The 72,089-nt window shown below is 43.3% G+C and overlaps 1 protein-coding gene across 1 annotated transcript; it reads right to left on the reverse strand.

Moving 5' to 3' along the window:
• Positions 1–22,739: 22,739 nt before the first annotated feature.
• On the reverse strand, positions 22,740–37,688 carry LOC121875730 (orexin receptor type 1-like). Its single transcript, XM_042380383.1, has 3 exons — positions 37,299–37,688; positions 29,388–31,506; positions 22,740–27,521 (listed from the first exon to the last, which is right to left on the reverse strand). Exons 2-3 carry the CDS (start codon positions 29,487–29,489, stop codon positions 26,139–26,141), a joined length of 1,485 nt encoding a protein of 494 aa, XP_042236317.1. The 5' UTR covers positions 29,490–31,506; positions 37,299–37,688; the 3' UTR covers positions 22,740–26,138.
• Between the last annotated feature and the right edge of the window lie 34,401 nt (positions 37,689–72,089).

Genomic DNA, 72,089 nt, shown 5'->3' on the forward strand with positions numbered 1-72,089 from the left:
TCTGTTAGATTTGACAATTGAACATGATATATTTCTCAAATTGATAGAGTTATGTGTTACTGACAATGTTTTTAGGGCAAATGGAATGTCTTACAAACAAATATTTGTCATGAGTATTGGTTAGTGTGTTTATGCTCCTTTAGCCTGTATTTAGAAGGAGTTTTTAGTCTAGAATCTAGATCATTGCCCAACATAGGTGATTATATTCCTCCATGGTACAGAAATGTAGATGATGTTCTTTGTTTCTGGTCTAAAAACAGGGACCCTCTGTAATTAGTGAAGGAGGCGGGATAGCAATCTACGTCAGTGATAATTTGAAGTGTGAAATAAATAAGGAAACAAAAACTGAGCTGAATACAAAAGCAATGTAGATAGAATTAAACGATGGTAGGGAAAAATAAATCATAGGAGGGATAAATAGACCTAATCTTGATAGGGTGAACGAGCAACTTATTTGGGATGAAATACGCAGGGAATCGAGACATAGCAGAGTGTGAATAGTAGGCGACTTTAGCTTTAATCAAGTAGATTGGACCGGGTAACTCAGAATCACAGGATTTTCTTGAAACAGTTTAGGACTGTTTCCTAAGTCAACATATAGCCAAACCCACCCGGGGTAATAATGTACTAGATTTAGTTCTGTCAAGCAGAGAAAACTTCATTAGTAATGCCGAGGTAGGGAACGAACTGGCTAACAGCGACTACAAAGAAATGAGATTCAAATCAGAACTTAATGTCAGTCACAAGGAAAATTCCATTAAAGTCTCAGATTTCAGAAAGGCAAACTTTGATAGATTGACAAGGCAGCTGAGAGAAGGGGTATTATATTTGAGGGTGAATTACATAACCTCACATGAGGTGGTAAACAATGTGACCTCACAAAATGGACCCACAGAGGGCGACCTCACTTCACCTGGTGACCTGACAACGATAACCTCACAAAATATGACTGCTGAGGGTGACCTGACTAGGAGAGTTGAGGTTGATTAGTTCCTTAACAACTTAAATAATGAGTTACTTAATGCACAAAGGTAGAATATACCACACAGAAAGCTCAGAATAAATAACAATGACCCCAAATGGATAAATAATTATTTAAAGAATATTAATGGACAAAGGAATACTATAGGTAGAAGAATAAATCGTGGTAAACTCTACCTAGGAGATTATTATAAGGTATTGGCCAGTAGGGTTAAGCCAGAGTTAAGGAAAGCAAAGAGGAATAATGAACTGAAGGTACCAAGGGAGGCGAAGTCAGACCCAAAGGGATTATTCCTAATGTTTCAAACTAAAACTCGAGACAAGATTAGGCCACTTCAGTCAGATACCGGCGAACTAACTGATAACGACAGGGAAATGAGCAATAATTTGAACATATCTTTTTTCAGTTTTCACAACCGAAAATTTAAACATGATATGCTAGGCACCGACTATCTACAGAGGGAGTGAAGAAAATAGATTAAGCGAGATAGTAATGACTAGTAGCGATGCTAGTAAAAAAATTGATAAACTAAAACCTACTAAGTCGTCAGGTCCTAACGAGATATTTGCCAAAATATTAAAGGAATGTAAGGAAGTACTTAGAATGCCTTTAGCAAGCTTGTTTGACATGTAATTAAAACCGGTGTAGTACAGAATTCTGGAGGATAGTGCATGTGATGTCGATTTTCAAGAAGGGATATAGATCACTAGCCTTAAACTACCGTCCAATTAGTTCAACATCGATTGTAGGCAAATTACTGGATTATTTCAAAGTCAATTCGAAATCACCTCGAAAAACACAAATTGATCAAAGATTCCCAGTATGGCTTCACAAGTGGGCATTCATATCTGACAAAACTTAGTATCATTCTTTTTAACTGTTTTTGAGTCAGCGGATGATGAACACAATTATGATGTGGTATACCTCGACTTCGGCAAAGCCTTCGACAGGGTAACCCGCGAAAGACTTGGAGGCACTTGGGATTGGAAGAGATGTTCTATACTGGATTAGTGCATGGCTACAGGACAGGAAACAGTGAGTAAGCATTAACGGTACTAAACCCGATTGGGGTAACGTCAAAAGTGGAGTACCCCAAGGCTCAGTACTTGGACCATTACTATTTATTATATACATAAACGACATAGATATAGGCATAGACCGTAATATAAGTAAATTTGGTGACGACACTAAAATAGGGCGTGTAATTAAATCTGTCGAGGACTCCGTAAAACCACAGGAAGTTCTAAACAAATTTTTTGCACGCTCTGAAAAATGGTAGATGAAATTTAATGTGGACAAATTTATAGTATTTAACCTAGGAGATGTAAACAGAGAAAGCAGATATCAGATGAACGACACTTATTTGCTTGAAACAAGGCTAACAAAGTACTTGGGTTCATACAAAGAAGTGTTAATTACAAGACTAGCGAGGTTATCTTAAAACTATATATTGCGCTTGTGAGACCGAATCCAGGTTAAAAAGTCACAGGAAAAAAGTAACAGAAAAAAAAATCACAGAAAAAAAGATAGCAAAGGTTGTTTCTACCATCTTATAAAGTCTACTTGGCGTAAGATCCAGGAACTGGGTTTGAGTACACAGTATAATGTCAATGTCGAGTTTCGTTTGTTTTGTGGCATGGTTGGGCCACTAGCTTTTTTGTCCCTGGAAGACGTTATTGAAGGTATGAGATACCTCAAAAATGTCATTCCACAAGACCCACCTGAAGCCGAGGAGTTGCTCAGGTATTTTGATCGTACATCTGTTAGTGGCTCCTTTCAGCAGCCAGTTGCCATTGCCCAGTGATACCCTGATGCCTCTGAGAATGCGTCACACCTCACCGATGTTCGCTCCACACCTATGGAATGTGCATGACGCCACCATGAACAACAATGCTCGTACCAACAACATTTGTGTAGGGTGGAATAATAAGTTCTTCAACCTCGTCGGTCACTACTATCCCTCAATATGGCGCGTCATTGAATGGTTTTAGCTTGAAGAAGCGACAGTGAGCACCATTATCAAGCAGGATGCCGTTGGCAACCCACCTCAAAGAAGAGTTCGTCGACGCCATGTGCAGCTACAAGAACGCCATCGCAACTTGTGTGTTGCTCGACGGAGGATCACAAGACTGTAACAGATTTTCTTCGTGGCGTCGGTTGGAATATTCGTCTTAATCATCAACACTAAATATGCATGTAATGCCATGCTGTTATGTAAGTTGTTTTCAACGTGTACATGCCATGTAAGTACTTCAATAAATGACTGTTTTTAAGGTTTCTAATTAACTGTGATTTGTTTCATTGCCTTGTATTGTCAGTATTTCAATGAATGACTGTTTTAAAGGTTTTTAATAAAATGTCATTTTACTCGAGTATTTATAATGCTATGACTTTATGTATGTTTTTTTAAATGTGTACATGTTATATATTGCCAATAAACGACTGACAAATGTTTTTGTTGCATTCCCTTGTATTGTCAGTTAATAAGCGACTTAAAATACTATTTGTTTAATTACTTTAATTAGTATCTATGGTGTTTAAAGGAAATGTGACTTTTTTTCATGTGACTTTTTTTCATGTGACTTTTTTTCCTAGCCAAAATTGTGACTTTTTTTCTGTGAATTTATTCCTGTGACTTTATTACCGTTCACCGTGAGACCTCACTTGGGTTATGCAGTTAAATTTTGGTCACCATACTACAGATTATATATCGAATCCCTAGAAAGCATACAGAGAAGGATGAAAAGACAAATCCCGGGCTTTAGGAACCGTGAGTATAGAAACAGACCAAAGCATCTGAATTTGTACTCCCTCGAGAGACGTAGAATGAGGGGCGATATGATTAAGGTGTTTAAATGGAACTCAGGGTTAAACAAAGGTGGTACAACAAAGGTACTTAAATTATCTAACCAGGAAAGAACTAGTAAGAATGGTTCAAACAAAATTATTTAGCTGTGAGATAGATAAACACTGGTTTGGAAATGGAGTAGTGGAAGAGTGGAACAAGTTACCAAACATCATCATTAACTCGAACACGCTGGATAGCTACAAATACAGGTCGGATGGATATATGAGCGATAGGGGTTAGGTGTGAATGGGACTGCCCAGGATGGGCGAATAGGCCCGCTGTACTTTCCTCCGTTCTTATGTTCTTTTGTTCTATTACCTTCAAATTTGAAAGATAAATAAATGGATCCCTTTCATTTCTTGATATGCTTATCATGAAAAGTAGTCTCAACTATAAACTTAAGGTGTACAGAAAGTCTACACATGTAGACAGCTTTATACATTTTTCATCGATTCACTATGAGTCAATCAATTATCATTTTTTCTGCTATGTTTTTGAGATGTTTGCGAATTTTTTACCCTGAATTTATTGAAGAGGAACTGCGACACATTCACTTCATGGCACAAAAACTGTTATCTTTCATTGTTTGTTGATCGTTGTCTCAAAAAGGATAAAAAATCTCTTTATTGTACTCATACTAGACAGGTTCCTACATTTAAGAATATTTTGTCTCTACCTTATCGTAAGGAATTTGTCCCATAAATTCAATCCCTTAAATTACTAAACATTAATGTTTTACGTAAGACTCAACGATTACTAGTATATTATGTAAGAACAGCCCAACCTTGTATGTAAATGGAAGTGTTTACTGTATTCTATGTAGCAACTGTAATGGAAATTATGTATGTCAGACTGGGAAAACATTACAACTTAGAATAAAACAACACAAGTATAATATTAGAATAGCATCTGAAAGGAACAATAATCATACCAAGGATTGGAAAAGCAGTATAAATGCATTTAAATCAACGAATCCAGGTAAAAAAGTCACAGGAAAAAAAGTCACAGAAAAAAAGTCACAGAAAAAAAGTCACAGAAAAAAGTCACAGAAAAAAAGTCACCTAACCTAACCTACGTGCATCATATATAAATTGTGTTGTCAATATGTAAAAGTCATGTATTGTCAGTTAATAACTGTTTTAAAATATTATTAGTTTTATTACCTTAAATGTGACTTTTTTCCTGTGACTTTTTTTCCTAGCCAAAACTGTGACATTTTTCTGTGACTTTTTTTCCTGTGACTTTATTACCGTTCGCCAAATCAGCATGTGTCACACTAAGACCTCTGATTGAAGCAAGTCTAATAAGGGGAATCAATTCTGTACACCTTAGTGATGGTCAGTACAAAACTGATTTGCTACATAATTTTATTTGTCTAAGGGCTAAGGTTAAAAATGCTCTAAAAGCATTTGAGGTGGATCTAGGGTAGACGATTAGTGGGTTTCATGTTTATGACCTGACTCGACCTGACCTGTTGTTATGTTACCCATTTTTATAAGCACTTTCTTTTGCGGTGGAGATGGTGTGTGGATTAATGGATCCCATGTTATTGACCTGACCTCTCTGGGAGTACTCCCAGACAAGGGCGGCGCAGTTTGGACACCCTGCAGCATCAAACGACCGAACGATCGTCTCCGGACTACCCCACGAGCGATCAGGATTGTCAACACTATCTAATCATCCCTACAGGTAGTGTGAGTAACCCACACTCCTACTGGAGGGCATAAGATCATAAGAATGGAGGAAACTGCAGCGGGCCTATTGGCCCATACTGGGTAGTCCCGTTTACACCCAACCCCTATTGCTCATATAAGCATCCAACCTATGTTTGAAGCTATTCAGCGTATTCGAGTTAATGATGATATTTGGTAACTTGTTCCATTCATCCACTACTCTGTTTCCAAACCAGTGTTTACCTATTTCACGCCTAAATCTAAATTTGTCTAATTTAAAACCATTGTTATGAGTTCGCTCCTGGTTGGATAGTTTGAGTACCTTTGTAATGTCCCCTTTGTTTAGCCCTGACTTCCACTTATACACCTCTATCAGGTCGCCCCTCGCTCTACGTCTCTCGAGGGAGTGCAAATTAAGATGCTTTAACCTGTCTCTATACTCTAGGTTCCTAATGTCCGGGATTAGTCTTGCCATTCTCCTCTGAATTCTGTCCAATGATTCTATATCCATTCTGTAATACGGTGACCAGAACTGAACTGCGTAATCCAGGTGTGGTCTCACAAGAGCAAGATACAGTTTTAGGATGACCTCGCTAGTCTTGTAACTAACACTCCTTTGTATGAACCCAAGTACTTTATTAGCCTTGTTACGAGCAAAAACACATTGTTTACTTGGCTTAAGGTTCCTACTTATCATTACTCTTAAATCTCTCTCGCAGTCGGATTTCTCTATGGCATCGTTGTTCATCTGGTATCTGGTTTCCCTGTTTACATCTCTTATAGTGAGTACTTTACATTTGTCCACGTTGAATTTCATCTGCCATTTTTCAGCCCATTCGAAAAATTTGTTTAGATCTTCCTGTAGCTTTGCGGAGTCCTCGTCAGATTTAATGACACGTCCTATTTTAGTGTTATCAGCAAATTTACTTATGTTGCTGTCTATGCCGATATCTATGTCGTTTATGTATATAATAAATAATAATGGTAAGAGTACTGAGCCTTGGGGAACTCCACTTGTGACGTTGCTCCAATGGGACTTAGTGCCATTAATGCTCACTCGCTGTTTCCTGTCCTGTAACCACGCCCTAATCCATTTAAGGATGTTACCTTTGATGCCATGTGCTTCTACCTTTCTAATTAGTCTTTCGTGGGGAACTCTGTCGAAGGCTTTGCTAAAGTCGAGATATACCACATCATAATTGTGCCCCTCGTCCACCGATTCGAAAACTGATGAAAAGATGTTAATAGATTAGTTAGACAAGCACGTCCGCTTGTGAAGCCATGCTGGGAATCATTGATCAATCGGTGCTGACGTGGTTTGGGGTCTATCTCTACAACTAAATCTTTCTTTTTCTTCGTTCTGGCCTGGGGAACTGCACCCTCATAGGTGTATTCGTCCTCGGGTCCCCCCTTTAGCTGTTCACCTCCCTCCTAGGAGATAGTGAACACTGGAGGGGGACAGGAGCAGAACCTATCCCTCCGCCGAGCCTTGGGTAACCGTGATCGTGCGGGTCCACCGAGGAAGTGGGTCGCATTCCTGAATCCTTAACCCCTTGAATAGGTACACTAGCTCACACCTATAAGTGAGCAACTAAAAACACTAGGAAAGTAGGCTCCCCTAACGGGGCTTCTGGAAGAGAAACATTGGAACCACCACTCGACCATCAAGCGGCCATGGGGGGTGTTGAAACTCCTTTGTTAGGTTACGCTCCCGGAATAGGTAGGGCACAAGCTTCTCCCCACGCAACGATGACCTTATCCACCACTGGACGGATGGAAAAAAAGACGACCCAAGCATGACAAAGACAACAAGTAACAGGATTCGGGTACGCTCCCTCCGCGGGGGCGTATCCGAAAAACGCAAAGAAGAACTAGGCACTATCTTATGTGCCCACCTCAGCATCAAATTCGCGGCCCTCATCGAAGCAAGAGACTCATACATAGTTCTCTGTTTAGAAGAAAAAGATGTCGACCTTATGCTTGCCACAGATGCTGTCAAAAAACTGAAGAGGGAGAACTTTGAAATAGTTGTACCACCCCAAGTAAGAGCGAGGAAATCCATCATAATGAAGAGGGTGGACAAGTTCATCACGCAAAAGACACCAAGCGTCATCGTAAATGAAATAGAAGAGAAAAACACCTGGGCAAAAGTGGAGGAGGTAGTGTTGATGCCAAATGCACCAACTATGATGAAGATCAAATTCACTGAGATCTTCATGGCTCAGAAGGCGATGGAAAGCGGCATAAGCACATCACACTATCATATACCGAAACACCAAATAGAAAAGGAAGAATTTTACCCAATAACACCATGCTGGACATGCTATATTTACAACCACACCTCAGCCAGTTGCCTTGAAAAGGACAAAAAGTACTGCTCTGAATGTGCGGCGGCGGGCCACACATTCAGAGAGTGCACTGACAAGGATAAGCCAAAATGCCTAAACTGCAAAGGGGATCACCGGACACTGGCAGCCCGGTGCCCCACAAGAAAAGAAATAATGAAAGACCTAAAAGAGAAAGAAAAGGCCACTAAGAAAATGGTACTCGACCCAAACAAGACCAATGCAGCCATTGTAAAACTTCACGACACAACAGAAAAGGCCCTGGAAAAATCAAAAGAAGTACAATCAACTCAAGCCACCTACTTTAAACTTAACGAAGGTCTCCATTCACAAGTCTAACATCAATAATACACGCACACATCAACAACGTTGCCAAACCAGGAACATTCGGCAAAACCACAAAAGAGATGTTCGCTGCAAACAATCTACCCCATGTGAACTTCCCAGACGATGCTCCATCGACAGAAAGCAGAGGAACCAAACAGTAAGTATCAAATCCAGAACAGAAAAGTGAGGAGAGGGTAATGGAGACAGATACCGTGAACTTACTAAACAGATCATACCCTCAAGCAATCAGCACAACAGACAAGCCACAGATACTAAAAACGGACTCAACAAAACCAAAGGCACTGAAGGAGATCACCACTGGCCACCGAGCCCAACCATCTTCACCAATTATATCTCAGAAGACTCCTGACTAATGCGAGAATATCGGCATTCGATTTTTCTCCGTCAACTCACAACCGATAATCCCTAACGAAAAACTTATACAAGAAATAAAAGAAGGCAACATAATATACACATTTAGGGACAATAGAGTGGAGGAGTCACACATTGAAACCTTAATCAGAAGCGGGAGAATCAACACCAAATACAACAACATTGAAAAAGTCGATATTACAATATATAAGAAAATAAGAACAGGCCTAAAAGAGGAACGGCAGAGATATCCGACAGGAGAGACAAGAGCCGACAAGCAATTTGGACTGAGTTCGCGGGATTCACGATTGAACAGAACCGAAACATCAGGATTCTATAACATAATGTCCTTGCCTGGACACAGATACGGAAAATAGAGCTAACAAATGCATACAACACATTGGACCCGGACATAATACTAATCAACTCACATGGTCGGAAAAACAGTGACAAAATCAAGATCTTTAACTACTATGTACATCAAATGAACATACATGACGAACCACATGACGGAATAGAGATAGCTATAAAACGCAACATACAATACAAAATCATAGACAACTTTCAAAGTAACTTTCTTGCAGCCGAAATAAATACAACAAGAGGCCCAATAACTATTGGAACTTCATATCTAACATTCAGAAGGCCAATATTCCCTACAGGGGACATCTTAAAACTAATGAGACAAAACAATCCAGCATACTTCATAGGAGACCTCAACGCTAAACACACAACCTTAGGACACAATAATAGAAACCTAGGAGGAAAAATCTTCCTTGCTCTAATCGAACACGGGACAATAACACACCTCGGGCCAGACTTCGAAATTTACGTATCAGCTGGTAACTCTGGGAAACCAGACATTGTTTTAACCAATAGGCATCACCATCTAAACGTACATCTAAGAGCTGGACCCACAACAACCAGTGATCATCTACCCATAATAGCAACTCTATCCACATCCCCGATACAAATTCCATCAATCCCAAGATTTTCACTCAACAGAGCAAATTGGGAAAAATTTAAATCGGATCTCAGTAACAACGAACCAACACCACTACACAACAAAGACACAACAGAGATTGACAAAACACTGGATACATGGTACAATGAAGTAATAACAGCAATGAAAAACAACATCCGAAAAACAACATACCGTACATTACTATATGCACAATTAACATATGAAGAAAAAATGATCCAACCTAGATTCACCAATCTATTTGAACAAACCAGAACACACGGGTGTAACAATGAAAACAGAATATTATACAGGAATTTAAAAGAAGAACTGAAAGTCATAAGCAAGAACAAACACAATGAAAAGTGGAACAAACTGATCAATGCCACACAAGCAGACGACATAAACCCAAAAGCATTCTGGAAAAAACTAATGGGAACTGACTCGGAAGAAATTAGTTGCATAAAGGACAAAAACGGAAGAAAGGCAACAGAACCACACGATAACGAACCAATATTTCGAGAATACTGGAAAGTCATATTCAGAATCAACGAATAAAACAATGGAAGCTTCTGCCAAGAAACAGAACAGCCAACTAGAACAGAGAAATGGAAACGTACTAGAAAAATCAACCTCAATTAATTAAATATTAATAGCCCAATAATTGCTCCATTAACCCAAAATTATATTGAAAAAAACAATAGCATAAGCCAAATTAATAACATCGTACTACAAAACATTCCTGAGTCAATGATCGAACAGCTTAAAAATATATATAATGCCTCACTTGCAACTGGCTTCTTCCCTACCAAATTTAAAATAGCCAAAATCAGACTCATCCTGAAAACAGGCAAGAACCTTACCCAAGCAGAGAACTACAGACCTATCTCACTACTGGAAGCACCCGGTAAAATATTGGAAAAAATAGTCAACCACAGACTCAGAAATTATCTAGACCAAGAAAACAAATATAACCCGAGACAGCACGGCTTTCGGAAAATCAAAGAACCAACACAGCAATAACACTATTATACGAATCAATTGCAAATGCTGCAAGTAACAGAGACCAATGTAATATAATTCTAAGAGATGTATCAAAAGCATTTGATAAAGTCTGGCATGACGGACTGAAGTTGAAAATAATCAAACTGGACATGCCTCCCAATATCACCACACTACTATGCAATATTTTAGACAATAGAAAAACCAAATTAATCATCGACAACCATACAAGACAAAATTTCAACCTTCACAGTGGAGTTCCCCAAGGCAGTAATATATCGCCGACATTATACACTTTATACACAGCAGAATATATAGCATACGCACATGATGTCACACAGATAGTCAGGTACCCAGGAAAATCCAAACAAATGATGGCCATCAGAACAAGCAGAGAAACAGAGAAAATCTATATATATATATATATATATATATATATATATATATATATATATATATATATATATATATATATATATATATATATATATATATATATATATATATATATATATATATATATATATATATATATATATATGTAATTAAAACAAAGAAGTATGTCTGTGTGTGTGTTTGTTTGTGTGTTTGTGCGTATGTGTGTCCACACGAGACTCTCGGAAACTACTTTAACGATTTGTAGTGTTGATGGATGGTGTTATATGTAGTGATGATGGATGATGATGATGATGGATGATGTTATATGTAGTGATGATGGATGATGTTATATGTAGTGATGATAAGTGGTGTTATATGTAGTGATGATGGATGGGGTTATATGTAGTGATGATGGATGGTGTTATATGTAGTGATGATGGATAATGTTGTATGTAGTGATGATGGATGGTGTTATATGTAGTGATGATGGATTATGTTATATGTTATGATGATTAGACAATAAAATAATAACAGTTTAATATACTTTGCTGTACCGTTGTAGTGAGAAACATGGTGGAACTTACATACACCGTTAATGAACTATTGATGGAAGAAGTTATGGGGACTGAACAGTGAGACAATGTGGAGCCTCCTGGAGGGTGGCGTCCTACCGTGGCCTAGCGGATGAGCCGCCTGGAGCGAACAGCGGACAGTCGGTCACAGGAAACAGATCAGGAAAGGGAATCCCGTCTTAATGCTAACAGAAAGCGAACAGCGGACAGTAGGTCACAGGAAACAGATCAGGAAAGGGAATCCCATCTTCATGCTAACAGAAAGAGAACAGCAGACAATTGATCACAGGAAACAGATCAGGAAAGGGAATCCCGTCTTAGTGCTCAGAGAGAGCGAACAGCAGACAGTCGGTCACATAAAACAGATCAGGAAAGGGAATCCCGTGTTAATGCTGACAGATAGCAAACAGCAGAAAGGCCTTCTTTAGAAAATGATCAAGCACATGAAATTCGTTTGAATGCTAATAGACAGAGAGCTGCGGGATCCAGAATTCTAAGAAAGAATACACAGTGGCATCCACTTGCAAGAGTAGCATTTAACTATGACAATGAGATAGAATATGAAAAGTATTCCTCTGTTGTTATTGGCAACATGGATAAGAAATGTGAACACTGCGGTGCAAAGAAGTATAAAGGAGAATCTGCTGGACTGTGCTGCTCTCATGGGAAAGTACGCCTGCCAAATTTGTAAAAACCACCACAACCATTGAAGACTCTCATGCTGGGAACATGTTGGGAACAACACCAGAGTCAAAACACTTCTTCGAAAATATACTGAAGTACAATTCATGCTTCCAGATGACATCCTTTGGAGCTACCAGAGTAGTTCGTGAGCACGGATACATACCAACATTCAAAGTCCAGGGTCAAGTCTATCACAAAGCAGGATCCCTCTTACCACTGGAAGATGAGCAGGCAAAGTTCCTCCAAATCTACTTCAGGGGAGATCATGAAAAGCAGACTACTATCAGGTGTGGCAATATTCAAGGTTTCAGACATGACATTGTCCTATCTATCCAAGAAATGTTGCATGAGCGCAGCACGTATGTACAGTCATTTAAAATGCCCTGGAAAACATGCCTTCTGACGAGTACAAAGTCAGGATTACACTACCCCTAAGTGAGAACATGAAAGAAGATTCAATGCTCCTGTAGTTGATGAAGTAGCCATCCTGATTGTCGTTTAAGAGTTTGAGTAACGAGACATCATACTCATCATGAGAGACGAGTCGTTCACAAGAAGAACATGATGCCACAGTACTGGAAGCTACAATACTGACAGGAAAAGCTAAAGGAGAGGACGTTTTTTTATACCAAGGATACTTCTCATGATCACTGACCTGCCATTTGAGTTCAAGCGACTTCAGTTCCCGGTTGAAATGAGCTTTGCCAAGACCATCTACAAAAGCCAGAGACAGTTCCTAAAGATGGTTGGCCTAAACCTGGTGTTTCCTTGCTTCTCTCATGGACAGTTCTATGTTGGATGCTCCAGATTGGGAACTGGCAAAAATCTGTACATACTTGCTGCTAATGGCAAAACCAAAAATGTGGTCTATTTAAATGCACTACAGTGAGACAATGTGGAGCCTCCCGGAAGGTGGCGTCCTATCGTGGCCTAGCGAAAGAGCCGCCCGGAGGGCGGCGATTCCGCTTCTAAATAATATGAACGAAAATGGAAGATAAAAACCAATATCCAAAAACTGAAAATGATTCACATCACAAAAACAAATCCCTACCCCATTATCGTCAATAACCAACAAATACCATATGCTGCCAACGGAAAAATATTAGGACTTAAGATAACCAGAAACGGAATAATCCCCCGCACCAATGAAAAAATAGCAATTGCAAAATCACAACTTACAAGCTCAGAAGATTTCGCCAATTAAACACCAACACACAACTGCACCTATACAAAGCACTGATCAGACCACACTTAGAATACCCTCCGATACCTCTGAACACAATCACAAGAACAAACATACTTAAATTTTAAGCAGTGCAAAATATAGCCCTCAGAAGAGCGGCAAAATACAGACCACCATACACACAAACAGTACAAGACATACACACAGAACACAGCATAGACCCACTCAACAACAGAATACACACCCAAGCAAATGCAATATGGGAAAAAAAATCCATCAAGAACAGGATCCCTTACTAACCACCAAAATGAGGAAAACAACACATCGCACAGATGGTGGCCTAGAGGCATAAAAACTGATAACGAAGAACCAGAGTCTCTATATACACAATAAAAAAGAACCAAAAGATGGGAGCAACTCTCCAGTCACACAAGGACCTGGAGGGACCCCACAAACAAACAAAGACCTCCAAAGTTCACAAACACCCACAATAAAAACTAGAAACGAAAAAGATGGGGATCATCCCTCCAGTGCCACAAGGACCTGGAGGGACCCCCCCCCCCCCAAACATAATATGCCCCAAGGAAACATCAAATAGAACAACTTTGCTTCTCTTGGCTGAGACCGGCTTTCCCTAGCCACAAGAGTCCTCTAATGCAGCACTGTTGACGGAAGACAAAAACCTCGTCCCAGCAAGGTGGATAGCCCACCTGCTGTCAACCTCCTCCTATATTTCCCACTACTGAACTTTACCTTGTACTGTACCCTTCTTGCACCCTCAGAGCTAATGCTCTCTTCTCTCCGTACCACCAAATGTAAGGGAGGAAACGATCTTCCTGCTCGTTACCTCTGCTAACTCTCTCTTTTGCTGGTGCGGACGACACTTGGGGCGGTTGGACAGAGGTAAGAACGGCAGCGACTGTCTGGGTCATCGGCAGATTCAACTCAGCCGCCATACAGTCACTATCTAGCTACCCGGCTGATCGTAAAATTCTGGCTGTGATCTCATCATAGGTCCTGGACTCGTGGGCTGTGTCCCCAAACCTTCACCTATCGACTGTCAATTCTCTGGTCATCTACCACTACCACATACCACGACCGTCAATTCATCTCATTCCTTCTGTGCCCCAGTGTTCTCCTGCCATTTCAAGACAATCGGCCGCTGTCGCTCGAGTGTGGAGTTGAATGGACGCTTCCCTACCCTGAGTGTGCATCACCGTGTTCCAGAACATTCCCCCAGGGCCACTGCCATAGGAAAAATCTGTTCATTGTTTGATTCTATGGTTGTTTGATTCCATTAATTGCTGACTCCCCTTTATTGTTCGATCCTATCAATTGTTGACTCCATTTAATTGTTTGAATCCATTAATTATTGACTCCCATTAATTGTTTGATTCCTTTAATTGTTTGCTTCCATTAATTGATTAACTCCATTAACTTTTGACTGTGGCATCATGTTCTTCTTGTGAACGACTCGTCTCTCATGATGAATATGATGCCTCGTTACTCAAACTCTTAAACGACATTCAGGATGGCTACTTCATCAACTACAGGAGCATTGAATCTTCTTTCATGTTCTCACTTAGGGGTCGCGTCTGCTTTGATCTTGACTTTGTACTCGTCAGAAAGCATGTTTTCCAGGGCATTTTAAATGCCTGTACATAAGTGTTGCGCTCATGCAGCATTTCTTGGATAGATAGGACAATGTCATGTCTGACACCTTGAATATTGCCACACCTGATAGTAGTCTGCTTTTCATGATCTTCCATGAAGTAAATTTGGAGGAACTTTGCCTGCTCATCTTCCAGTGGTAAGAGGGATCCTGCTTTGTGATAGACTTGACCCTGGACTTTGAATGTTGGTATGTATCCGTGCTCACGAACTACTCTGGTAACTCCATAGGATGTCATCTGGAAGTATGAATTGTATTTCAGTATATTTTCCAAGAAGTGTTTTGACTCTGGTGTTGTTCCCAGCTTGAGAGTCTTCAATGGTTGTGGTGGTTTTTCCAAATTTGGCAGTCGTACTTTCCCATGAGAGCAGCACAGTCCAGCAGATTCTCCTTTATACTTCTTTGCACCGCAGTATTCACATTTCTTATCCATGTTGCCAATGACAACAGAGGGATACTTTTCATATTCTATCTCATTGTCATAGTTGAATGCTGCTCTTGCAAGTGGATGCCACTGTGTATTCTTTCTTAGAATTCTGGATCCCGCAGCTCTCTGTCTATTAGCATTCAAACGAATTTCATGCGCTTGATCATTTTCTAAAGAAGGCCTTTCTGCTGTTTGCTATCTGTCAGCATTAAGACGGGATTCCCCTTCCTGATCTGTTTCCTGTGGCCGACAGTCCGCTGTTCGCATTTTGTTAGCATTAAGATAGGATTCCCTTTCCTGATCTGTTTCCTGTGACCTACTGTCCGCTGTTCGCTTTCTGTTAGCATTAAGACGGGATTCCCTTTCCTGATCTGTTTCCTGTGACCGACTATCTGCTGTTCGCTCCGGGCGGCTCATCCGCTAGGCCACGGTAGGACGCCACCCTCCGGGAGGCTCCACATTGTCTCACTGTTCAGTCCCCAAAACTTCTTCTTCCACCAATAGTTCATTAACGGTGTATGTATGTTTTTCACTACAGTGGTACAGCAAAGTATATTTTTTTTAGCATTAAACTGTTATTATTTTATTGTCTAATCATCACTACATATAACATTATCCATCATCACTACATATAACACCATCCATCAACACTACATATAACACCATCCATCAACACTACATATAACACCACCTATCATCACTACATATAACATCATCCATCATCACTACATATAATATCATCCATCATCACTACATATAACACCATCCATCATCACTACATATAACACCAACCATCATCTCTACATATAACACCACCCATCATCACTACATAGAACAACATCCATCATCACTACATATAACATCAACCATCATCACTACATATAACACCATCCATCATCATCACTACATATAACACCATCCATCATCACTACAGATCGGTTAAGTAGTTTCCGAGATTCTCGTACGGACACACATACACACAAACACACACACAGACATACTTCTTTGTTTTATATATATATATATATCGATATATATCTTGATAAAATCACACAGGGAAAAGGGAAACAATGGAGCACCTTAGAGAGGCTTAGTACACAGGGTGACCTTACTAAACATGAGGTCAGGTCATAAACATGACATCCACTATTCCGCACACCAACACCACTACACACGCAAAGGAGCTTAAGAGAAAGGGCAACGTGACTAGTCAAGTTAAGTCAGGTAAAAAATATGTGACCCACTGATCATCTATTCTACATCTAACTCTAATGCTTTAAAAGCATTTTTAACCTTGGGCCACTGACAAATAAATTTGTGTAACATTTTATTAGTTTTGTACTGACCATCACTAAGGTTTATAGAATTCAATTCTCTAATCAAACTAGCTTCAGCCAGAAGTCTTTCTGTGACACATGATGATTTGTACACTGCTAAGCTGTTTTCCCAATCCATGGGATGATTATTGTTTCTAACATGAAAGAACAGTGCTCTGCTTTCAGATGCTGTTCTCATATTGTACTTGTAGTGTTTAATTCTGAGTTGCAATGCTTTCCCAGTCTGTCCTACATAATTTCCATTACAGTTTCTACATGGAATGCAGTAAACACTTCCATTTACATTTAAGGTTGGGCTATTCTTGATTAATATGTTGGTGATAGTTGAGTCATACTTAAAAACAACATTAATATTTAATAATTTAAGGGACTGAACTAATGCGACAAATTCATTGCGATAAGGCAGAGTCAAAATTTTCTTAAATGTAGGAATTTGCCTGGTTTGAGTAGAATGAAAGGATTTGTTAGCCCTTTTAAAACAATGATCAACAAACAATGAAGGGTACCCAAGTTTTTGTGCAATGGACTGAATGTGTTTCAGTTCTTCATCAATAAATTCGGCGTCACAAATACGTAAACTTCTCAAAAACATAGCAGAAAAAACTGACATTTTGGTAGATTCCAGGTGACTCTATAAGAAATGTATGAAACTGTCTACCTGTGTAGGCTTTCTTTACACCTTAAATTTATAGTTATGATCATTTCTAATGATAAGCATATCAAGAAATGGAAGGGATCCATTTATTTCTCTTTCAAATTTGAATGTAATACTAGGGACAAGATCATTAAGTTTGTCTAAAAATTCCAGTGGCTCACTGTTTCTAGGCCACAGACAAAGAACATCATCTACATTTCTTGATATGCTTATCATTAGAAATGGTCATAACTATAAATTTAAGGTGTACAGAAAGCCTACACAGGTAGACAGTTTCATACATTTTTTATCAAGTCACCTGGAATCTACAGTTTAAATCCCTTCTCCGATCTGTTAGTGCATCCGATGGCACAGCAGCACGGCATTACACATTACACACTATGTCCACTTCCAACCAGGAATATGATCCGCGTGAATCCACAGGTCAACGTGAACGGAGGGGCTCGGTGGCGTCAAGATGGCGTCCCGTAGCCGCATTTTCTATTTAAACACGGGACCGCCTATGTCGCTACTCTCAGTATGTAGGGATTCTAGTTTCAACAAGCGATTTCATGATCAAAAACATAGGGACCCATAACCCATTTTTCAACACATTGCACTATTCAAAGTGTTTGACCAATATTACAAATACTTTAATAAAGTGTATATATTAAGAATTGATAATAAAAAAAGGGTGTATACTTTGGTGCAGTTTTTTATTAGTTATAATTGTATTATTTTTATACAGTATTAATATTTACTTACATTGTATGGTTATTTTTCTTTGCAAGGTATTTTTATATTAAATCTATTCTGCTCATAGTCGCCATCTGAAAGGGATGAGTAGTTTCAGAGTCCAGACTTTACTAGGGCTATAATGAATAGTAATCTTCAATTAACACCAGTCATTGTTAACACGAGAAGAGGTTTCAATGTGATTTAATGGGTAACATTTATATTTTCTTTTGATATTGGCGTGAGTTTAATCTCTTATTTTATGTATCTAATTTAATTTATGAATCATATATATATCTCTGGGTAAAATTGCAGATTACAGTAACCAAAGATTCTGATAAAAATGTGTTACCTAACCTAAGCTAACCTAATGTAATATAAGAAAATGATCATAGAAAAAATAGTTCTATCGATTGAGTGTAGTGAATTTCCGGAATTCTGTGGTTGCTGTTTACTGCAATATTACCAATCTCTGAATGTGCTACATAAGTCAATAATGTTTGTATAGAAATTATCCATCTTACCTTGTGCTACTAATATTATTGTAGGAGGTTAATGCAGTATTTATATGTCTGCGTGTCACGCCACCCACTGTCGAAAACGAGGCTGGCTGGGACCAGTGTACGAAGTAGAAAACGAGAACACGTGAGCGATTTAAACAAGGCATGTGCCAGCCATATCAGATAGTTCTGAAGAATTCGCTTTTGTTAAATGAAGGGCAAATATGTGCAGCTAGTTTTTTGCACATTTTATTTCTGTATATTTTCCTATTAGTTCATTACTAACACAGGACAAAACCTTACCGAACCTCTCTATAAACCTTTCTTACTCAAATTATATTAAACAACACTATTACTAACTTATAATCCCCGATTTTCAAGTTTATAAAGAAATTGGTTGACAAGATAAATTTATGCTAAAAGTCATAGGCCATTGGCATTCACGATAACTAAAATATTGACGAAATGTATATGGGGATTTGACGTACATAAACTGTCACTGAAGCTTGCTTAGCTTCAAATATTGTGACCCTTATTTTTGGCTATGATTTGCCATTTGGGGACTAATATGGACGCCCACCGGGACCTGGGTAGTCAGAGGTCTCCACAATGGACGGCCGACTATAAACTTTCTTAGCCATCTGGGTAATGAAACAAGATAAATTGAGGCGCCTTGACTTCTGTTTTTCCTGCACTAAACCTGTGAGGATTACCAGAGTTTATGGGAGGCTGAGGTGAAATGTGTTATAAGCCTCTGGAGGCTGGATCATGTATAGGGAGAAAGAAAAGTAAACCCGGAGGACAAGTGAACTCTATTACCGCCAAGTTCCAACTCCTGATCAGTGATATATCTGGAAGTGAATTGTGTCAAAGATCACTGGTGATGGAGATAGACCTTCGTAATGTAGGAACATCATCACGAAATCCTGGGGTGATGTTCTGACCACCAGCAATTGATATTCTTCTTGTGACTTTCTGTGTTTACAAAACATCTCAGGGTGGAGAGAGAACCTATCGTGTACACCAGTAGTCTTCCACCAGTAGGGTGTGTCATAGGAGGGAAGATCAGCTAAAACTAATGGCCCATCACTTTTTTGGTAGATTTTAGTGTATATAAACAGAAAATAATTTCAGTTTCAATATTTTGCAACCTTTTGCTAGGTAAATTTTAGCGTGAAATTTATCGAAAATCTAACGTACAGCTGCATTAGTGCATTACAATTAAATAGTGAACATTGCTTTCTGACTTCATTCTTTAACAACCCAACTAACAATATTTTTTTTCTGTTTCAGATTCTGATGCATTTATAAGTTGATAATATTTGCGATGGCTGCTTGTGTCAGGACGAGGAACCAAAAATCCAGCCATCTCAGTCACTATCTTGGGTCTGGGAGAGAGCTCCTGAAGTCGGAGTTGCCTACATTGAGAGATGCTTTGAGATACGGTGTTTTAATCAGGCAAATCAGTGAAAAGAACCAAAGAACTTACACAAACAAAGACATTGCCAGTGATATGACCAAAACTGTCTTGGCATTAGTACACTCTGGCTAACGTTTCAAGCCTCCAGTCATAACAAGTCAGAAGAAGATTAGTGAGAGACTGTTAGCCAGTTGGGAAAAGGCAAGATATCTCTCTTGGGAGAGGAAAACTTGCAGTTAAGGACAGCTTTGCTGCAAACTGGACCAGTTATTTGACATAATTACTTGCAAGTGCCCAATTGTTCTCTGTCCTGAGTTTGGATGCGATCGTGACTGTAAATCCGAGGCCCACATCTCCTGTATTTGCAAGCGTGAACTGAAGATTCCTGTGATCGAACTGGCATTTGTCAAAGCACAGAGAGAAGACTGGCAGTATAGGGGCTCTCATGATTTCTAGCCAAGATATTCCGGAGTCCAAGAGACAGGAGGCTGCCACAGAGAGACAGAAGAGGAGAAGAGTTGCCGAGGAAAAGAGACTTGAGAAGGCCCAGGGTGAGGTAAAAAAGACCGATGATTGGAGTCAAGCTGATTCAGAGTTTAATGACTTCCCCATGGCTGATCCGAGTGCTGACCAGGAGAATGGTGACTTTGTCCCTAACCCAGAAAATAATGATCCCAAACCTTCCAGGCATAAGATTCGAAATAGGAAAGATATCCCGAGCATAGCTTTGGCCAGCATGCGACACCACACTGGTCTCAGAGAAACTGCAGAGATAGCAACAGCTGCCTGGGTTGACGGTGGTTTGATAACACCTGATGATGTTCACCTGGTGATAGATCATAACAAAGTAAGGAGAGCTCAGGAGAAATTTGGTCAGTAACCCAGGAAGAGGAGCTTGATATGATAAGAGAAATGAATCAATTGTTTGTTCTTTTGATGGGAGAAGGGATGACACTAAAGTGTTCATGAAAGCTGGAGATTCGACAAGTTGTTCTCAAGCCATGGTGAAGGAGGAACACTACCCTGCTGCAGTGAACCAGGAGGGAAGTATTTGTGGCATTTCACTCCAGAGAAAGATGACATCAGGAAACCAGCTGAGATAGTGGCAGGTAACACAGAACTGGCTCAGAGAGAGGAATGACTGACCCTGCAGGCCATTGAGGACAGCACCAACACGAACACAGGGTGGCAAGGGGGGGTCATACAGTGGATAGAGCGGAAGATTGGGAGGAAGCTGGTCTGGATTGTTTGTGACCTCCACACCAACGAGTTGCCACTCAGACATCTGATCCAGGAGCTGGATGGCAAGACTCTTTCAAACAACAGATGGTCTGGTCCCCTTGGCAAGATGCTGGACTCTGCCACTGAGTTAGAAATATATCCGAGCTTTGAAAAAATCACAGTTGGCCCTCCACTCGTTGAGCTTGCACATACTGTCATTGACGACCTGAGTACTGACCATTACTATGGTTACATGATTTGCAGTGACATCAAAACTGGGGTCATGCCTGATAGACTTGCTTACCTGCAGATAGGTCCTGTCTCACATTCTAGGTGGCTCACAACGGCTCTCAGGTTCTGCAGAATTTGGGTCGCTCATCATAAACTGAAAGGGAACCAGCTTCACAACCTGAGACTTATTGTCCAATTCATCGTGAGTGTCTACTTGCCAAATTGGTTCAACACCAAGGTCAAGTCATCGTTCTCCGAAGGTCCGAGGCATGTTCTCTTCCAGCTTGAGCTCCTGAGGAGTCGGCCAAGGAAGGTTGTTCAGATTGTGGAGCAGACTGTGAGGAGATCTTCCTGGTATGCTCATCCCGAGGCAGTTCTGCAGACAATGCTCTGCAGTAAGGATGAGGAGGAGAGAAGAGTGGCAGTCAAAAAGATCTTGGATATGAGACTTATGAGAGGATCTGGGCATGACGAATCAGTTGGTGACGATTCCTTCAGGGTCAGGAAGACTCCTGAAGTCAATCTAGGTGCCAAGACCCTCACTGATCTCATAGATCTGGATAACATCCAGGCTGGCAGTGAGCCCCCTCTTACCTGCAGCCTCACCAATGTTCAAGTCAGAGCTTTCCTGGACAACCCCATGCATGTCCCTGCCTGGCCCTCGCACACCCAGAGTATAGAGCGTTGTGTACAGCAAGTGAGCGAGGCCAGCAGTCACGTGTACAGCCAGGAGAGGAGGGAAGGCTACATCCGAGCTCAGGTGGTCAGCAGGGAGGTGATGAGTAGAAACAGAAGCAAGAAAGACATGTTCTCTATGGTGTGCAGCAACACCGGGTCGTAGTAGTAAAACCGGTTTTTGTATTTGATGATTTTGTTTTCTAAAGGAATATTAAATTTAATAAATGTGTCAAGATCATTCGTTTCACTATTCTGGATCATTTTCATCCTAATAAATTAACCTGATACATTTACTTTACTTTAAATAAGCTATTTAGTGGTGTTGGTAAAAGGGTGGGAATACTGAATTTTCATAAGATTTCAAGTTATAATTTACCTAGCAAAAAATGAAAACTTTTCAAATCTGAAGATATCACATGATTCTGCACATAGAACTACATCATTAATATCATGGGCCGATTTTTCAAACTCAAAAAAAAAAAATTCGCCTCCGTATGACACACCCTATTCCACCAGGCTGGGTTCATAACCTATCAAAGGTTCTGTAAACACTCACAGACTTTTGTGCTCTATCTTTATTGTTCAGCTTTTCTTGTACAAAATTATTTATTATAATAAGTATGTGTAGGATCGACATAATCAAACTTATACTATTTTTATATATATATACTGTATACTTAGCAAGACTGAAAGCGTCGAGTCCTTTTTGCAGGCAGTCTCCCCTTAACCACAAAAAAGACTCAATGCATCAGGCAAGTGTCATGAGGCTAGCGAGCCGCCCACCTTATCAGCGTGCTGAGGGCAGGTCAACATGACATATACATTATCCTCCTGGACTCTGGCTGGCTCTGCTGGCGCTGTATACTGTACTACCCAAGGCCAGGATTCTCAAACATTCCAATGGTATTTTTCCTCCTAACTGTAATATACTAAATCGTCTCTTCCTGCCTAACATAAATGATGACACAGTGATGGCTGCAGAAAGGGAGTAGAATTTGCACTAAAAGTCGAACCTAACTAGATGCTTACTATTATCCACAGTTAGGGTAAAGGAAATACATCGTACGAATTTTTGAGAATCTGGAGCCAGACTGGGGAAAGCGGGGCGCTGGGTAAGAGAAATGGAAGAGAACTTTAATTTTTCTGTCTTTCACAATAAGTTTGTACCAAGGTTTTCACGTAAGCGATGGGTTGAGTAAAAAATTGTCGTCTGAGTTACATTGAACATTTAACATTTCATAACTCTAAGAATTTATCTCTAGCAAAGATATAATTATCATCTTAGCTCTTATGTGAAATCATGACAAGAAAAATATCAACATATTATTGATGAGTATTAGACTAAAACCTTTACACCTGAATATGAAAAATCAGTGACTAAATGCTGTCAAAACTCTTGGAAAGTTGTCAATAAAATGACCAATGTTTGCCTAATACATGAACAAGAAATGTTATAGACATTAACACCATCAACTTAATATGGGACAGAAAAACATAGACCAGACGACAATATCAAGGGTTGGAATCAACCTCTGTTTTACATGGGTTCCTCTCTTACCCAGCGGGTGTTTCTCTTCCATCCTTCAGGCCAGGTTGTTAGTGGATGTTACTGGCTGATAGTTAATTTGTTGTTCTATCATACACAAGTAATGTGCTATATTATTAGTATTGATAAAGATTCTACTCTAGTTTATGTATATGTAGGCAGTGAGGCATGGTTACAAAATATAATCACACACACACACACACACACACACACACACACACACACCCGCACACACATATGTTGTATATACAGTTTATATGTTGTATATACAGAGTATACAAACAAAATGTAAACCCGTAAATGTAATATGAAGTGAATTAATTTGTCAATATCCAGGTGTAGCAGTGAGAAGGTAGTGGAACACCTGTGTACACCTGCGTAAGAAAAATAGCATTATCTTAAGAGTATTGTTTTAGTGCAACCATTCGCGCAAAATTTTTCACACAAACTTAAAGAACATAACGACTAACAAATATGACTGATGTATGTATTTTTGTACGCGAGGGAAGATATCATATGTATATATCAGTAATCGTATCTATAGGAGCTTAAAGCAAGCTTTGGGATCATCTCTTATAGAGTTAACAAATGAGCATCAACTGAATCCAATAAATATCAATGATTCCTACCTATACTGTAGGCCACACGAGTGTTTGTACTGGTAAATGTGATGCGTTCTTGTCGTCGATATAAAACTACGAGTAGAATCAGTGGTGCTCAACCCTTTTCCGTGAGTGGGCCACATTTGATGGGCAAATGTGTGATGCGGGCCACACATTGACCTTAATGTGAATAAACGTAGTAAATAATATACTGTATACAGTACATTCTTTACATTAATAACATCAACCATGTTTTTTAAACTTAAAAAAAGGAATCATAATCAGAACACCTCTTACAGAAGTCACTGGTTTTACTACTAAAATAATCATAATTTTGTTATAGAGAAAATAATTAAGTAGATTCCTAAGATATAAGGCAAAGACTTTATTTATTGAACAGAAACTTCAAACAGATTCATAAGGAAATATAACAAAGGCTTTATTCGCTGAACATACGTGCTTAGTGCGATACTATTTCACTATCATAATAGTGTTTGTTATATTAAATTTATATAAAATATTCAGTAACTTTAATTATATTTCTACTAATTGCCGAGGGCCGCATTAAATCTCCCTGAGGGCCGCATGCGACCCTAAGACAGTGGGTTGAGCACCCCTGATGTAGATAATCAAGATTATCTCAAGTTTTTACACGGGAAGCTTTAAATTAATTTTAGATGTCTATAGATCACAGAAGTTATGTAACCTGGTGACTACAGTGATCACACAAGTCACTACCTGCAGTTCTTGAGGCTTTTCTTCTGTTACTGTTGATCATTTCATCTTGAATATTAACAAAGTTGTATGGTAAATGAAGATGTATCGACGTAAGTGAAAAAGCTATCAGCCCCTATGTTTGGGCGGATATATTCAAATGAAAAGAATAACAAAATACAGAACTGGGTCATATATACTATAATAAATACTATATCTATAAAATTGATAAGGAGTGAAGATAGTTAAAGGATGTATAATTGTCAGTATGGCAGGATTGAATTGTTATGATTACTCGTCCGTCTGGCAGCCACACTGCACCCTGTTAAGAATTTATGTTCTCATACTGCGCTAAGGGTCCATTATATATAAAAGTCTAAGAAGATGCTGAGATCTAAGTTGTCCTTTAGTCATTATATCATATTCTGTTGAGGACGGGAGATATTAGTGAAGAAAAGAGAAAAATAGACGGCAGTACAGGATTTCCATGAGTTGCATGTTTTAACATGACTGTGTGAGTTATATTTGTATAATTATGTATTATATAGGAATATAATTTTGCTCCTCTTGTTAATGTGAACATGAAATGATAAAATACTTTTCTCACTGCATCATCTCGGGTTGAGAGCTGTAAGTATTAGAAAAAAAGATGTGCATTATTCCTTTTCTTGATTATAGTTGTGCCTAAAGACAACAAAGAGTCGTAGTGTGTTGTTAATGACTGTAAAAGGAGTGAGCACTGTTTAAATGTTATTCAAGAATCCTAAACATCAGAGAGAGAGAGAGAGAGAGAGAGAGAGAGAGAGAGAGAGAGAGAGAGAGAGAGAGAGAGAGAGAGCAATTTACTAAAGCGGATTGTATCATAAAGATCAACACAAATGAAATGATTCTTTACAACATTATGTACTTGCTTTGCTTCGAAAAGTTTCAGGATTTAATATGGATACTTGGTGAGGATTCCTGTGACCTGTAAGGTGGTGTGTGTGGTGACGACTGTTGCTAACGGAGGTGGTGTGTGCGTGTGTGTGTGTGTGTGTTAATGTGTGTGTGTGTGGTGACTACTTCTAACGAGGTGGTTTGTGTGGGGGTGACAACTAATGGAAGTAGTGTGAGGTGCAGCGGGACGCTTGAGGTCTGAGGGCGTGCGGGTTGAGGTATTTTGGGTGGAAGGGCCCAAGGTTGTCCTCATTAGTAGAAGAATTCCCGGCCCAGGGCGCAGCCGGAGGGCGTGTTAGGCAGGAGGGACGAGCGCATCCCCCACAAGAAAGCCCCTGGGGTAGGCGTAGCTGGGCGGACACGAGGCGGTGTAGGGAAGAAAGAAAGGCGCGGTTCATGAGCCAGTACACTACCGGGTTGACGGCAGAGTGGGCGTGGCCCAACACCAGGGTGATCTCCAGGGCGTGGCGGGTTCCAGGGGATTCCCGGACCGCCCATACCACTAGCGCCACTACATAAGGCAACCAACACGCGGAGAACACCGCTCCCAATGCCACCAGGAGCCGGGCCAGCCGCCTCCGGGTTTCCACTGAGTGTCCGCGGTAGGAGGTGAAGATGGAGGCGGCATGGGCGGGGCCCCGCAACCGCATGCGTCGGTGGGCGCGGATGATGGTATGTACGTCCTTGGCGGGCTTCATGGTTGGTACAGCCCGCGGGGGCGGCTGTGGTCCCCTGCCCTTGCCCGCGTCTCTCACTGGCTGAGAGACAGCCGCCTCATGCAGGTCAAAGGCAGCCCTGTCGTCCTCGCCGTCGGCAGAGTCTCCGCTTGATGATGCGGCCACAATTTTATGGTTGTTGGCTCCCCCCAGACTACAGTCCTTAGCCATGATGATCACTTGCCGCGGTCGCAGGTTCATCCGCGTGTCCTCCATCCCACGACGTCTTAGCGATGCTGCTACGGCGGCGTGACAGAGGATGACGGCAGCACAAGGTAGGAGGTGGATGAGTGCAGCTACAGCTGTGTGGTAGATGATACGGGCGGCGGGAACCGGCCACATCTCACGGCACACAGGACCTGGAGCTTGTAGGGTAGCCACCAGGCCGCGGGGCAGTGCCATCAACGCTGCTACTAACCACAGCGCCACTAACAGCTGCACCGTCACCGCTGAAACTTTTGGGGCCAACTTGGGTCGCCTGACGGTGAGGTATCGGTCAAGCGCCAGTAAGGTTAGGGAGAGGGTAGAGGCAGCATGGGCAGTGCTCTGGGCAGCGGTCAGCAGGGGACACAGGATCCAAGGCGCCGCCCAGGGGAAGGTGAGCAGGCTTGTGGCAGCAGCAGGCAGACATAGCAGGGTCACCATCAAGTCAGCTAGCGCCAGGGACAGCAGGAGGGCGTGGCGGTGTGCAGCCGTCTGCTGCTGCTGCCCCGTCCCCCTCCGCCACACGGAGGCCGCTACTGTCACGTTACCAAGCAGCCCCACCACAAACACTCCCACCTGCAGTGTGGCCAGCGTGACACCCTCCCATCCGCTCCACCACCCCTGCAACACAACAACAATAACTTTCAGCACGGCTTATTAAGATAATTACCATATGGAAAAAAACAAAAAACATGCAATATAAGTAAGAGTTTGAATAACAATAAGGTAGGGATAATAATCATAATGACAAATAACAACAATAAGGCAGTTGTCTAGGGCAGTATCATAGCAGTTTTCCATCATGGCGGCTACTGTATCATGCTAGCCAAACCTACCAAACATAACCTAACCCAACTTGCCTCAAAATACTATCAACAATCGTAAGTTATGTTAGGTTAGGTTCGGTGGTTTTGTCAACTTTAAGAATGTTGTACGATTTTTACAAGAAATTATAATTTGAAGAATCCATAGTCTTAGAGATTAGACGTTTGTAGAAAAAACACGCCGACAATGGTTCAAAATTGACCGCGGTATATAATGTCCTGGATAAATGTCACAAATAATGAATGCGGTACATGTAAGTCCCATAGGCAGTATGAACATAACACATTGTATACAAGGAGGGAGCGTGGTCGGCACTGCCTGGGATCCCGTTCACTTCTTTAATTGTAAATTAAGGTACACAGCATAAAAGTATCTTTGCAGCACGGTGTGATGGATTTTAGAATGAGCACTATGGCTCCTGTCATATCAGAAGGATTGTTATGCTTGACTGTGAAGTGCATTTCTTAATAATGTTGTAATAATATTTGTAACTCCTCTTTACGTTACATTTGAAATGAATTAATAAGTTGCAAGACGCCACAGTTTGTTTTATTTTACGCACATTTATAAACATCCAACTCAAGAGATACGCTGCCATAAACAGTAACAGTATAGCATATACAAGTAAGCGGGTTACAACGAAGTAGTTGACATATGTTACAACTGTATTTGTTTGAATGTATTGCAGACTCACAGGCTCCTGTTCTGTTTATAAAAGAAATGCGAATTAATGTTTATATTGGAATGTGTTATTGTTTATAATGTAGCGCTCATGGGATCCTAAACCTAATACTATATACACACATTAACTGTCTTTATATATTGTTACAAACATACAAGTCATGTTTCGTAATATATTATGAGCTCAATTGCAAATGGTGCCAACCTCAGCCTTGTTGAGATGTTTGTAAGGTCAACTTTTGCTGATGACAAAGAGTGGTGTTTGTTTCGCTTCGAAATTATTTCCACATATTTCCACCAACCAAGTCGATTATGTAAATTCCTGTTGTTATCTTGGTATTCACTATGAAGAGTTCCGAAGCATTGTCCACCATTATTATCATTATTCTCGGTAGGGGCCCAAGTTTACTTTAATTATGATATTATATGCATTCAATGCAGGGAACATGTCTTACATTTACTGCCTCTCAACTTTATAAGCACAGCATTTCGTCTACTCCGTGATAATAATGTTCCACCCATTTCGTATATTTACGTTTCCTGTCACGCTGTTCTATATAACACTGGTGATATATAGAGAAGTGAGTCACTAACATAGTGACATAACCACATTTTCCCATATAAAAGGTAATTAAAGCTACCAATATGATACATGAACAAAGATCTTTGTTCAAAATATTTCGCCCGTTGTGTCATGTTGTACGACAGTGTAAGTTTAAAGATACTTTTTGCTGTGTGTATACATTTACATCTGGATCAACTGGGGACACAATGGGCTCGAATAAGCGACACTTACAGTAGAACAGACGCCAAACGTTATATCTATTCGGTCGCCGCACCCATAATAACAGTGACGTTAATTATTTGTACCGGGCATTTACACATACACTCTCTCTTTTCGAAAACCTTTCTTAACCCATGATCAAATTTACATACGCTTTATCTCACACACACACACACACACACACGGGGCCAACTCACCGTGGCCAGGTTATAGCTGGCGTTCCCTGGGGTCACGACTCCAGAGCTGTTGAAGGCGCTGACATCGATCTCGGGCCGATGTCGCAGTTCAGAACCATTCATGGCGATGTCAGCAACTCAGGCGACATGGCCTCTGGTAGTTATCAAGAGAAGGGTGGAGGTTAGCGGTGTGCCAGAGGCTGTAGAACCAGCAAGGTGACGCTGGGGACAAGGAGCGCGATCCTGGCAGTGGCATAGTGATTTTGTTTACCTCACGTTAAGATGATACCGAGAATATTTCGTCCTTTGTTTATATTGAGAACATTCGTGAGTGATATATTTACATTTTGTTTACTCAGAAGCGACAGTCTTGTTATTTACATACAAGTATACCGTATTTTCCTATAAGTTCTACTTGTAGTTATACGATATTACTTTTTATAAAAGAATATTCTGGTACGGGTATTGTGGCGTCCTGATAGAGCGTTTTCTTTATTATCCCTACGTGTTGTTGTTCTTTAAATATTTTTCATGTTTTCTGGAAATAAAAAAATGCAAATTTTTTTTAGGCTAAACTACACTGTGTCCCTGAAGAATTTGTCACTTATTGTTTATCATAAAGTATATCTACTCTTCATCCGGGGTTCAGCGATACACATGACGTCAGTCTCACTCACACCCACAGAGGACATCTTCCTCCCCACGCAGAGAAACACGGAGCAAGTGTTCTGTACAGCTGAACCACATACGAGATTATTCAATAAAATAACTATATATTTTGTCCAGTTCCCCCAATGCTTCCTGAGTTATGTGTTTTTATAGTATTTTCTTACTAATGGTGTCCAACGATGTTAACGGCTGCATGAGTTATTCAGTATTCTATGTTTTCCAAGCCGATAAAGGATCCATTTCCACCAAAGTACTCGCGATTGGCGGCTCCTCTAAGGTACAAAACTTTCGTTACCTCCTCGTTATAAACAATCGTGTCCTTCAAATTATTTCGCATTCTTTATCCTCTAAATAACCCAAGTTGTCATGTTCTTCAGATTTTCCAGCACTCTATCTTCATATTATTCTTGGTTCATCTGTTGAGACCTTGTTGAGGATATAAGTGATTCTTTTATCAGTCATCTGAGCGACAGCATAGATGCGTTTGAATCATATTAGTCTTGCTTCTTTTCGAAAGCTTTTATTCTATTTGGCTTTATTATATATTTCTAAATTATACCATTAAAGTCTCGGGGTAGATTTGAGATATTTTGCAGTATTCTTCTCATAAAAACACTTTTAAGACAAAACTAGAGAAAGTTTAACAATGTTCTTTCGAATTAACTTAAGGAAATCCGCTTTCTTAATGACAAGATTATTTCATCACACCGCCACTTGTGACGCATGTAGGCCGTGTGCCAAACCTCTAAAACGGTGGTCTGGGAGTGTTAGATAATTCACATTTTCCAGACGTCTTTATTTTTTCCCGCTTTCCCCAACAATTAGTGTTATCTTTTGTTCATAGGTTGTGGCCAAACACAACCACAAAAGTTTAGAAATAATTTTGTTTTCAATATAACTGGACGGAAATAGTGTATGTCAGTTTTGTCTTGATACTACGCAAGTCAGGAATTTACACATGAAAATTTACGTATTTTAGTGATCAGTTTCAATGTTTCTTTATTCTTCATTCTGTTTGTAGTAACAAACCTACAAAGTTTTGCTTGAATGCACTTATTATCCCAGACAGTTCTTACAACTCACTTTGAAAGAGTCGCAGGAGCTGGTAAGGAAAGTGAAACTTTAAGGGTTTGCAGGATCTTGAAGGAAGGTGAAATTTTTGGAGGTGAAATTTTTGTCGATGGGAAATTTTAAGGGGAAAATAATGCTTTAACGTATTATGAGTTTGTTGGCGGATAGTCGGAAGATATCTCAAAAAATCGAAGGACTGATTCAGGTAGACGACGCTTTGATAATCGAAGGGGTAGTGAGGACGTGGATGACGCCTAAATACTTCACAAGTCTGGGAACATTAGTTGCTGTGAGGTGTCCAAGTTGTAGTTGATGGACGGCCTCAGTGTGTCTCTCCCCTGCTGCTGCCTCACGGCAGGCAAGATCCTGCCACGGCTGAAGGTGTTGTGTCCTTCTCCATCTGGGGACAAAATATCAAGTTAAAAAGATACAATTCCTTGTTTATTTTGGTCTTGTGCATTAATGTAAACAGTAGACATCGTCATACACAATAAACTTCGGAGTATTCTGGTTCGCTGCAGGGAGTGCAACAATTGTAATTGACAACATTTATAAAGTGTAATTTATAAGCGGTAGACCTGTTATAATGTGTTTAAAGTACAGTACAACAAAACTCTCATTTTCGTACTTCACTGTGATTTAATAATGCTATGGTTTTCTTTTACAACCTTTGTTTTATTACCTACACTGGTAGTAGGTAGTAGGCAGCTACCAAACAGGGAGGTACTACCGCCTGGGAAGATATTGGAAGCGTAATGTGTTGTATAATGGTGGAACCTGCTGCCATATGGCATCACGAAAATTGTGACCAAGTCCCAGGTTGCTGATCTGTCTTTCTGCCTCATTTATACACAATTGTAGGGTCTCAATTGTTTCTCTTACATGACAACACAACATACATATAGCGTTTCTCACAATTGATTTTTTCTTCTTGTATTTCTCTGTAGTTATTATTATTATTATTATCACAGTGTTGTTATTATTATTATTACCATTAATATTTTATTTTACTTTTTATTATAAATTTTATTTACTATGAATTATTATTATTATTATTATTATTATTATTATTATTATTATTATTATTATTATTATTATTATTATTATTATTATTATTATTATTATTATTATTATTATTATTATTATTATTACATCTCCCCCCCCCCACCCGGGCACAGATGTGGGTCAGTGACCTGTGCCCGGGTGGGCTAATCCCCGTAAAAAAACAATAATAAAAAATAAACAAAACATGAGGCACCCAAGGTGTGTCCTACCCTGGGGTCACTTCTTTATGAAATATGGTTTGATGACGCTCGTGTTGTCGTATCAAAGAGGAGTGGTATGGGCCAGTGTGTGTTGAGTTTTTACCACTAAGTTAAGTTCCTCTCTGAGGAGATGTGTTTAGAGCTTAAGATTTATAACGTCACCAGCCTGTGTAACACTGAATATACAGGCCACAGTTATCATTTTCTTCTCTTGGCGGAGGTCAAAGTTAACGCTTGTCATAATTATCGTTTATTCGTGTTACATATTCATCCTGATCATTTGGGGGCACAGAAGGACTAGAAAACTAGGGAAACAACACAGAAGAAGAATGAGAGAGAGCGAGAACAAGAAGAAGAGAAGGAATAACTCTAATATCTCATTGCTTGAGGTGGGCTAGTGTACAGTATGGCCGTCCTGGTCACTACAACTAACAGAGCTGTAGTTGGTGTTTGATAATCATGAATTATACACATTTCCTCGTATACGTTTTATTTGTAAGGTATTTTATACTTGTAAGAATCATTTATATGCATTTTGTTTATACTGGGTCTATATTCCAACATCTATTTATCATTTTTGCCCAGCGAAATTACGTCTAAGAGTATTTTCCACCAATCAACTCCATTGTTTACTGTAGGTTTGTGAATCTTGCCACATGTACGCAAACGTCACCACTGGGGGTAAAGGAACGCTCTGAGACAACTGTACAGTTCATATAATACTACTTATCGAGTATATACTAGAACACGTATGATATAACACACTGTAATGCTTGCAAGATAAATCACCTTTAATCTTGTAATAACACTCACATGTGTTTCATAGGACCAATAAGCTCATGTGTTGGTTATAAGACTCCCACACTTAGGAGAAACTTCAGGAACACTTCATTAATAGATAATTTTGATGGGATATGAGCAGCAGCTATAAGGTGTAGCGCTACAGCCTTCGTCTCTCTGTTCCCCTGTTTATCTTGCTCTTCCTATTTTCTCTCTCTTACGTTCTGTTGTGAAATACTCAAGTTCGGTGCCATCTTTTTTGTGTATTTTGATGGAAATTAAGCAACAAACAAGGAAGGTCTCTTAATGTATTGTATCTTTTGGGAGATTGTACACAACCGCCGAGACACTGATTATGTTCTGCTTCACGTACACAGAGAAAAAAGCATATGTATACGCACTGCCTAACTGATTTTGTATTTACATGTGGGAGACCTAGCGCTTTGTAATACTGTAACACTGTACAAACATTCACTCGATGTCCACGAAAATCTCTAATTTAATGCGTATACAGTTTTCTGAGACACCCTGCATTTCTTTAGGCTTCGTTATCTGCTACAAACAACATTAAAAGTTAATGTCAACAGTCTCACGATCATTATTATTTTATCTCAAACTAAATAATGATTAAGTGACCTCTTATCACTGAGACCTCACTCACACGCTATTTACAGGCATGAATTGTTGGGCAGAGATGTCTGCTTAATAGTAATTATCTATATCTTTTATTATTCATAATTTGCTTCATTTGCATATCTGTTCACCATATATAAGGGGGTTATTGACTTCTGTGATACTTATGTCAGATTAATCAAGAGTTTTAAGATATAAAAATCTTGTATTTGTCGCAGTAAGTAAAAAAAAAATATGACTGGTGCATAATAAAGAGGTAAACTTCGGGCGTCAAGTTTGACTGCCATTTCTTACTGAACTAGTAGACCAGCTGTTTCCCAAGACCCGTCAGAGATTCAAGAAAAACACGTATCTCTTTTATAAAGTAAGATCATCATCAACATTAGCTCAAAAATTTAAAAAAATACAATCAACTGAAATCCGGGACTAGCGAGATCAATCAATGTAGCTCAAGGTTGTGTAGCGAAAACGAAGCAAGCAATCAGAAACAGACTGGGGTTTTATAAACATGGAATTCATATAGGAAACAACAATTCTAACAAAGAAAATATTGACAATCTAAATTCTCTTTTTTAGAATCAAGAAAATTATACAGAGCAATTCAGGAGCCCGAAGGTTTCTCACAAGAGAATACAATAACAGAGGAACCAGCGAGGTATTGGGGAAGTTGGAGACTGTGAGAAAAGTTGTGTGTGTGTGTGTGTGTGTGTGTGTGTGTTGAGGAAGGAGTATGTAAAATGATGATAGTGATAGTGATGGTGTTTATTGATGGTGAGATTACCGAGAGATGGAGAGTGATTCAATACACGCAGAAAATTCTTACCATACTGATACTTTCTGTAGGTATGTGTATAATATTAGTACATCCACAATTTTCTACATACACATCCAGCAGGCTTCTAGCTGTCTCCGAGACGCAGCTGATACAAATGCATATAATCTTTGACAGTGTGCGATTACTTCAGTCGCTGGAGCTTTTACTTGCATACAGCACCAACTGGACACAACTGGTCGCTAATCATATCTTTCACTCGCACATAATTATTATAGTATACCGTATGCATACTATACACGCATACGGGCACTCGTATGTATGTATGTATGTATGTATGTATGTATGTATGTATGTATGTATGTATGTATTGTCACATCCCTCCCCCTGGCTCAATGACATCTGGGGGCTGGGCAAATTATCCGGTATTATTGCATTTCAACACACAACATTCCTATCCCTATTCTATTGTCATATTCGAATAAGACGTCTATATATAAGATAATTTTTATCTATTACATTACCGTCGCAAATGTATAATAACGGAGGTAGCGTATCCAAAATTTTCTCTACTTTCTTCCATTAATCTTCTGCCATTATCGCCTACCTCACCTCCCACACTGAGTGTCTCCTTCATAAATCATCATGAGCATGCGTTTCCATACACGTTACGCTGCCAATTAAAGGCGTTTTCTTTTTTGGCAACCAAGTAAAATGATTTGTGGTTTAATTCGCTGTATTTTTGGCCCAATCAAATTCGATTTTTATTTTGGGTCTCTCATATTTTGAAATTCAAATTCATTTCCGACCATGGAAGTCTGCGATAGGTGTCACTTCAATTATATGGAGCTGATTGCGAGTTTTGGGGGAAAAAACGAGGAACTGTAGCATTTTTTCGATCTCATGGTGTTCTCCCGACCTCAGTAAAGTGTCCTAACTTAGGACTCCTAAGTGCAAGAACGAATGTAAATATCGTCAAGACCAACATATGTGGCATTGTGGTAACTCGTCCAATAAGGTAAGAAATAAGTGATTCCATCATAAGGTGAGAGTCAGTTAGGTTAGGTTAGGTTAGGTTAGGTCAGGTTTATGTTTTTCTAGTGTTTTTTTTATTTTTTTTATTTTGTATTCGCTTACCCATAATTTTTGTCGGAAAACGCCCCGCCAAAAAAAAAAAAGATAAAAAACCCGGCCAATTTCCGACGGAAGTGAAGGTCATAACCGATCTAAATACACATAAATACACTTGAAAAACACATTTTTTACTTTCTAACATAGTTGTGTGCACTTATGCAACTTTACCAGTTAAGCAACACCACCTTGCCGCTTCACGACGTCGGAGCAAGAGTCAGAAGCCTCAATAACAACACTGCCACGTCACCCTCGCCTCTCCCGTGAACCACCAAGGTGACGAGAGGCCTGTATCTCGCCCTAAACTTCAGTTCACTCTCGTCCTTTGTCCTGGAAAAGTGGCTCGCCTTTAGGACCTTTACCTTCCCCGGGTTCCAGCGCTTTAAGTGACCACCTTGATCATCATTCGTACTGTATGATATATATGGACACAAAGAAGTACCTTCAGCTGTATATTATTATATTACTCTTATATTACTCTTATTAATTATGTATAGTAAAGTATTACAGAACATGTATTAATTCTATGTAATATTCTATTCATTGTGCACCATATTATGTATATAAATTATCACATTTATACTTTATGTATTCAGCTTGTGAATGCTGGCATCTGTACAGGCCAGCGCGTAGTAATACATAGATAGAAGTAGTCAAGACCGAGTCCTGGTGGCGTGCCCACGGGCTTCCGCGTCCTATTGTTTGTATAAATATCTCCCGTACGAGAATAGAACCTACTTTTAAAGACAACAAGTGTTTGTATATACCCTCAGTAGTATAGAACATTCTTTGGGTATCTGGCAATACGCTAGACGTACCATAAAATTCACCGCAGAGAGAAGTAGATGGTTTAAGTTTTTCTCTGGCTCCTCTTTGCTCTTGTCCCCCATACTTTAGTGTGTACAGTATATAGTTAGGATATTTATATGTTTAGCTAGGGCACTGGTGTTGGGTTAGCGCTTAGGATTTATTGTCTTTATAATTAGTTATTATTGTTATTAAATATTAAAAACTCCTTCTTAAATTACCTTATTCTGTTACGAGTTGGCTTCTATGGATGGACCAGACATTAAGTTTAACTAGCTAACTTGTAACTGTCTGTATGTCTGTCTGCCTGTCTGTGTCTGTCTGTAAGAACATCCATAACATTAACAACAGAAGTTGGTGTTGAACCTCATACGTAGAATAAGTCTTACACAAGTACCATACACAAGTACTAGCCAAAAATATCCACATTTATTCGGCAGTACTTGTGAAGGTGTACAGTGTTGCCCGAAGTCTACAATAAAGAAGATTTACCACCAACAACCTGTCGTACCCCCTTGCCTTGGTCCTTCTGCCTGTACATTATGTAGCATCAAATCTCTTCGTCATTTTCTTCCATACGTCTATAAATATCACCCCATGGAGGTAACACAGACCAAAATAGTTGCGTATGGTGCCTCATTAGCTTGTTCACTGCACTAATGATGCTCATATCGAATACTTTCCCATGTTAGATCACTATATTAACTTTCTAGAAGATATGTATAAATTTTTTGCTCATTATAAATTCTGGAATAAATCCTGCTTGTAGTAGTATATGAAGGTTGAACTTATTACCAGTCTTACCGTGAGCGTGGTGATAACGGAGGCGTTGATTGGCTATTGAATTCTGACGTCAGGAAAGTGATGGTGCTGATTGGCTATTGATAGCATATATGAATGTAGTTATGATGGTACTTGAGTCTCATCTTGTCTCAAATGTAGTGTCGTCAACAGCTCCCCGTCACTTCAGCCTGGCCTGAGTCGGTGCTAAAAGGCAAATAGTCTGAAAAAAAAATAATTTGTTGAAATTTTCATTCACTGCGTTGTTTGTTTAGAAGTTATAGTATCTACCCTGTATGTGTTACACCTCCACACTTCAGGTTTATCCCTTTATGTCCAAAACATGTCAGAGAGAACCTATTCAGACGAGCACTTTATGAGTACCCAAAAATTATCATCCGGTGTGTGTGTGTGTGTGTATAATAATAATTAATACTATTTAACGGTTTATTGAAAGAGCATGGTAGCCAAAAAGCTGAAAATATACAGTTACATAATTGGGAAATGATTCACTTGATTGACAAAGAATATACAGATAACTTAAGTGATACAAATATGATATACATTATAGTAACAAGGTGGGACATTTCAGCATAGTTACAGTGCAAAAATGTAAGACTGGCTGGGAGTGAACACACCGGTTGATTTCGAGTTGTTGATAATTTTACAATGGTTGGGACTGGACTGTTCTTATTGCGATCAGTACGTGCTCGTATGGTCTGGATGCGGTTGTGGTGTCGAACAGCAATTCACGGACGAGGGTTCTCGGGTGGAAGTAGGAGCCGGTACCGAGGATGGTACAGAAGCCTCTCACCACATTTGCAGAGGAGGCCGTGGTGACGATCAGAGAGAGCAGAGAGGGACAGTGTGTTTAGCGCTTCTTGATATGTGGAGTAGGCAGGGGAGAGAATAATCTTGCATGGCCTCTTCTGCACTTTTTTTAGGTTTTCCGTTGTGTGGCATTTAGGGAGAAAGACCAGGCAGGGGAGGCATAGGTGAGCTTGGGAAGTATGAATGTTGAGTATGTGTGTGTGTAACTGGGTGTCTTGCGGCCCCAGGCTAAGCCAGCAGGGGACCTCGGAGCGGTAGTGGGCCCCAGAGGGACGGCGCATAGGTCCACCGGCATGTGGACACGCCCTGGCACCTACCAACCACTGCCCCGCTGCCTTTCGGATTAACCTTGGTAGGTTTAAGGCTCTGGGAGAAAACCCCGAATGAAACAATCTGCGGTGGAGCTCGACATCAGGCAGACATGCTTATATAGCTCCAGTAAGACCCTAGAGGTGGAGCAGGCGGAGGAGGTGACCAACATGGGAACCCAACGACTAAACCGGCGGATGAAGGCAATGCAAGATTACAGGTTACTAAGAGGAAACCCAACAAACACACAGTCCATTGCAACTCTCCCTCTCCCCAGTCGTTGCATCTTTTTGCACCACTGGACCAGGAAAAGGGAGAGCCAAGATGTGTTGTTGCAGCCTTCACTCCAGACTCACCACATAAATAAACTCACGCGCAGCCACATCATCTAGATAATTATACGTCTCATCATCATCAAAACCCCTACACCCCCAAAAGTCCTATGAAGACAGACGAGTGGCAACGGCGACCTGCAGAGATGACTGCCGGGAATCTCTAATCACAACTCTGTACACGGACGGCATAGATAAGATTGTCGCTTATGCACTGGGATTTAGGCTGCAGTGCAATCTGGTCCTGTCTGTGCGACTTAGCAGCCCTTTCCAGGAGGCACTCTGCTCACCCCACATGGGAAGGGGCCTAGAAAAGGTGCCCTAACCATAGCCTGTCTATCACACACTTCACACATCGCTCCTGAACTAAGAAGACCTCTCAACAAGACCTCCTGGTGGACCCGGAACTGCAAAGACCGCCCTCTCTCTGCTGCATTGTTGGCAGCCATTGTTGGCCGTCTTCCCGGACCGGACCATCCACCACTGACATCGTCGACAACATCTCACGAGCGTTTTCGGTTTATCGAGCATTAGCTTGCCCTCCCCACTGGTGGTGTGAGTGACCCACACTCCAGCTGGAGAGCAGCTATAGCGCGATATTCCCGACGTGGTTTGAGCTCTTTTCCTTCTACTGCTATTTTTCCTTTTTTCGCTCTGGCCTAGGGACCTGCACCCTCAAAAGTGTATTCGTCCTGCGGTCATCCCTGTAACTGTTCACCTCCCTCCCAGGAGATTGTGAACACGAAAGGGGGTTGGAGCAAGAACCCATCCCAGCCGAGTCTTTCCAGGAAAACCGTGATCGTGCGGGTCCACCTGGAAAGAGGGTAGCAATCCTTATCCTTCCCCAATAGGCACACTTAGCTCACGTCTATAAGTGAGCAGTCACATACACTAGGAAGTAGGTTTCCCCTAACGGGGCTCCGGGAGAGAAGCTCAGGAACCACTCTACGACCACCCGGCCATCATTGCCTGTGGGGAGTGCTGAAATTCCTCTGCTACTTACTCAACCGGAATAGGTAGGCTCTAAAAAAAAAAAAAACACACACCACTTAACCACCGGTTATGGAGTGCGTACGCCCTCCTAACCGCGACCCCCGCCTGAACCGCCAACCTGACGACCCGAACCACGACAGGCTCCGCACAGAGAAAGCGGACCAGCTACGGGCCTTCCACGAAGCCTTGAAAAGCAAGAACACTGCCACCGCCTCCAACAACTCCACCACCACTGTTACCGCCACTGAGGACGACAACTGGACGAAGGTTGAAAACAAAAAAACGCCGACGTGCTTTTTCGGGAATCGAATGCCGTCAAGCAGCCCGAAAGGGACCCATCACCACCACCAGCTCACCCCCAACGACACTGCCAAAATTCCGGATCTCAAAAACGGACACGAAAACGACATATGTCGCCATCACAGAGATCGAAAAACGAAATCCACTGGCCAAGTTCTCAATGCGGCCCAACCTAAAGGGGGAGATGATTATTCACCCCAAAGACAAGGACTCCGCCACCACCCTCGACACTTACCTCCAAAACACCACCACTGTTGCATCAACCAAGCTGGACCCCTCCCAGAAACTGAAGAAGTCGGTAGTCCTCCAGTACCCAAAGGAACTACCCCCTCGAATTCCTGGAGAACCACCCAAAGATCCTAAAAGCCGAGAGATGCTCTCCCCTGTCCGACAAGACGGCCACCACAAAACAAGTGCTACGCACTACGGTCCACCCCCCAGCACCATAAACCTTAAAACCTGGGGGATCTACGAAGTGAGGCCCTTCGTCCCGGAGCCCCTGCGGTGCTTCAGATGCCAGAAATACGGGCACCATCAGACGAGGTGCACGTACAAGGAAATCTGCGCAGTCTGCGCACAGAAGCACGGCACACACTCCTGCCTCACCAAGTTGAAAAATGGAGAAAAAATTGCCCCCAAGTGTGCCAACTGCGGGGGCAAACACCACGCCTGGAACCCTGGATGCTCCGAGAGGACAAAGAGGGTCCAGGCAAACCGACCAGCAGCAAGACCGGCCCCCACCGCCTGCACACCAGCCCCACCAAGTACCTTCGTGTGGGGAACCCAAAGGCCAAAACAACAAAGCCAACCTCCTCAGCCGGTCAACACCCAAGTGCAGCCCAGTTTCCTGGCCTCACTACGGCCACACCTCAGCCACCCAAACAGCAGACAACGACATCCACGAAAAAGACAAAAGAAGCACACACCAAGGCACCAGAAGGAATGATACACGTATCATACCTAGCCAAGGTACTGACAACCTTCGCGGAGGGCCTAGCCGGACTACTGGACCACAAGATCCAACCCACACAGCTCCAAACACTCATGGGGAGCGTCCTCGGGCAAGTCGCCACAGCTCCAGCCACCTCAGTGGAGGACGCCACGCCGGTCCCCACACGAGTGACAGCCGAGGTACACTCTAAACCGAAAAAGGCCACCAAAGAACCAAAGATACCGACAGCTCCCAGAAAGAAATTGGACGTTTCAACTCCCCTGAACCGAACCACAGCCCAGAAGGCAAAAACCACAGAACAAGAAGATATGAACCTGATCCAGTCGGAATCGGACCTGAACATTTCCATCGAGGACCACCAGAAGTCCCCGATGAAACAGTGGTGGAAAACATCAGCACCCTGAACATCCTTACATGGAATGCTCAGGGCATCAAAAACAAGAAACACCTCCTGCAAGAAGCAGCAGCCAAGGACAAGCTTGACATTATAATGCTACAAGAAACACTTCTACAAGAACACCACTGTTTCAAATTCAGTGGTTACAAGACATACAGGAGGCATTTCACGCAGGCGTCAACAAGAGGATGTATGATCTTGGTCAAGTCAAGCATACCCTCCTCCGAAGTCATGCAGCAATTTCCATGTGGGGAAAACATAGAGACACAGGCCGTCAAAGTAACCCACCAAGAACGGGAATTAACTGTTCACAACATCTACAAGAACCCAAGGGGCTCACTGGAGGTGACTCAATTATTCGCTTCAGCCGCTGACCACGCCACACTCATAGGAGGGGATTTCAACGCACATCATCCCTTCCTCAGCTCGGTAAGCCCCACAAATGAAGACGGCCTACACCTATACACCACCTTTCATGACACACCCGAGATCTGCCTCCTGAACACCGGAGAGCCCACCCACATTCGGGGAGGAAGGCTAGATCTAACCTTCGTCTCCAGTGCACTACAGCCTTCGGCCTCCTGGCAGCTACACCCCACGCTGACCAGCGACCACTTCGCCACCCTAACAACGCTGAAGGTGAACAAACACCCCACTCCACCCCTGCCGAGATGGAGATACAAAACCCAAAAGGCAGACTGGGGACTCTTTAAGAAACACCTGGCAAAGTGGCGCGGAAAATCACAGCCGGCCGGCGCAGCACCCGTGGATGAGACAACCCTCCACCAACAATTGGTCGAGGCGTTTCACCAAACGGCAGAAGAGGCTATCCCAAAAACAAAACCCACATCAAGACAGTACAATGATTACTGGTACTACTGTCCCAGGGTGAAAGAACTCAACCACAGAGTGAACATGGCCCGAAGAAACTACAGAAGACATCCCACGGAAATAAACAGACATCTCCTGCAAGTCATAGTTAAGGATACCAGGGAAGAGAAGGAAGAAATAAAAAACGTAAGCTGGCTCAAGTGGTGCTCCGAACTGAACGAGCACACCTCCCTTGGCAAAATGTGGGCCCAGATCCGAAGGGCATCTGGGAAGGCAACACCACCACCACCAACCCATCCCAACCCAGAAGAGGAAGCCGAGAGACTTGCAAAACTGTTCTCTGACCGAGCAGCAACGAAAAACCTCCCGAGACAGGCGGAGGTGACACAACGGTCTCTGCAACAGGTCAGACTCCAGATGATCGAAGAGGCCTGCAACAGTGAAGATGACACCGACAGACCTTTCAACCAGCAAGAACTCCAGAAGTAGCTAAAACGAAGCAAGGACACAGCTCCAGGGGCCGACAGGATAACCTACTCCATGCTTTCCCACGCCGGAAAAGCCGGATACGAGGCTTTGCTACAAGTCATCAATGCTTCGTGGACAGCACAAAGACTTCCACCGGAATGAAAGAAGGCAGATATACAGCCCATTCTGAAGCCCAGAGAACCAGACAAACCGAGATCCATCTCCCTTCTCAGCTGCATAGCGAGGACGGGAGAAAGAATGGCTCTCAACCGACTCAAGTGGAAAGTAGGCAGCCCACACCCTCACATTTTTGCTTACACCGAGAACACCGGTGCAGGCAACAACATCGCCGAGATACTCAGCACAGTGGACTACAAACCAGCTCTGGTGGTCTTTCTCGACCTGGAGAAGGCCTTCGAGCTAGCAAATCCACTGGCCATTATAACGACGCTAGCTGAAAAAGGCGTCAAAGGAAGGTTGCTGGGGTGATCCAGAACTACCTCACATAGAGAGAAGCAAGAGTACGCTTTCAGGGAGCAACCTCAAGCTACAGGGTCCATGAAAACGGAACCCCACAAGGAGGCATCCTCAGTCCAATGCTGTTCAATGTCCTGATGGAAAATCTTGTCAAACTTCCTTTCAGACAAACAGCCAAGCTCCTATGCCATGCAGACGACCTACAGCTTATAGTAAGAGGATCAAACAGACTAGCCAACACGCAACACGCACTCCAACTTATAGAAGTGGAGTGCAACAAACTTGGACTCAAGATAAATCCAGCCAAGTCGAAAGCGATGGCCATCTGTACAGACACACCAGACAAGATGCTCTCCATACAAAACACGCCGGTAGTCTGGACCAACACCCACCAGTGTCTTGGAATCTGGTTTGACCAAAAACTCACTTTCAAGCCGCAACTCGAGTATCTCAGGCACAGGACGAAGAGCAGACACAATATAATGAGGTCTTTCACCGGCACAACCGCAGGAGCAAACTTTCATGTGCTCAAAGCCTACTACACGGCCGCCATCAGATCGCTGGTAGATTACAGTGCTCCAGCACTCATTGGACTGAGAGAAGACCAGCTAGCGACGCCAGAAGTTATCCAAAATAGTGCTCTGAGGACCATGCTCGGAGCACCCATGTGGACCAGAATTTGCAATTTGCAAATGGAAACTGAACTACCACCCCTGGCAGTACGAGTCAAGTAGGTGACAGCCGGTCTCCTCGCCAAAATCTGTAGATCAGATAAGCCCACAGCTGCCAAAACGCGAATCAGTGCCTCCCTCCACCTCGACCACAGAGAGCGAGGGGCCATCTGGTCGCACGAGGCAAGCGAGGTCATCCGACACCTGCAAGCAGAAACACTCGTCAATAACAACTAAGACACACGAGACAATGGTTACGTAGTTCCTCCACCATGGAGCCCTCCACCAGCCACATTCAAAATTACCGACCTAGGTGATAGCAAAGCCAACCTCCAGAAGGAGGACCTCAAAAAAATAACTCTGGAAGCCATAGCCACCGCGACGCCGGCTGATGCAGCATCATACTTCACAGACGGCTCGGTGGATCCAAAACATCATACATCCGGAGCGGCCTTCTACACCCAAGGTCAGACCCTCCGATGGAGACTTTCTAATGATTGCTCCACCCTACAAACAGAGTTGGTAGCAATCTCAAAGGCCCTACAACACGCTGCAACACAATACAACAAGTTCATCATAATTCACACGGACTCGAAATCGGCCATGCAGGCGCTGCAACACAGCCAACCAAGAGACAACGTCCACATCATAACCTCGATCCTCGCACATCTACAGGAATTCCAAAGACAAAACCGCCCAGTCGTCTTACACTGGATTCCCAGTCATGTAGGGATCGAGGGAAACGACGTGGCAGACGAAGCAGCCAAGGCAGCCACACGTTCTAGTAGCGTACACATTCAAGTTCCAGCAAGCGTGCAACAGATCAAGAATCACCTCAGAGAGACTAGCAAGCTCCACATACAAAAGAGCTTCCTTCACGCATTGAACGCTGGTTCCCAATCAGCCAAATGGTACCTGGCGGCTATAAAAGGGGAACCACCTTTCGCGGACAAGAAAACACCAAGACAAACCCAAGTCAACCTTCATCGACTACGACTAGGGTACAAGTGCTCCTGGCAGATGATCGGAAATGACGTCATGGAATGCACCTACTGTCAGGAGCCAGCAGCCAACCCACTTGAATACTATCTGCTCGACTGCGAAGTCACACAAAGTCTCCGAAACAGAACTCAAAACTTCCAAGAAGCACACACACCACCAGCGGCCACTCTAACCCGAAAGGCCTAAACAAACCACATTCACCACCTTCTCCGGGTCATCACACGATACCCACCACCCAGATATCTTAGAAAGTATCCTCTCCCAGCAAGTGCGGGCCCCAGTTCGGGGGGTGCGCCACTCCGAAACTGACCACGTTCAAGAGTGGGGATTGGTGGTAAGCGTCCACTGATCGGGGGTCCGCTCACACTTGCAACCTGCAGTATGCTTCCATATCTGCAGGTAGGACAACCTTCAATCCCAATCCGGTCTGGCTGCTCCAGGAGCTCCAGCCGGAACCACCGAACGGGCCGCCTTTTGGCAAAGGCCCGTGTCGGACTACGGTCCGACAATCTCAACAACAACAACAACAAGCCTGTCTATTAACTAACCTGGCTGGTGAACCGCACCCAATAAGGTCATCATAATGCGGTTGAAAACATAATCATAATCACATATCAAAGCAAAAACAAACTATACAATCTCTTATGGTCACTGCATGGAATGTCAGGAGCCTTCTGGATACTGGCACACATGAGCGTCCTGAAAGAAGAAAGCACCCTTGTGGTAAAACAGCTGTCTATGTATAACATTGACATATAGTGACAGCCATTAGCGAGTCCCGACTCCCAGATGAGGGTCGACTCACAGAAGTGGGTTCCGGCTATACCTTCTTCTGGAAAGAAAGCCTGCTGTGGAGAGAAACTGCATTTATGGGATTGGCTTTGCAATTCGCCAATCCACTCTACATAGGCTAACTGAAATGGCTGTTGGGATCAATGAGCACCTCATGAAGGCTCTGAGTCCCACTGAATCACTCACGACATGCCTTCTTCTTCAGTGCATACGCCCAAACACTGGGAGGATAACATCAAAGAGGCCTTTTACGCCGATCTTGACAGAGTGGTAACCTCTATCCCCAGCGAAGATAAAGTTGTGCTTCTAGGTCATTTCAATGCCAGAGTTGGCAAGTGTAATCCCAACGGCCTACTCCTTCTCAACCAGTGTGCTGAACACAACCTCACTTTCACTAGCACTTGTTGAGGCAGGTCGACAAGTTAATGGGTTCTTGGCAACACCCACGATCCAAACATTGGCATCTCTTTGACCATTTCATTGTCAGAGAAAGAGATCGCCGAGATGTTCTCATCACAGAGCTATGCGTGGCTCAAACCACTGTGACACTTATCATTGGCTCGTCAGAGCCGAACTCTCCCTTCACGTCGCCCCAAAACGGCGAAGGCACTAATCCTCCAGAAGAGGTTTTAATACAAAGCGAGAAAGAGAGAGCAGAGAGAAGCTTAAAGATGGGCTGATAAACAACCCAACAACAAACAACCAAAATCCTAGTGCCGAATGGCGTCCCATCAAAGCTGTCATCACAAAAACCTGCAACGAGAACCCTCGGCCTGGTCAAAAGAAAACACCATTTTCGGTTTGATGAAAACTTCACGGAATTGGAAGAAATTGTCATATGTAAACGTGCTGCTCTCACTGACTGACAGAACAACCATAAGTCTTGGACCAAGGCAGATGACTTCTACGAGAAGAAAGCGTCGGCCCAGCGTGATCGTCGCAACTAATGAATGAATGACGGAAAAATATAGGGTGTGAAACGTAAAAGAATGTGGATCAACACAAGATGCGTGAATTTTTCAATTCCACTAAAATAATACATAACTTACGAACAGAAGAATGGAGGAAACTGCAGCGGGCCTATTGGCCAATACTGGGCAGTCCTTTACACCCAACCTTAATCGCTAATACATCTATCCAACCTATGTTTGATGTTATCTGGCATAATAGAGTTAATGTTGATGTTTGGTAACTTATTCCACTCATCCACTACTCTATTTCCAAACCAATGTTTACCTATCTCACACCTAAATCAATTTTTTTCTAATTTTAACCATTGCGTCGAGTTCACTCCTTGTTGGATAGTTTGAGTACCTTTGTTATATCACCTTTGTTTAGCCCTGACTTACATTTATACGCATCGATCATGTCGCCCCTCACTCTACGTCTCTCGAGGGAGTGCAAATTAAGGTGTTTTAACCTGTCTCTGTACTCAAGGTTCCTAATGCCAGGGATTTGTCTTGTCATTCTCTCTGAATTCTTTCTTGAGATTCTATTTCCATTCTGTAGTATAGTGACCAGAACTGAAAAGTGTAACCCAAGTGATGTCTCACAAGCGCAAGATAACCTCGCTAGTCTTGTAACTAACACTCCTTTGTATGAGCCCAAGTACTTTGTTAGCCATGTTTCGAGCAAATACAAATTGTTGACTTAGTTTAAGATTCCTAATTATCATTACTCCTAATTCTTTCTAACAGTCGGATTTCTGTATAACAACGTTTTTCATATGATATCTGGTTTCTCTGTTTACATCTCCTGGACTAAGTACTTTACATTTGTCCACATTAAATTTCATCTGCCTTTTTCTGACTATGCCCAATTAATCATGGCGCGGCCCCCCTAAGCTCATCACCAGGTAACTCCCTAATTAAAGATGAAGAAGGCTCCATCAGCACTGAAAAGAGCACTAACATTCGCTGCTCAACCGAAACACCGATGTGGATGTCCTGATTATCCAACAGGTGCCTCATCACCCAGAGCTGGACTACCTCAGCTATCCTCCATCCATGGATGAGGTAGCTACTGCCATGAAGCAGATGAAAAATAACAAAGCCACAGGATCTGATGGAATCCCGGACGAGGTGTATAAACCAGAAGGACCTCTGCTTACCAGCCGTCTACACCCTCTCCTGGAGAATATATGGGAGGAAGAGGAAATCCCTCAAGTTCTTAAAGACGCCTCAATCGTCAATATTTATAAGAAGAGGGAGACCGGTCAGACTGTGGCAACTATCGAGGATTTTGCTGCTGTCTAAAGCTGGTAAGATTATCGCCCGAGTCCTCCTAAACAGACTTCTTCCTGTTGCGGAAATCGTCTTCCTAGAATCTCAGTGTGGCTTTAAACCATCACGTGGCACCACTTTCATGATTTTTGCTGCCCCCCAGATACAGGAAAAGTGCAGAGAACAGGGTAGCCACTTGTACATTGACCTTACTAGGGTCTTCGACTCGGTCAACAGGGAAGCTCTCTGGCGGACTCTCAGTCGGTTTTGCTGCCCACCAAAATTCATTACCCTTGTGAGGCAACTCCACGATGGCATGAACGGCAGTGTTCTGCAATGGCACCCAGTCTGAGTTCTTCCTCATCCAAAAGGGGGTCACCAACTCTCTTTTCCATTTTCTTGGCTGCCTTTCTTACTCATGCCATTGCCAATTTAACCGGCGGGGTTGACATCTAGTACCGAATGAAGTGACTTTTCAACATAAGACAACTCCATTGCAGGAACAAAGGTGTCGGCCGCTTCCATTACTGAACTTCAGTATGCAGATGATCTCACCCTCGTTGCTCATACTGAACGCGACCTACAGGAGATCCTGTACACCCATGAAGATGCGTATGCACGTTTTGGCCTTGAGGTGAATGCACATAAGGCACAGATTCTCTTTCAGCCTGTCCCTGGTTCAACCAATCCTCCATCATTCATCCAGCTTAATGGTACTGCTCTCCCTAATGTTCTCCACTTCTAGTACCTTGGTTCCCACCTGTCCACCCCTGTGGACATCAATGAAGAGATTCAACACCGGATCAGATGTGCATCTCAAGCCTTTGGCAGACTCCATAACCGTGTCTTCAGCTGTAGGGAAATGAAATTATCTACAAGTTGCACATGTATCGAGCAGTGGTTCTCCCCACCCTTCTGTACGGCAGCGAGACATGGGTCACATACAGAAGGCACCTAAAGACACCTGAAAACTTTCACCAACGTCGTCTACGTTCCATCCTCAAAGTTCGCTGGGAAGACTTGAGAACAAATGTCAGTATTCTCGCTGACATCATCAGTAGGAGCATCGAGGCTATCATTACCATGAATAACTAGATTGGACTGGCCATGTTACCCGTATGGACGACAATGCACTGCCAAAAGAGATACTTTAAAGTCACCTAACGTATGATAAAACATAAACTGGCGGACGATGGAAAAGTTATAAGGATACTCTTAAGACAAACCTGAAAAAGTGTCAAATCGACCCCCTCACATGGGAGACAATTACTCCACATTGTAATGCTTGGAGAAGCACCACACGAGAAGGTGTCAATACTTTCGAGTTAGTCCGACTGCATACTGAGGCAGACAAACGCGAGCGCCGGAAAGATGCGGCCGCCGCCCCTCCCGCACTAGATGTTGCCCTGGAACATCTGTGGATGGCTCTGCAGATCCCATATTGGCCTCTCGAGTCACCTTGGAGCTCACTGACGAAGGTGACACCCTTAATAACTCGTATCATTGTATCGTAGCTGGATGATTGTCATTGTCATACTCGATTCCGACAGACACCAAAGTAGAAATAGTAGTGTGTGTATGTGTGTGTGTGTGTGTGTAACTAGAACCATAAAAGCGCATATGGCTCACATATAATACCACACTACAAAGCCAACCACAGTGATTTCCTTAAACAGAGACTGTGCACCTTGTTTGATGGCAGTCCAGCACATAACATCAAAACGGGAGGATGTTTGGAACCCAGGGCAATGATCTCTGACGTCACCCCCCCCCCCATCTATCCTACCCGCGTTTCGGACATTCCCACACGTCACCCCTTCCCACCTTTGGCAGACTCCCACCCACTCCCTGCCGGCTATTTGAGGGGAAAACTCGACGAAACTTTTAGTCGGATGGTAAATTGAATTTCCTGCGTCAAATAATGAGTAATGAGTATTCCAGGCTCACCTCTCACTCCTTTCCATATCTAAATATTACCAGACTGCGGGAAACAGAAGAGAAGTCCCCAGATATGCAAAGTTTCTCCGGAGATAAAAGTTTATTGAGGAGAGATTGAAACCGAGATTCCTAGATGTGTTTAGGAAAGTCTTTACAGTAAGTAGCCTTGCAACTACACCGTTAATTTATCGTTGCCATTCACCACCGCCAATTCACCACTGTAATCACCACCGCCATTTCACCACCCCCACGTTACCGTAGCCACTTCACCTCCGTCATCACCACAATGACCACACTACCACTCCCCCAACTATCCACCAAGAAGCATAGCATACCCAACTAACACGCAGTATCGGCCTCACATCATTACCAACACCACCAGCATTGCCAGTTCGACCACCACACTCACCACAACAGCAATTATATATACAAACACCAACAGCTGTTATCACTATATGTACCACCTTCCCTACCACCACACCTAACACTACCACCATCCAAATCACTACACCTACCACTACCACCATCCCACCACTACGCCTACCACTACCAACATCCTAACCACTACACCTACCACTACCACCATCCCAGACAAGAGTCCCCTTGTGATTTCGAATAAAATTTGCCTACAATTGCTGTTACTACAATCGTTTTTAACGACATGTTAAACAAGTTCACCAAAGGCATACTAAGTTCTTCCTTACATTCCTTTAATGCGAACAGCGTCATTTCCTATCATATCTTATGTCTACTGATAACAAAAAAAGTGTTTCATCTGGGTCAAGTAATGTGTCATATCTAACCAGCCGGTTCATTCCTTACAAATCTCCAAACACGCAAATCAAGTTTTTACTAATGTTCTAAAAACACTGATTAATTTCTCAACAATCTCCATGGACATAAGTCATTTCCCCACATATTTCCGACGAACACTCGGAAAAAAAAGCACTAAGTCTACAAGGCACAAATTAATTCTTACCAATTTCCGAAAATAAATGAAAATAAAATATTTTCTCACTAATCCCCTAAAACACACATTAATATCTCTACAGTTCCCCCAAAAAAAAATATTCATCTCTCAATAATAAGTCAGTCGATCATATTCGGTTCGGAAATGGACTGTCATGGCTGGCACAGGATCAACAGGCCACGGAAGAGCAATAAGGCAAAACTTTTACATTCATGGTTGGTCTCGGATCTTTCCGAGAACGAGAATTAAGTGCAAGAAAAAGTTTACTGCACGAGTGGATTTTCACACACAAGAACGAAATGCTAAAAGTATTATTGATTGGATTTTCGTTGTTGTCATGTGGGGATGTTATGGAAGTTAGGATATAATTTGTAATACAAATAATACTTTTTGAATGATTGCTTTCAAAACCAATTTACTTTGAGTGAAAAAATCAGTACAATATACTGTATATAAGACTCAGTCAACTAGTCAATACAGTATATGATTAAATTATATTGATCAAACTTAAAGAAGATTTACTATCAATTTATAATTATATTGTACTGAGGAAACAATTTATAAAAAAAACATGAATAATACTCCTAAAAAAAATAAAAGGGGTTAGCAGGTCTAGTAAAATATTGGTCAGTGGAAATTGGGTAAGTGGAATATTGAATTGTTAGAAGAACTTTTAAATTGTAATACAAATATTTCATATGTGAAAAGTTAAACAAAATATGTACGGAAATGAGAATAGTAAGACTACTATTACTACTACTACTAATAATAATATTTTTACTACTACTAATAATAATAATATTTTACTAACACTAATATTACTAATATTTTATTCCTACTACTACTACTACTACTTTTTTTATTACGTAGCCCCCAGCCTCCCCCAATAGCCACACCTTCGCCGCCATTTTATTACATTCAAATTAAATATCCTAATACATAAGTAGCTACCCTAGCTGTGTTGAGTTAGTTGAGCCGCAGCTCTATGCGGCATTCAGTGACTGTTGCCTCAAAGTCGATATCTGCGACTGTTGTCGGCTTTGAAGACGATGCTCCCGTTCCCGTGAGGCAAAGCAGTGCAGACCAAAGCAGAGAGAAGGACAGTCGACATCTCAACCAGGCTGTAACGTAACTTCTAGGCTGCTGCTTCCGTTCAGATAACACCGCCGCGAGTCTGGCGTAGAAACATCTTGCACTTGGTCCCATCCCACCAGAGGTTGTGAACACCAGAGGAGTGAAGCTGCCCTGATCAACGTTCTGAATTCTCTCTCTATATGCCCTGATCTTGTCATTTTCGTTCCTCCTGTGTGCAGTATTCAGAGCTAGGTTACGATGACATGCTGCCATGGGATCGAAAATCCTTATGTCAAAGAAGTCTCGCTGTCCCCGCGTCCAGAATCCTCGAGCACTGACGTCCACATGGGTTTCCTTGAATGTGTTTGAAGTCCTGTGGAGGAGGTTCTCACCATCCAATAGAAGGAGAGGCTGTTCCACCATGACGTCGTGGCAGATTTCCTTCGGTAGCTTTGCTGTGAGATCCCTTACCTCGTCATAACTCATGCATAAGAAGCCCCCTTTCTTGCACACCATGGCGTGGTCCATATCATAAGATGAGCCACACACGCATTGGGAGGGCAAACCTTTTACTGGCCTACCGTACCTTAGAGCAATGGCATCTGTGAATTCTTGTTTATTAAGGCTGAAGCCTTTTGCCCTTATCGGTAACGTTATTAACCAGATCGAAGCGCCCACCTCCTGTGCTATAGCTACTTTTTTCACTTTCTCTGGCACTTGCAGCAACAGTTGTCGTAGTTTATCACTTTGAGTGTGGTGCCACTCTGTCGTAATGGAGCGTCGAGTCTTGTTTAAATCGTTGGTATCTACCTGACTTGCTGCATCCTGATCTATTATGTGCTCAGTGAGAGCTGCCGTGAACTTAACAGAGTTCTGATTTTCTGTATCGGCAAGCTCCACTGGATTAGTCAATCCCTTTCCTCCTAGTCTCGGTGGTAGTGCAAGGAGTGACCTTTCTGCTGGGGTTATGTAAGGGTTTTTCACTAGTGTTAGGATAAAAGCGTCATTGATGGCTTCTTCCAGAGGGTGAAGGAGAGGTCCGATATCAGGGATAGTGCGCATCTGGTAGTTCCAGCGATGCTTGACTCCAGGGGTGAATGCCGCGAAAGCCTCACATGGCTCTGTTTTAGCAATATCAGACAGAGCTTGGAATTCCTTCACCCACTTTGACCTTTCACGTTACGTACTCGGTTTTGAAGTCCTTCGTGCCAATTACCACACCTAGATGTATTTGGCCGTCCTTTGTTATTTTTAGCTCATTTCCACCGAACACATCCACTGCCCGTTCATAGTGTTCTAGCTTCACAATGAATAAGGAAAGACTTGCTGGCATTTGGGTGGTACCCTATTTGTGGACCTCGTGATGTTACCAGGTCCCACCACTTTTTGATGTCCTCCACTTTTCCTGCTCCTGTTAGGTCATCAGCGTACCCCACTTGCTTGACCTCGGTTGTTTCAAATTTTATTGTATGTTGGAGCACGGAAAGGCCTAGTCCTAGTGCGTACATTGCCATGGCGACAGGGTCCCCCTGCGTTGTTCCTTCAGTTGACTGTATGGCGGTATCTCCTCTTATGGCCTTGAAGCTTGTTACATAGAGGTCTGATGGGTTCCTATAGGTGTTTTCAACATACTGTACATTACAAAGCTTGGACACTTGATCTTGATGTTGTGCAGTGTAGCTCTGCGGTTGATTATGTTGAATGCGTTGGTTGCGCCAACCAGGAGTATTGCCTCACAATGACGCTGCTCAAATATCGTTCTCATGGCGTGAGTGGCATCTTCCCCTCCAGCCTGGTGGCCAGTACATATTTGCAAGTTCCCTGCAGCTGCCCTGACATCATCATTTACCACCTCCATTATGCATTTTCCAATGATCCGTATGAACACTTCCCCCACTCCTATAGGCCTACATTCTGAATTTTTATCCAGGGAAATGAGGCGGCAGGCCGTCAGACTCAAAGCATGAAGGTGGTGGCAGCACGAGGTTGCTAGCTTTCTTGCAAGGGCGGCGATGGCATTGCAGAGATCACTTGCTACGGTACCAAACTTGTTAGTGCTGAGGATGACTCAAACCGTTTGCATCCAGGCCTACTACTACTACTACTAATAATAATAATATTACTATTACCTCCAGCCTCCCCCAATAAACACACCTACACCGCCATTTTATGACCTTAAAATTAAATATCCTAATACAAAAATAGCTACCCTAGCTGTGTTGAGTTAGTTGAGCCACAGATCTATGCGGCATTCAGTGACTGTTGCCTCATAGTCAATATCTGCGACGGTTGTCAGCTTTGGGGCTGACAATTTCGTTCCCCTGAGGCAAAGCAATGCAGACCTAAGCAGAGAGTAGGACACTAGACATCTGAACCAGGCACCAACGTGGCTTTTGGGCTGCTGCTTCTGCTCAGACAACACCTACAACACCTCCACCAGTCTTGCGTAGAAGTGCCTTGCATTTGGTCCTATTCCACCAGAGGTTGTAAACGCCAGAGGAGTGGAACTGCCCTGATTTACATCCTGAATTCTCTCTCCATATGTCCTAATCTTGTTGATGTCATTCCCCTTTTGTGCAGCCTCAAGAAACATGTTACGGTGACATGCGGCCATGGGGTCGAATATCCTAACACCAAAGAAGGCTCGCTCTCCCCTCATCCAGAATCCTCTAGCGCTGACGTCCACGCGGGCCTCGTTAGAAGTGTTGGAAGTCTTGTGACGGAGGTTTTCACCATCCAATGGAGGGATTGGCGGTTCCACCGTGACGTCGTGGCAGATTTCCTGCAGTAAATTTTCTGTGTGATCCCCTACTTTGTCATGCTTCAAGCATACGAAGCTCTCTTTCTTACGTACCATGGAGTGGTCAATGTCATAAAATGAGCCACACACGCATTGGGAGGGCAAACCTTCTACTGGCCGACCGTACCTTAGAGCAATGGCATCTGTGAATTCTTGTTTATTAAGGATGAAACCTTTTGCCTTTACTGGTAATGTTGTTAGCCAGTTCGCGGGTACTACTACTACTACTACTTTTTTTTTTGAAAACGTGGCCTCCAGCCTCCCCCAATAACCACACCTTCGCCGCCATTTTATTACCTTAATATTTAATATCCTAATACATAAGTAGCTATCCTATCTGTGTTGAATTAGTTGAGCAGCAGATCAATGCTGCATTCAATGACTGTAGCCTCATAATCAATATCTGCAGCTGTTGTCGGCATTGGGGACGAAGCTCTCGTTCCCCTGAGGCAGAGTAAAGCCGACCGAAGAAGAGAGAAGAACAGTCGACATCTCATCCAGGCTACAACATAACTTCTGGGCTGCTGCTTCTGTTCGGAGATCACCTCCGCAAGTCTGGCGTAGAAACATCTTGCACTTGGTCCCATCCCACCAGAGGTTGTGAACACTAGAGGAGTGAAGCTGCATTGATCAACACGTTAAATTCTCTCTCTATATGCCCCTCTCTTGTCGTTCTCGTTCCTCCTATGTGCAGCATCGAGAGCTAGGTTACGGTGACATGCGGCCATGGGATAAAAAATCCTGATGTCGAAGAAAGCTCGCTGTCCCCGCGTCCAGAAGCCTCGAGCACTGACGTCCACACGGGCTTCGTTAGATGTGTTTGAAGTCCTGTGTTGGAAGATCTCACCATCCAATGGAAGGAGGGTCGGTTCTACCATGACATCCCGGCAGATTTCCTTCAACATATTTGCTGTATGGTCCCTTACCTCGTCATGCCTCATGCATATGAAGCTCCCCTTCTTGCACACCATGGCGTGATCGCCATCATAGGAAGAGCCACACACGCATTGGGAGGGCAAACTTCTACTGGCCAACCGTACCTTAGAGCAATGGCATCTGTATATTCTTGTTTATTAAGACTGAAACCATTTACCCTTATCGGTAAAGTTCGAGGCGCCCACCTCCTGCTCTATAGCTACTTTTTTTTTCAAATTTTCTGGTACCTGCAGCAACAGTTGCTGCAACTTATCATTTTGGCAGTGCTGTCGATCTGTCGTAATGGACCTACGAATCTTATTTACTTCGCTGGTATCCACTTCCCCTGTTGCATTCTGGGCTATTATGTGGTCCGTGAGGGCTGCCGTGAGCTTAAGTGAATTTTGATGTTCAGTGGCAGCAATCTCCTCTGGATTTGTTAGTCCCATCCCTCCCAGTCTTGATGAAAGTGCAAGAAGTGCTCTTTCTGCTGGGGTTAAGTCAGGGTGTTTCACTAATTTAGGAATGAAATTGACACAGATAACTTCTTCCAGAGGGTGGAGGAGGGGTCCGATATCAGGGATAGTACGCATCAGGTAGTTCCAACGATGCTTGACTCCATGGGTGAATGCAGCAAAGGCCGCATGTGGCTCTGTGTTAGCAATCTCAGACAGAGCTTGGATTTCACTAACCCACTCATTCACCTTTCCCGCTACGTACTTGGTCTTGAAGTCCGCAGTGCCAATTACTGAGCCTAGATGTCTTTGGCGGGCCTTAGTTATTTTGACCTCACTTCCGCCAAAAAACTCCAATGGCCGTTCGTAATGTTCTGGCTTCACGATAAGGAAGGACTTGCTGGCGTTTGGGTGGTACCCTATTTGTGGACCTCGCGATGTAACCAAGTCCCACCACTTTTTGATGCCCTCCACTTTTCCTGCTCCTGTAAGGTCATCAGCATATGCCACTTGTTTGACCCCCGTTGTTTGAAATTTTATTTCTCGTTGGAGCACTGATAGGCCAATTGCATACATTGCCATTGCAACAGGGTCCCCCTGTGTTGTTTCCTCGGTTGACTGTAAGATGGTATCACCTTTTAGAGCCTTGTTGTTTACTGTATAGAGGTCTGATGGATTCCTATATGAATTTTCAACATACATTGCAAAGTTTGGACACTTGATCTTGATGTTGTGCAGTGCAGCCTTGCGGTTAAGTATGTTGAATGCATTTGAAGCATCCACCAGGAGAACGGCCTCACAATCACGCTGCTCAAATATCAATCTCATGGCGTGAATGGCGGCCTCCCCGCCAGCCTGGTGGCCAGCACACACTTGTAGGTTCCCTGCTGCTGCCCTGACATCATCCTTTACCACCTCCATTATGCATTTTCCGATGATCCGCCTCAGCACTTCCCCCACCCCTATAGGCCTACATCCTGGTTTCTTTTCCAGAGGAATAAGGCGGCAGGCCGTCAGGGCCTGGAGGTGATGGCAGCAAGAGGATGCAAGCTTTCTTGCAAGGGCGGCAATGGCAGTGCAGAGATCACTTGCTACAGGGCCAAACTTGTTTGTGCTGAGGATGACTCTCCAACCGTTTGCATCCAGACCTGAAGGGCCAGCTCCTCCTCGAGTCTTCAGTGCCTTTTTCCACACCATCTCTCCTGTTATTTTCTCGAACAGGACAGCGTTTGGTGGGGTATAGACACCCTCGAACCTGATGGCTTCTTCGTCGCTTGCAGGGGGATGTTTCTCTTTCAGTAGTTTTAATGTCTCTCTGTTTATTGGCATAACCCCACCGGAGGATTCCTCTGTGAGAGATCTTACCGCCAGAGACACTTTTCCCACGCGCATTTTATTTCCAAATTTTTTTGCCACGTCATCGGTGTTTTGCTTTCCTTCACCCGTAATTTTTAGTCTCCCCTGCAGAGTTCTTGCTTCACATAGGAGATCATCAAGGGCCCCAGTCTGCCACATTGCCAATCTTCTGTTCATTGCTCCCACATTTTCTTTGTGCTTAGTCTTTGTGTGTGTCCTCTGACAAAATAGATGTGGTATTATTGCCAGTATTTGAAGAGCTAAAGGGGCGAGGAAGCGGTCCTGAGTATAATCAGTCATGAGGCGAGTCATCTCCCGAATCATTTCTTTGGTGGCCGCACACTTGGGTGGTTCAAATAAGTTAGCTGGCGACCACTTGACAATTTCTGAATTGGTTTCTTTGACCCATATGTCTGCATTTTCCATCGACATGCCATTCCACAGAGGTGGCTGTCTCTCATTCTCCTCGTGGACATCTGTTATTAAGGGAGCAGCATTTATTAGTACTACATTTTCGGGTTGAGTAGACTCACTGCTATCATTTCGGATATCATCGGGTGGTTGAGTCCCGGCGATATCCACTGTGGCCACCTGTGTCGACCCCCTGCGACGTGGGTTCCGACACTAGTCTCGCTTCTTGCAATCCACACATGGTCGGTTGTTTCTCGCACAAACACAATTTGTGCAGTTTTGGTTCGGGTTAGCACAGACGCAGCAATGATTGTTACCAGGCATAGTGAACAGCACCTTGCGCGACAGTTACGTCCGCCTCTGAGCATCTGATTTAGTCGCAGGCACAAGATAATACTGGTTCTTATGAGGGCAGGCCGGAGAGGTGACAGGCTGGACTGCTGTGTCCAGGTAGTAGGGGCATACGTGCGCGCGTGGGTGTGTAGGCTACCCTCCCCCCACCCCCCCAAGGGCGACCATCCATACGTCAGAATGATACCCTATGGACAAGAATTTGTCACACCAAGCACTTGTTTATATATATCCTTGGCACAAATAACCACTATTTATATGGTCTCACTGGTGAAATATCAGTTATATATACTCACTTGGTTCGTCGCGACCCTACATGAAGTGTCCGTTACTATGGTGGGGAGGCGACCGCATGGGAGCACTCTCGGCCCCATAGGGGCGAGAGTCTCGAGACAACCCCTGTCAAAGTAGGCCTATCGACACTGACCTTGGCTCCGAGCCTCGCATTATTCCACCGACCCAGTGCCGCCAGGTCACCACTCGCTTGGTGATCGCCGGTGAACACACAGAATATTTGCAATTTATGCCGTAAGGGATGAGAAGAGACCTTGGGTGGCAATGCTTAGGGTGACATCCGATATTCACCGACACATTGTTAAATTCCCGCTCCCACACAGCCAGTATATCCCCACCAATAACCCTTTAGATCAGGGAGGACGTTCCACGACACCCACGCCACGCCACGCCACTACTACTACTACTACTACTACTACTACTACTACTTACTACTACTACTAACGTGGCCTCCAGCCTCCCCCAATAGCCACACCTTCGCCACCATTTATTTACCTTAATATTAAATATCCTAATACATAAGCAACTATCCTATCTGTGTTAAATTAGTTGAGCCGCAGATCGATGCGGCATTCGGTGACTGTAGCCTCATAGTCGATATCTGCAGCAGTTGACGGAGTAGGGGCAGAAGCTCTCGTTCCCCTGAGGCAGAGCAAAGCCGACCGAAGGAGAGAGAAGGACAGTCGACATCTCATCCAGGCTGTGACATAACTTCTGGGCTGCTGCTTCTGTTCGGAGATCAGCTCCGCGAGTCTGGCGTAGAAACATCTTGCGCTTGGGCCCATCCCACCAGAGGTTGTGAACACTAGCGGAGTGAAGCTGCCTTGATCGACATTTTGAATTCTCTCCCCATATGCCCTTCTCTTGTCGTTCTCGTTCCTCCTATGTGCAGCATCGAGAGCTAGGTTTCGGTGACAAACGGCCATGGGATCAAAAATCCTGATGTCGAAGAAGGCTCGCTGTCCCCAGCGTCCAGAATCCTCGAGCACTGACGTCCACACGGGCTTCGTTAGATGTGTTTGAAGTCCTGTGTTGGAGGATCTCGCCATCCAGTGGAAGGAGGGTCGGTTCTACCATGACGTCCCGGCAGGTTTCCTTCAACATATTTGCTGTGAGATCCCTTACCTCGTCATGCCTCATGCATATGAAGCCCCCCTTCTTGCAAACCATGGCGTGATCGCCATCATAGGAATAGCCACACACGCATTGGGAGGGCAAACCATCTACTGGCCAACCGTACCTTAGAGCAATGGCATCTGTAAATTCTTGTTTGTTAAGGCTGAAACCATTTGCCCTTATCGGTAACGTAGTTAACCAGTTCGAGGCGCCCACCTCCTGCGCTATAGCTACTTTTTTTGTCAAATTTTCTGGAACCTGCAGCAATAGTTGCTGCAACATGTCATTTTGGCAGTGCTGCCGATCTGTTGTAATGGATCTACGGATCTTATTAACTTCGCTGGTGTCCACTTCCCCTGTTGCATTCTGGGCTATTATGTGGTCAGTGAGGGCTGCCGTGAGCTTAAGTGAATTTTGATGTTCAGAGTCAGCAATCTCCTCTGGATTAGTTAGTCCCATCCCTCCCAGTCTTGGTGGAAGTGCAAGAAGTGTTCTTTCTACTGGGGTTAAGTCGTGGTGTTTCACTAGTTTGGGAATGAACTTGACACTGATTGCTTCTTCCAAAGGGTGGAGGAGGGGTCGGATCTCAGGGATGGTACGCATCAGGTAGTTCCAACGATGCTTGACTCCATGTGTGAATGCTGCAAAGGCCGCATGTGGCTCTGTGTTAGCAATCTCCGATAGAGCATGGATTTCGCTAACCCACTCGTTCACCTTTCCCCCTACGTACTGGGTCTTGAAGTCCGTAGTGCCAATTACTGCGCCTAGATGTCTTTGGCCGTCCTTAGTTATTTTGACCTCACTTTCGCCGAAAACCTCCACAGCCCGATCATAATGATCTGGCTTCACGATGAGGAAGGATTTGCTGGCGTTTGGGTGGTACCCTATTTGTGGACCTCGCGATGTTACCAGGTCCCACCACTTTTTGATGTCCTCCACTTTTCCTGCTCCTGTGAGGTCATCAGCATATGCCACTTGTTTGACCCCAGTTGTTTCATACTTTATTTCTTGTTGGAGCACTGATAGGCCTATTGCATACATTGCCATTGCAACGGGGTCTCCCTGTGTTGTTCCCTCGGTCGACTGTAGGATGGTATCACCTCGTAGAGCCTTGTTGTTTACTACGTAGAGGTCTGAAGGATTCCTATACGAATTTTCAACATACATCGCAAAGCTAGGACACTTGATCTTGATGTTGTGCAGTGCCGCCTTGCGGTTAAGTATGTTGAATGCGTTTGAAGCATCCACCAGGAGAACGGCCTCACAATCACGCTGCTCAAATATCAATCTCATAGCGTGAATGGCCGCCTCCCCACCAGCCTGGTGGCCAGCACACACTTGTAGGTTCCCTGCTGCTGCCCTGACATCATCCTTTACCACCTCCATTATACACTTTCCGATGATCCGCCTCAGCACTTCCCCCACCCCTATAGGTCTACATCCTGGTTTCTTTTCCAGAGGAATAAGGCGGCAGGCCGTCAGAGCCTGGAGGTGATGGCAGCAAGAGGATGCAAGCTTTCTTGCAAGGGTGGCAATGGCAGTGCAGAGATCGCTTGCTACAGGGCCAAACTTGTTTGTGCTGAGGATGACTCTCCAACCGTTTGCATCCAGACCTGAAGGGCCGGCTCCGCCTCGAGTCTTCAGTGCCTTTTTCCACACCATCTCTCCTGTTATTTTCTCGAACAGGACAGCGTTTGGTGGGATATAAGCACCCTGGAGCCTGATGCCTTCATCTTCGCTTGTCTAATATTAGACACCCACCAGTACAGGACTCGAGCCGACGAAGCTTTGGGAAATGAATATATTTTAAAGCATTTCTGTGTTGTCGTTGCTGAGGAGCGAAGGATAGACAGATGCAAAGATGGGGGGGAGATAGGTCACAGTACCAGGTCAGGTCACAGTACAGGGCCAGATTACACTACCAGGTGAGTTCACACTACCAGGGCAGGTCACAATACCAGGTCCTGTTCCACTACCAGATAAAGTGACACTATCAAGTCAGGTTGCACTACCAGATCAGGTTACACAACTAGATCCACACTACTAGGTCAAGTCACACTACGAGGTCAGGTCACACTCCCAGGCTAGGTTACGTCAGGTCTACACAATCAGTTCAGATCACACCACCAGGTCAGTTCACACTACCAGAGCAGGTCACACCACCAGGTCATGTTCCACTACTAGGTCAAGTCACACTACCAGGTCAGGTCACACTACCAGGCAGGGTTAGGCTAGGTCTATACTACTACTACTACTACTACTTTGCTGTCACTCGGAATTGAGTTTGACAATCATCCAGCTATGATACAATGATATGATTTATTTGGGATGTCACCTAGGGAGGGTGAGTTTTGAGGTGACTAAAGAGACCGATACGGGACCCGCAGCGTCGTTCACATTCGCAGGACATGTAGAGGGCTCCATTTACTGCAGGAGGGGAGGTGGCAGCGTCTTTCCGGTGTTGGCGCTTGTCTGCCTCGGTTTGCTGTCGAGCTAACTCAAAAGCATTGACACCTTCTTGTGCGGTGCTCCTCCAAGCGTTACGATGTGGAGTAATCGACTCCCAGGTGAAGGGTCGACTTGGCACTTTTTCAGGTTTGTCTTAAGACTATCCATATGCCTTTTCAATTGCCCGCCGGTGTTAAGTTCACTATTCGTTAGATGACTGTAAAGTAGCTGCTTTGGCAGTCTACTGTCGTCCATGTTGGTAACATGGCCAGTCCAACGTAGTTGTTCATGGATAATAGTAGCCTCGATGCTCCTACAGTTGGTGTCAGCAACAATACTGGCATTTGTCATCTTGTCTTCTCAGCGAACTCAGAGGATGGAACGTAGACTATGTTGGTGAAAGTTTTCAGGTACCTTGAGGTGCCTACTGTATGTGACCCATGTCTCACTGCCATATAGCAGGGTGGGGAGGACCACTGCCAAAGGCCTTAGATGCACATCTGATCCGATGCTGAATCTCTTCATCGATGTCTGCTATGGTGTACAGGTGGGAGCCGAGATACCGAAAGTGGGCAATGTATGTATATTATGTATGCTGGATTATGTACTATGTATGTATATTATGTATGTGCTCCATTTATATTTATTCAGCCTAGCTAGCAGCGTGTGGCAATGTTATTACCATATCCCACACGCTTAATTAATGTGCCTGGCGACGTATGGAAGCTGCTAATGTATCACTTGCCATACGTCGTCTATGGTAGTTGACCAGGAGCCTAGCTAGTGAGGAGTGCTGCCCACCTCTGTGTACATACTCTTATCCAGTAAACCGAACCTACAAAACTATACAGGTGTTTGTGTTCTCTCCTGTATATAGAACTTATTACCCAGAACATCTAACATGGCGCAGTGCGTAACTAACAGGCAACATTAGAAAGGGTAGTACCGTTAAGCTGGATGGATTGTGGAGGTGTGTCTGAACCAGGGGCAGGTTGAAAGAGAATGTGAGTGTTACGTACATTCATCTCAAGGCCGAAGTGTGCATGTGCGTCTGCATAGGTATTCAGGATCTCCTGTAGGTCGTGTTCATTTTAAGCAACAAGGGTGAGGTCGTCTGCCATACTGAAGTTCAGTAATGGAAGCTGCCGACACCTTTGTTCGTGCCTCGATGTTCACTCCGCTGGCCAAATTGGCACTGGCATGAGTAAGGATGGCAGCTAAGAAGATGGAAAAGAGAGTTGGTGCCAGTAAACACCCTTGTTTAACCCCTGTTTAGATGGGGAAGAACTGGGTGCCGTTGTGCTGGACTCTGCCGTTCATGCCGTCGTGGAGGTGCCTCACAATGGTGATGAATTTTGGTGGGCAGCCAAAACGGCTGAGGGTCCACCAGAGGGCTTCCCAGTTGACCGAATCGAAGGCCTTGGTTAGGTCGATGAAAGCCATGTATGGGTCACAACGCTGTTCTCTGCACTTTTCCTGCATTTGGCGGGCAGCAGAGATCATGTCAGTGGTGCCACGTGATGGTCTAAAACCACATTGAGTTTCAGTGAGGAAGTTTTACGCCTCAGGAAGAAGTCAGTTTAGGATGACTCGGGCGATAATCTTGCCAGCTACGGAGAGCAGCGAGATCCTGTGGTAGTTGCCACAGTCTGAACCGGTCTCCCTTGTTCTTATAAATATTGACAATGGAAGCATCTTAAAGAGCTTGGGGACGGCTGGTAAGCAGAGATCCTCCTGCTTTATACACCTCGGCTGGGATTCCATGAGGCCATGAGGCTTTGTTATTTTTCATCTGCTTGAGGGCAGTAGCTACTGTACCTCATCCAAGGACGGAGGATAGCTGAGGTGGGTCAGCTCTGGATGCTGAGGGACATGCTGGGTAGTCAGGACATTCACATCGGTGTTTCGGTTGAGCAATGGATGGTAGTGCTATTTCCAGCATTGAAGGAGGCCTTCATCATCTTTAATTATAAGGTTACCGCCAGAGGAGCGGAAGGGGGCTGCGCCACGAGTGACTGGCCCATAAAATGTTTTAGCGGAAATGAAAAATTCGAGCATCTTGTGCTGAACTGGAAGTTTTTGTGCTTCACATGCTTTATTTTTAAGCCAGTCGTTTTTTAGATTGCGAAGTTCCCGCTGGGCTACCGCTTTCTTCTTGCAAAAGGTATCAGCTTTGGTCCGAGACTGAGGGTTGTTTTGCCTGTCAGTAAGCAGCACTTTTATCACCGACGAGTACTTTCATTGCCGGGTTATTTTCATCAAACCAGTCCTAGAGTATTCTTTTGATCTGGCCGAGGGTCTCTCTGCAGGTTTTTGTCATAACAGTATTAAGAGTATCCCATTTGGCACTGGGATTCACGTTTTTTGCTGTTGGGTTGTTTATAAGCCTATGTTCCACCTGCTGTCTGAAAGCATGTGCTACCGCTGGATCCTCTAGACGCTTAGTATTAAAACCTCTTCTAGAGGCTTCCTGCCTTCGCCGTTTTGGGGCGACGTGAAGTGAGAGCTTTCATCTGACAAGTCGATGATCAGTATCACAGTGGTTTGAGCCACGCATGGCACGGGTGATGAGGACATCTCGGCGATCTCTTTCTCTGACAATGATGTAGTCAATGAGATGCCAGTGTTTGGATTGTGGGTGTTGCCACGAACCCTTGAACTTGTCGGCTTGCTTAAACAAGGTATTGGTGATAGTGAAGTTGTGTGCAGCACACTTGCTGAGGAGGAGTAGGCCGTTGGGATTACACTTGCCTAGTATATTTGTCCCTATGGTTTCCTGCCAAATTTTAGCATTTATGCCAACTTTGGCATTGAAGTCGCCAAGGATCACAATATTGTTTTCTCTGGGGATAGAGGTTAGCACTCTGTCGAGGTCTGCGTTAAAGGCCTCCTTCATGTCATCCTCTGCATCCAGTGTTGGGGCGTATGCACTGATGAAGAGGGCATGACATGAGTGATTCTGTGGGACTCGAAGCGTCACGAGGCACTCGTTGATCCCAATAGGCAATTCGGTTAGCCTGTGTAGGGTGCGTTGGTGGATGGCAAAGCCAACTCCATAAATGCGGTTTCTCTGCACAGCAGGCTTACCCTTCCAGAAGAAGGTGTAGCCTGACCCCCGATCTGTGAGTTGGCCCTCATTTGGGAGCCGGGACTCACTGATGGCTGCTATGTCGATGTTATACCTAGCCATCTCTTTTGCCACAAGGGAAGTTCTTTTTTCAGGACACGCATTTGTGCCAGTATCCAGAATGGTCCTGACATTCTATGTAGCGACCATAAGAGGTTGTATGTTTTTTTTTTATCTGTGATTTTGGTTGTGTTTTCAACCCCATAAGGATGACCTTACTGGGTGCGGTTGCCCAATCAGGTTGGGTTTTTAGGCAGGCTATGTTTAGGGCACCTTTTCTAGTCCCCTCCCCATGTGGGGTGAGCAGAGTGGCCCCCCGAAAGGGCTGCTCAGTCGCACAGACATGACCGGATTGAACTGCTGCCAAGATCCCAGTTCATAAACGACCATCTTATCTGTTCCGCCCATGTGCAGAGTTGTGACTAAAGACTCCTGGGAGTCATCTCTGCCTGTCCCCGTCGCCACTTGTCCGTCGCCAATGGACTTTTGGAGATGTAGGGGTTTTGATGATGAAAGGTATGATGAACTGGACGATGGCTGCGCTTGAGTTGATTTATGTGGTGGGGCAGGAGCACAGGCTGCAACCACACATCTTGACTCTCCCTTTTCCTGATCCATTGGTGCAAGTGTTGGAACGACTGGGGAGAGGGAGAGTTGCAATGGACTGCCGATAGCACAGTTTTTTGGGTTTCCCCTTAGTAGCCTGTCCATCAGGCATTGCCTTCGTCCACCGGTGTAGTCGTTGGGTTTCCATGGTGGTCACCTCCTCCGCCTACACCGCCGTTGGGTCTTGTTGGAGCTCTGTAAGCGTGTCTGCCTGATGCTGGGCTCCACCACAGATTTTTTGTTTAGGGTTTATTTCCGTAGCCTTACACCTGCCAAGGTTAATCAGCAAGGCAGCGGGGCGGTGGTTGGTAGGCGCCAGGACGTTTCCACATGCCAGTGGGTCTATGCGCCATTCCTCTGGTGCCCACTGCTACTCCGAGATCCTCTGCTGATCTAGCCATGGCCCACGAGGCAGCCAGTTACCGTATGTTGCCACTAGAAGGCACAGCAGGATTCTTGATGGTGAGGAGGCTGTGTACTGGTAGGGGAAGACTTATGCAAGTTGCTTCCCTTTTCGCCATGAGGGCTAGCCAGCGGCGGCAGCTGAAAGCGAGATCACACTACCAGGTCAGATTACAGTACTAGGTCAGGTCGCACTGCCAGATCAGGTCACAGTACCAGGTTAGGTCACATGCATGTGTGTGTGTGTGTGTGTGTGTGTGTATGTGCGGTCCCTCTTCTCTCTTTTCTTAAAGTGCCCAATTTCTCTCTCTCTCTACTTTTCTCTCTCTCTCTCTCTTTCTCTCTCTCTCTCTCTCTCTCTCTCTCTCTCTCTCTCTCTCTCTCTCTCTCTCTCTCTCTCTCTCTCTCTCTCTCTCTCTCTCTCTCTCTCTCTCTCTCCCAACATTGAAAGCTCCCTTGCATTGAGACCTCCAAACAGTGAATCCTTCCATTGCTGAGACCTCCAATTGCTGAGACCTCCAAGCATTGAGATTTCCCAACGTTGAGGCCTCCTAACATTGAAACCTCCAAGCATTGAGAACTCCAAGCATTGAGACGTCCACGCATTGAGACCTCCCAGCATTGAGACCGCTCATCATTATGACCTCAATGCGTTGAGACCTCCATGCGTTGAGACCTCCAAGCATTGAGACCTGCCAGCAATGAGACCTCCAAGCATTGAGACTTCCAAGCATTGAGACCTCCAAGCGTTGAGATCTCCAAGTGTTTTGACGTCCCAACGTTGAGACCTCAAAGCGTTAAAACCCCCAAGCGTTGAGACCTCCCAGCATTGAGACCTCCTAGCATTGATACCTGCCAGCAATGAGACCTTCCAGCATTGAGACCTCCAAGCATTGAGACCTCCAAGCATTTTCACTTCCCAGTGTTGAGACCTCCAAGCGTTGAGACCTCTCAGCATTGAAACCTCCAAGCGTTGAGACCTCCAAGCGTTGAGACCTCCAAGCTTTGAGACCTCCCAGCGCTTGAATTCATCCCTTGGCTCTTAAGACCATCACCGGACTACTCCCAACTGCTAGACCGACACTGGATTACTCGTAGACGGAGGGTTGAAAGAAGCTAGAGGTGGAAGAATGATCGGGGGAGGCGGAGGGATGAAAAAGGCGGAGGCTCGAAGGGTCGGATGAAGGGGGGGGGGGAGTCACAAGAGGAGGAAGAGGATACGGAGGGTCAACAGAAGAGAGGAGGAGGCGGAGGGGGCAGTGACCCTGGGTGAACACCTCTCTGCACTTAGCGCTGGTGTCTCCTTCCCTCCCCTCCTCTCCCTCCCCTCTTCCTCCTCTCTTCCTTTACATCTTCGTTCTACTCCTCCTTCCCTCCTTTCTTTCATTTCCTCTCTTCCATTCCTCCCCGATCTTCTTTTTCCCTTCTCTCCCCACCTCTCTTCCCCCCTCCTTTCTTCTCTTCCATACTCTCTCCCCTATTCTCTTCTCTCTTCCCTTCCCTCTTTCCACCACTTTTCCTCACCTTCTTTCTTCCCTTTCCTCTTTTTTCCCTTTCCCTTTCCCCTCTCGGAGTTGACGTCAAGACTTTAGGAAGATTTGAGAAGACGAGGAAGAAGAGAAGTAGAATGAGGATGAAAAAGAGGAAAAGAAGGAGGAGAAGAAGGAGGAGGAGGAAAAGAAAGAGAAGAAATACCAAAAAAGGAAGAATAGAACAAGGCTGTGAGAGTACGAGAGGAGCAAGAAGAAGAGGAGGCGTAGGAGTGAGTACAGACCAAAAGAGAAAAATGAGGAGGCAAAACGTCTATAAATGAGGGAAGAAAGAGAGGGAGAGAGAGAGAGGTTGCAAAAAACTAATGAATGCAAAGAATTAGAAAAAGGAAAGGCGAAAAGTGGATGTTATTATATGCCCCCCCCCCCATAAAAGTGGGAATGGGGAGAGGAAAAAGGGAGAAGAGAAAGAGAGAAGAATAGGAAACGTAGAAAGCAGTGGAGGGAGAGGCCGTGGGTGGTGGTGTGGAGGGTAGGGGTAATAAATAAGTAACCGGAGTGCGAGAAATAAGGATTAATGGACGTTTAAGGTTGAGAGAGAGAGACAGAGAGAGAGAGAGAGAGAGAGAGAGAGAGAGAGAGAGAGAGATGTAACTTTTGGGGTTTAGCTGCGACTCCGAACAAACGCTGAGAATTTGTCTTCAATATTAAACTACCTTATTTAAGCACTAGGTGTCGAGGTAGACAAATGGAAGGTGTGTTAGTATCCTTAAAATAAGCTAATTCAGCCATCAGCCATCATCTCTTGTGCTAGTGCATACCTTATAAGCCTCAGTCAAGACGATGAATAGAGAATCCGCCTCTTATGTGCCCGACATGTGAATATTAGAACAACCTGCATGAAAGCAGTCGCTCTTAGATTACCCTTGAATATAAATGTTATGTTATTAACAAGAAAGGTCACACCTTACTCAAAGGGTTAAGAAATCATACTCAAGGGATTTAGTCTTTGAACTCAAAAGATTAAATCATTGTACTCAGAGGGTTGTGTCATCTTACCCGCAAAAATTAATCAATCGTATTCAAAGGTTAAATAATCCTACTCAAACGGTTAAATAATATTACTCAATGGGTTAGATAACAGTATTCAAAGTCTTAAATAATCGTAATCAAAAGGTTAAGTAATTCGTACTCAATGGGCTAAATTCTAGTACTCAAATAGATAAATTATCGTACTCAAAGTGTTAAATCATTGTATTCAAAGGGTTAACCCTGATGGCTGTTAGCAGAAGGGAGGGAGGAGGTGTTGGCATCGTGTCTGGTGTAGTAGTATGCCCGTCAGGTTTTGTCAGCACCTTTACAATTTTAAATATTCTTTTGGACGTTTTATTGATTGATATAAACTGTGAATAATAATGTAATAAATTAATTCTATGAATAAACTTACTTTTGGATTTTATGTTCATCTATTTTAATTAATTAACAAATTCATTCCATACATTCTGAAATTAAATTCCGGAATGTATAAGTAATGATTTGTGTTGGGGGATAGAAATTACCTAAATATTAGCCACCCAGTTTGTTTCACTCTATAGGCGGCTGCATTTATGAAAAAAACCCACCTTACCATAAAAAAATTCCTACAAAAGGTTTCTCAACTGTTTATTGTAGTATCAGGTATGCCTAATAACATATCAAAAGTCTACCACAGTCTGACCACAAGAAAGGTCTAATTTTCAAGATGGCGTCGAATAGCCACCAAATCCTAAAAATGCGTTACTCCTTCATTATTCATCCTAGACAAGTAATTTTGATGTCTAACCCCATGTTTTGGTGGCCTAGGAATCTGTTTGGCTTGTTAAAAAAGCGACATGATTGCATAATTGTGAAATCCAAGACACAATTTGCTTTGTGTGACTGTTTATTTACATTATTTAATTACTGATTTTATTTACTAACGACCTTCACTTTCGCATCTTTTCAGGCCTGACCATGAATGCTAGCGCTGTAAACCAAGAGACTTGCCCCATTTGCCGTGAAGACTTAGATGTTTCTGATGTGGTTGAACTTCGTCAGAAGGGAGCTGATGGAATCAACAGTGCGAGTGTGCAAAGAGGGGATGATGTAGTCGTTCCAGCTGGTGAAAAAGTACACATTACATGTCGAAAGAGGTACATCAATCCAAAAGACATTGAAAATATAAAAAGAAAGAAAGTTGAGCCACCAAAGAGAAGTGCCAGAGTATCATCCAGTCCTTTCAACAGCCAAACGAATTGCCTTTTCTGTGGGACTACAGTAACACCAAGAGGTGCAAGCTTTAGTTATGTAAAGACCGATACGTTTGTGCAGACCATTCTTGAGTGTTGTGACAGTCGTTGAGATGAATGGGCCTTCACTGTGAAAGGCAGGATTGAATATTATGGCTGTGATCTACATGATGCAGACTGTATTTACCATCGCTCTTGCAGTGGTAATTTCCGGTCTGGGCTTAGCATACCACTACAGTTCCAGAATGTCCCAGAGGCAAAGCGCAGAAAGTCAGGCCGGCCCAAAAACGAAGATCAGGAGCAGGCATTCATGAACGTTTGCTCTTACCTTGAGAATAATGATGAAGAACAATTAACAATTTCACATTTACGAGAAAAAATGAAGGAATTTCTGACAAATACAGATTCTGAACCATATGGAAATCAATACCTCAAAGGACAATTGAAAGAACAGTATGGGGACAATGTTCATTTTGCTGAAGGGAAAGGCCTTTATGAAATAGTGACAATGAGGGAAAAGACATCACAGATACTGAGATCTTATTTCAACATCCAAGCAAAGTACGAAGAATCACAGACCTAGGCGATCATTGAAACAGCGGCACGACTCATTAAAAGTGATATCAAGTCTAATGTGCCATCCCTTACAGATCAATATCCAAGTGCAAAGTCACTCAAGCTGTTGGCAAAAAGTCAGCGTTCCAGAAACTTGTGAATGGTGAATTGACCATTCAGACCTGTGGGAATGCGTTTCTGCTCCCAAATCAAGCAAACAGTGTCATAGAGGACCTTGGGAGCAAGGCGAAGGCAGTTCTGTTTGGTGGCAAGAGGACCGATTCATTTGCCTCTTTGCGCTACGACCTTTTGATCAAGAAAATTGTCTCCGCCAAGTCATTTGTTACCCCAGAACGTCTCCCTCCTACCAAGTCCTCGACTAAATATCATAGCTTTAGAGTGTATTACCAGATCATGGTGTGGACTGGAAGGGAGAGCGACATGAATGCAGTGGATTGGGGATGGAAACTGGAGGACAATCAGTTTGTGCCAGTTATGACCAAGAAAACTGCTGTGCCAGAATGCCTCCTGCAGATGGTCCACTGTAATTGCACAACTGCCTGCCGAACACGTTGTAGTTGCAGAGGATACGGACTACCATGCACACCCGCTTGTGGACCATGTCAAATTGAAAACTGTGAGAATCCACATAATCAACCTTTACAGGAGGAAGAGTGTGACTATGACAATTTGTAAACCTGGTTCAGATCAAAGGCATTTTTCAGAAATATATATTATGGGATTTGTTATAACTTTTTACCAGAAATCACAACACTATGTTAAATATGCTAACTGGATTCCTAGATCCCCAAAACATGGGGTTAGACAACATAATTACTTGTCTAAGATGAATTAGAAAGAGTAATGGGCATTTTCATAGTTTGGCGGCCATATTGGTTCTCCATCTTAAATTATGTAATTATGTAATGACTTCACTATAATTTAGATATGCTAATTGGATTCCTAGATCCCCAAAACATGGGATTAGGCACCAAAATTACTTGTCTAGGATGAATATTGAAGGAGTAGCGGGCATTTTAAGGATCTAGTGGCTAACTTCGACGCCATCTTGAAAATTAGACCTTTCTCGTGGTCAGACTGTGGTAGACTTTGGATATATTATTAAGCACACCTGATACTACAATAACCAGTTGAGAAATCTTTTGTCGGAATTTTTTGGGGGTCAAACATATTTTCAGCCGACTACTAAGATTAACTACCCTTACGCTAAGCTGACCTCCCAGGTAGCGTTAGAGTCCTCAATCATTAGGTAAAATCATGTGGGGGCGTTATACTTCAGGTGATCCATGAAAAAATATGCGTTAATTCAGGATACAAGGTCATGGAAAAAAATAAACTTAGGTTTTAATATTTATTCATTTAAAATCTGTGTATAATTTTTCGATAACCCTATACACCATTTTCAAACCATTAAAATATTTTCTACATATTTATTCTATGATAAAGAGAGCTGACTTGATGAAGGCACTCCACTGCTCTCAGATGTTTAGGTATATATCCGAGATTGGCTTTTGTTTTTTATTTGTTTTTTATTTTCCTGAGGAGGGAATAGAAGCAACTGGATGGAGTGTTTGTTATTTAGTTCTCCTTCAGCGGGAGGGAATGGCCAAAATTATTAATCTCTATTCAGGTCATATATGCA

The sequence above is a fragment of the Homarus americanus genome, unplaced genomic scaffold (genome assembly GCF_018991925.1).
Source record: "Homarus americanus isolate GMGI-L3 unplaced genomic scaffold, GMGI_Hamer_2.0 scaffold22250, whole genome shotgun sequence".
Classification (NCBI taxonomy): Eukaryota; Metazoa; Arthropoda; class Malacostraca; order Decapoda; family Nephropidae; genus Homarus; species Homarus americanus.

Bases quoted from the DNA above. Each gene is read 5' to 3' on its own strand.
- LOC121875730 (XM_042380383.1), bottom strand. From the start codon at position 29,489: ATGAATGGTTCTGAACTGCGACATCGGCCCGAGATCGATGTCAGCGCC. The intron at 27,522-29,387 runs GTGAGTTGGCCC...GTTGTGTTGCAG, and splicing joins CCAGCTATAACCTGGCCACG to GGGTGGTGGAGCGGATGGGA.